Here is a 68,851-nt window from a genome sequence, read left to right on the forward strand (position 1 = left end):
CGGAAGATTCTCGCTCTTGCTCCAAGCGCCCTGCAATATGCTACGAGATTGCAGCAAATTACAAAACAAATCAGAAACAAGATATAAGGAGCTATTAGTCTGTTTTTAGCAAACGAGACCATAAGAATATAGCTAGATCAAATATTGTTCTCAGTGGAACAGGGTAAAAATATTAACTTCCCATATGATAGGAACAAGTCCCTATATTGCAACCAAACATTGCCGACAATAGGAACAACAAATTTTGACACTCAAGAATTCAAAAATAATGAATCAATTTGATGAAAATATGTACATTTGCTTTCTTCTAGAAAAGAAAAAACTTTTTGTTCGAGATAGAATTTAAAAAAAATTAGAAGATACAAATGTGTACTACAGCTTCCTTCAAAAGTTGAAATAAAATTTTAAAACCATGTTAGACACAAATAAAAAACGCAAAACGAAATGCTTCTGATGCATATTACAGATAACGCAGCAACGGCATGGCTGCTCAGTAGCTGTTCTGCCTGACGTAGAACAATGCTCAATGCTTCAGGTGTATGTAGCCCCTGGGCATTGGAAGGTAAGTCAACCCGTGGTCTGTCTCTGGTACTATTTGGAGATGAGTTTGGCTGATAACCTACATGACGCATAATAAGTAATGTTGCACAATTACTTTTAAGAAAAAAGTTACAAGATAATAATTTTGGTCTTCACCATTTTGGGACAATGCCTGATCCATGCGATTCATAAACTCAGAAATAGTAGTCAAAGAGCCTGGAATTGGCTGAAAAGGAGACGATAAGGAAGATGTGAATCACAGTCTCAGTTAACTGCATGATGCAATTACACATTACCAAGTGTAATACCGTATTTAGAGAAGGAATGGGTACTGCCGTAGTAGCAGGAGGAATTTGCAGAAGTTGGGGCAAAGATTGAAATGGTTGGCTAGGAAATGCCTGTCCGGACTGTGCCTGATTTCCTGCTTGGCTCTGACCACCAACATTACCATGAACCCCTGCTCCATTTCCTTGAGGAGAGGTGCTGGGATTAATTGACTGTAGACAACACGAAAAGTTAAGAGCAAAATAGCTACAGAGGGCAAACTCATCTATCCCATTCCGAGATCCAGTTGCTGTAAATCCTTAAGGGAATAACAACCAGCGGAAAAAAGAAAACAAAAGGCAAAAAATTACAAAGCCAATGACTCAATATTTTACCCTCAAAACAAGGTAATGCAGTCAATAAGCATAGGAGAAAAAGGCCAGAATAAGCTTCTTAGCATTCAGCATCTCAATAAAGAATAACAGACATGCTTACAGCACTCCAATAAACAGCAACAAACATGGAAAGATAAAAGAAAAAAAAAACTTGGAGATGCAGGAGAATTAATCTTAAACTGTAACTTAATTGGGAAAAAAGGGAAAAAATAAGTAAAAAGGAAAAAGTAAGTGGACGTTTGGTTCATGGGTTCAGAACCATAATTCATAACCATTTTCGGTTTACGTATGTTTTTTGTGCGAGAAAACACTGTAGCGAGCCACGAATCATGATTCGAACTATGGTACGAATCCTCATACCAAACACCCCATAATACATTTTGCGTGTTGTAACTTCACCAGTTGACAAGATGACACACAGAAAATGATCAACATATACATATGAGGGTTACTTCAAGAACATTTTTCACTTACCGAACTATTAGACTGCATACCACCAATAACGTTAGCCATTGGCTGGCCGCCAATACCAATAGAATTGAGAACTGCCCCAATAACCTACAAGAACAGTGGCATCTCATTATGGGCTTCCGGACCTCTGGAAATACCAATAAAACCCATTGGGAAGAGAAGTTAAAACTCAAATACAGCAACAAGAAAAGGTACCAACCCGAGTTAGATCAGGAACGCCGCCTTCACCTTGATCACCGACATTGAATGTCCCAAGAACCACACTATGTGAAATTTGCCCCACACGACCACGTGGGGCACCAGCACTAGGATCATTTACTGCCAAATCATAAAAACACAAGTTACACTTACAACCAAGAACTAACATCATCGAAAAAATTTAGTAACCTGATATGCTAATGCCACAATAACAGCAGAATCAGTACCTCGGTTACCATTATTTCCAGTAGTTTCACCAGCGCTTGTACCAGATGAATCTTGTGACTGTGCTTGCTGTCTAACAACTAAATGCAATGTGTGCCCATTTTCCACATCTATGATCAGTTAAGGGATTACATGCAGCGATAAACAAAGAAATGGGCGGGACATGTATGATATTAACCAGGAGAGGAATAATAGGTAGAGTAGCATACACAAAATAAATAAATAAAAAGTACGAATACCCACACAGACGAAACTAAGGTGTGAGTTTACAGACAAAATGGCACAAGTTACAAGTCTATATGATATGACCGATATCAGAACTGTTATAATTGCTAACAAGTAGAAGAGAAATATGATCGAGATTAATTCTATGTAACGTCATAATATCATTTTTTAGTTTCCTACCGCATGAGAAATGAAAAAAGAAATCATGATATGGCAGGATACGGTACTCAGAAAGGTGATGATCGTCCTTTAAGACCTTTCCTCTGAAGATCAGTCGTTGCTGACCAACTGGTACACCAATTTCATTAGCTATTTTCTCCTTGAACAACGAAACGGGCATCTGAAAAATTTATATACGTGACAGAATGAATTATAAATGAGCCTCAACTGGTTAGTTCGTGTTCAAATAGCATGAAACAAAATTTATAGAAATTTAGAAGTTTCAAATCAAACCTATCCTATTAAAACAAGTGGTATTTAGAAGTTTCAATTCGCAAATCAAACCTATCCTATTAAAACAAGTTCCTACCACAACAAGATTTAAACTACGAACAAAGATATTTCTTACATTTTTATCAACTTGGAAACTGTAAATCTGCGAATCCAGTGTCTTGATATTGAGCAGGACATTTGAATCTGAACTATCCATGGAAGAAACATTGCCAGTACTGGAGCCTTCGCCGGAGTGCTGATCCGCCATGGCTTTTGTGATTGTACTTAAAAATGCTGAAAATTTCATAAAAGCACGCCCAATCAACTCCATCACAGATTTCTAGGGTTTTCAAGTAAAAAACTCAATGAAATCTGAAATTCATTTAAGATTTTGAAATCTTCCAAGTTAACAATTAACATTATGAAAATAAGCATTCCATCGATTTTACCAAACAGTAACCTCAATCCAGCTAAAATTTCAAATGAAAATAAAATTTTACATTGAAGAACTCAAAATCTCAAAACCAGAATAAATCAAAATCGACATTGGTATTCATGATCGTGTAAGAACGAAAAGTGAATCGAGACAATGGAAACTAACCTTGAGAGCTCGAAATCATCGGAAGAGACTAAGAGGCGTATTGGATATTGGATTAGATTTTTGATCGTTGAAAATGGGAAATGAAAATAGGAAATGAAGAGTGTAAAAGATAAGAGAGCGTAAAGCGAAAGAGTACGAGGCTTTTCTTTTGGTTTGCAAATCGCAAGGGTTCGACCGCCAGAACACGCATAGAACCGGGACAGACGCTTTTGCCCTTTTTTTTTTTTATTTCCGATTCCAGAATGTCCGGTTTACTTCAAAGCTTTTTTTTTTTTTTTTTTCGAAATTGTATTAAATAACAAATTTTTGAAACTAAAATAAGGCTTTGTCTCGTATTATTATTTTATTTTTTCTCATATAAATTTAAATTTAATTTTTTTATTACAGTATATTTTTTTCACATATACAATTTAAGTTTTGATTTAAATTATGTAAATGAACACACTATATATAAATAAAAAATTTTAAAACTATTTAAAATAAACAACAATTTATTGAGTAAATGTGTCATTTATGATTGGTAAAAAAAATTATTTAAGTGGAGAAAAAGTCTTTTTAATAATCGTAAAAAGAAATATATAAAAAATATTTTTACTAATTATAAGTAAAATATTTATGCAATAAACTATTATTTTATTTTAAATAGTTTTAAAATCTGATATTTACTTAATTTAATTTGATAAATCTATTATCTACTACATTCTTCTTTTTTTAATAAATTTTTTCTTATTCTTTGATTTTTTTTCCTTTTAGGATTTCATAATTGTACAGTATTAACAATTTATTTTTATATACTAAAAATAAATTTTTAGAAATTATCATCTTACTATTTTTTTTTCAAGTATTATGTAAATATCTTATGTTAATGGAGAAGTAGTTTTATAAATTCTATCCGCGTTTCAAAGTTTTGATTTTACCTTACTATTGTTTTGATTTTTATCTTACTATTGTTTTTATTTTTTTTAGGAATAAAGGTTTTAATTGTCTATTAATAAACAAAAACATTAGGGAAAAAGTAGAAGGAATTTCAAAGTAAAAATAAAATATCATGTTTTTTAGGAATAAAGGTTTTAATTGTCTATTAATAAACAAAAACATTAGGGAAAAAGTTGAAGGAATTTCAAAGTAAAAATAAAATATCATGTTTTTAGGAATAAAGGTTTTAATTGTCTATTAATAAACAAAAACATTAGGGAAAAAGTTGAAGGAATTTCAAAGTAAAAATAAAATATCATGTTCTTTAATATAAAACAACATAGAGCTGAATATAAAACAAACTTTTTTTTTTGCTGACTGCATATGAAACAAACTTTAGTCAAAGTTATAATGTTAGCCTAATTTTGTAGTCGAAAAACAAAACCTTAACCTTCAATTGGGCAGTTCCTTAGACAATAAACTCATTGCAATTCAGAACAAATGGCGCAAGAAAAGAGAAAGTAAAGACATCGATCTGAAGTAAACGACCAAATTCATGGACGGAACAGAAAAAAATTATGCCTAAACAAATAGAGAAGAAAAAATTAAGAAATCCAAAAATCATATGAGTGCAAGAATGAACAGAAAATCCAAACCCAAAAAACCATGAAAGCTGAAGACGAAGAGAACAAACAGCGCAAAGAAAGACAATATAAAGACATCAATCTAAAGTAAACGACAAAATTCATGGACGAAACATAAAAAGAAAAAAAATTCTCTTTGAAAGCAAATGAGAAAGCCAACCAAAGTAAATATATATATATATATATATATATCTATATATAAAAAAAATAGGAAAACAAATGCAGGGAAGAAAGAAAGAGGAAAGAAGATAGCCAAAAATATGAAGACAGAAAAAAGAGACGGTGGGAAAAAAAAATTTCTTCAAAAACAACGAAATTACCAAAGCCGCATAAATTAAACAATAAAATGAAAAGGCAGCAAAAGACAAAATAGTCCGTACACAAACAAAAGGGTAAAATAGAAAATATACTATTCATAGCACTGTAGCATGAACAGTGAAACCTTTCCTTCTTTTTGTATATGTATAATATATATATATATATATATAAAAGAACGCTTAAGACTCTAGCTTTTATTTTGTATTCAAAAAACAAAACCCTAACCTTCAATTGGGTAGTCCCTTAGATAATAAACCCATAACAGTTATTTTAGACTAATATATCCACACACACACACACAAAACTTAAGACTTCACCTTCTATCTTGTAGTTAAAAAAACAAAACTCTTAACTTTCAATCAGGCAGTTACTTAATAGACGTTTGGTTTATGAATTCAGAATCATTCTCGGTTTACGTATATTTTTTGTGAGAGAAAATACTGTAGCGAACCATGAACCATTATTCAAATCATGACATGAATCTAGCAACCAACTATATATCCACAAAAAAAGAACTCTAACTTCTATTTTGTTAGCGAAAAACAAAGCCCTAACCTTCAATTGAGCAGTTCCTTAGACAATAAATCCAAGGCAGTTCTTATATATAAAAAAACTTTTAATGAACGCGTTTAGAACTCGTTCCAAAATGATTTTATTTTTTGTATGAAAACGTTTTCAATTTGAGACAGAAATCATTTTTAAAAATGTATTTGGTAGTTTTATCAAGAGATTGTTTTCAGTATAAAAAATCGATTAATGTCTCTCTCTCTCTCTGCTCGAGAGAGGAGAAAACGAAAATAAAAAATGAAAAACAACTAAAAGTCATTTTTTATTTCTCTCTCATTTTAGACTAAATTAAAAAATCGTTTTTATTTTACTTTTTGTCTTTATTACACCAAACACTATTTTAGAAACGTTTTCATTTTTTCTTTCTCAAAAAATATAAAAAATAAAAACATGATTAATTCTAAACATGGCCAAGACTCTAGCTTCTATCTCATACGCTCATGCTCATTAAAACTAAAAATTAAGCCATAGACTACACATCCTCATAGTTTGGAGACGCTCGAGGGGTGAAGTACGAGGACGAGAACGGATGTGATGAGGAGTTTTCTAGGGGCTTCAGTGCATAATGCTCGTTCTCCACTTCCTCAAGTTCAAGGTCGCCGGAGTTGACGGTAATCTTCAGCTCAGGTGGCGATGGGAGTTCTCCAGGAGGTGAGCTGGCGACGACGGGAGTTCTCCAGGAGGTGAGCTGGTGGCAACGGGGAGTTCTCCGGAAGGTTCAGTGCACGTTGCTCGTTCTACACGTCTACAAGCTCAGGGCCGCCGGAGTTGATGGTAATCTTTAGCTCAAGAGGCGATGGGGAGTTCTCCGTCATAGAGCTGGCGGCGGCGGGGAGTTCTCTAGTAGGTGAGCTGGCGGCGGTGGGAAGTGCTTTAGGAGGTGAGCTGGCGGTGGCGGGGATTCTCCACGTTTTCAGCCTCAAGACCATCAGAGTTGATGGGGTTCATTGGGATCTGGGAGTCGCCCCCATCAGCCTTAATGCTAATTATAATAGCTTTATAATATAGCATTTATACAGCCAAGATATGGAGAATGCAATGACATTTGTCGTGGTTAAAAATCTCAAATACTGCTAAAATTCTGGGTCGTTCTTTTACAACGAAACTCAAAAAAAGTTTGAACTCAAATTACAACTTTATTTAAGTTTATGTTCTTTTATAAAATTTGAATTTGAATTCGAGTTTGAACTCGAGTTTGAACTTGAGTTTGGGGCTAAACTTGAGTTCAAATTTCTCTTTTAACTCGAGTTCATAAACTCGAACTCAAGTTAATGAACAATATTTTTTTTATTCTTAAAAATATCATAACTTTTTCGTTTTAATTCTGATTGAGATGATTTTTTTTTATACATTTACAATGAAAAGACGAATAAAACTTTACCTATATACCTTATTAAAATTTTTTATCACCATTAAATATTTATTAAAATACTATCTAAATATAAATTTAAGTTTTGACCCACTTAAACACAAACTTAAAAAGATTCTCAATTCAAATCATAATTTAAATGTGCACATTCAAACACAAACTCAAATTATAACTTCAACTCAAATTATAACTCAAACTCAACTCAAGATTATTACTCAAATTATCATAACTCAAAAATGTAAAAGAATAACCCCTCTTTTTCGCTAAAAGTAAAAGAACAAATTGTCCCTAATAGTAAAAAAAAGAAAATTATTTTTTAGTGATGACATTATGATACTCATAGCTAAAAAGACGTAAACAAACAAAAGAAAATTTCTTTATACTTGAAAATTTAGCTAAATTATAAAACTCATCGCTAAAAATTTTTTTGCTAAAAACTTTTTTGTTATAGTGATGATAGACGTGTATTTTTATTTTTATTTTTATTTTGTTTTATTTTGATAAATGACAATTACCGGTTGAAACATATTCGAGGCTACATAATCGTGGCTCTTGTTGACACGTGTCGTTACATGAAAATTTGCCATCTAATGAGTCAAACCTTGCTAGCACAAAATGAGATTGGCATTATACTCTTACGAATAAGGTACTATGAAAATTTAAGTGTTGAGGTATTGAAAAATAAAGAAAAATATCACCTTATAATTATATTATAATTACCAAAATAAGTTATAAATTTATAATTTTAATTTAATTTAAAGGTATACATTTGATAAGATAAAAAATTAAAAGTATAAATTTTGAATAAATTCAAAATACATAGTACAAAAATATGAATATCTCTTTTATCATTTGAACTTGTTTTGGGATACTTAAAGTATCAAGATGAATTTTAAAATATACACTCAAGAATCATGTCATAAGATGTGGCATGGTGTGATTGACTATAACAAATACCTATGGGACCCACTCTAGTGCGATTAGACTAATAATATAAAATGTCTTACCAATAAGATACCATAAGAATTAGCCTAAAATAAGAAAATCATCAAAATATCATTGTGAAACATTATTCAAATATTAGATTGAATTAATCTTACACATAAAAAATGTATGCCACTTCAATAATTTTCATTAAGTCTCCTTATAGTTTTTTATAATATTTAATTGTTCTTCTAATGACATGGTATGCATTACTTAGTAATTTAAAAATTGACATCGACCTTATTTTTTCTTTTAGTTTAGTTGATTTCAAAATTTTAAATACATAGAAACCATTGATTTTAGAGAAAAGTCAAAATAAAAATGGAGAATACAGAGTGAGAGGAGTGATTGTTTTCCCATAATTATGAGTTTTTAGTTTTTACAATAGCTCCTTGTCATTTTTATACATAATTAGTTGAAACTACACGCATAAGCGCGTGAGATTTTATTGGTAAAAATATAAAACATCTTTATTAGGATCTCATTTAGAAAAATAAAAATGGTTTAATAAGACAAAAGGATAAGAATAAAAAAAAAAGAGAAAAGAAAAAAATAATAAAAATAAAAAAACTCCTTAACAAAACGTTTTATTAAGAGAACGTGATTTAAAAAAATAGATAGAGATATGAAAATAAATTATTTAAACAAAGAATTAAAAAGAAGTATATTTATGAGGGTCAATTTAGAAAAAAAATAAAAAATGAAAAATGTATAATAGGATAAAAAAATAAGAATTAAAAAGGTTTGATGAGAAAAATAAAGAGTACGAAAAAAAAGGATGATATTTTATAAAAATAAAAGGAAAGCAAGAAAGAAATAAAGACGAAAAAAGAAAAAGCCAATGAAATGGGAGGCAACAAAACACCCTTGAAAAAACGGACGGATGAAAATGGCGATTGTCCTTTTCTGTTATCGTTGAATTTGGAAAATAACGTGCGCGTTTGGAATCCATTCTAAAATGATTTTATTTTTTATATGAAAACAAAAATGAAAACATTTTCAATCTCAGGAAGGAATCATTTCTGAAAATGCGATTAATAGTTTTATTCAGAGATTTTTTTTAGTATAAAAAAAATTGAAACTCCATTTAGTTTTATATTTTTGAAAAAATGTAATAATACTTTAAATAATATACTAAATAATTAATACAATCCTCAATCAATTGCTTAGTAATTAAACTCCTCAAGCATGCCTCCTACAAATAAGTTTTTTTTAGTACATTACAAATATATGGTAAAAAAAATATTGTCAAAATAGTTTCAAAAATCGAGAGAGTTTCTCATGTAATTTACATGTAAATAAGGAATATCAAAGTTTTAATACAAGCAATACGACCGCCGATCAATAGCAAAAATTTCCTTCATAATCACAGACTGAGTATAGAGGAAATCAATAACAGAAAAAATAAACAAAAATTTCTTTCATTATCACATACCAAATCAGATCTATGGGTTAGGAGAAATTATGAACAAATGATCCAAAAATCAGAAAAAAGAACCAACTAAACACCTGGAGGAGGGCCATACCTCGATTGATTTGGAGGAGGAGGGCCAGATATTCACCGATTAAGAAAAAACCTTCCACAGTTGGACGATCAGATCATGTGAGGAGAAGAGATGAGGAGATCAGATAAGGTGATTTGGATTTAAGATGAGAGGAGATGAGCTCAGAACAACGAATGTGGAGAGAAGGTGAGAGGGAGATCGGTGATTTCGGAGAGGAGTCAAAGGAAATAGGGAGGAGAAAATGAAAATGATAAAAATTCATTTTCAGAAATTTGAGATAAAAGAAGAAATGAAAATGGGTGTTTTCAGTTTTATTTTTTAGAAAATGGGTCTCCAAACGTGATCTTCAGAACGTTTTCCGTTTTTGCTCCTAAAAAAAACGTGAAAAATGTTTTTAAAAATGAAAACAAACGCGCCGAACATGTCCGTCAATAAGTTTTGTATGTGAGTTTCATAGCTGCGTGGACATAAATATGAGATATCGTTCATATTTTAAAGGATTATTTTTATAAATACTCCTGAAATATGTATTATGTTTCAAAATGCCCTCTAATTTTTCAAAACGATTTAAAACACCACTGATGTATAAAAAAAGGATAAAGTTACCCTTTTTGTTCACTTATGTCTGTAAACTTTAACAATTTTGCTGAGTAGCAGGTTATTTAGAGATAATTAGAGACAATAATTTCTAATTAACTTATAAAAATGTTTAAATATTAAAACTCATAAGGAAAAAAGAAAGTCCTAAAAGTTCTAAAGTTTGTAACCGATTTTCTTCTGTTGGGTGTATAGTAGAGACAACAAGCATGGAAACTCACGACGGTAGGGGCTAGCTTGTGGTGGGGTGAGCTCACAACAGTGAAGATTGTACGCGGCTTAGGTTCACAACGGCGCATAGAGGCTAATGATGGGAGCTCCATATCGCGATGACCTAGGCTTACAACAGGAGGTTGGTTTGCAATTGGTTGAGTTCACGATGACGGGTGGGTTTGCGATTGCGAGCTCATAATCACGGCGGCTTAGACTGTGCAATGGGATGGCTTGCTCGTGAGGGGGGTGGATTTGAAGGGGTTGGTTGGATTTTATTTTTTTTTTCCTTTTCTCCTTTGAATTGCCCTGACAAGATTGGGTTGGCTGTCATTTGTGCAAGGTAAGTGCTTGGGTTGGTTGTGATTGGTCGTGTTTGCAAGGTAAGTGTTATTTTATGGATTTGTTTTTTGGTATGAGCATTCGCAGAGGTAATCCCATGTACTAGAGGTAAAATTGCTTTGAGTTTATCTGGGTACACTAGGGTCTTGAAATGAGAGATAGTTCTACATGGTATTATGGACAAAAAACATAATTCTCAATGGAATGAGAAGCTTTTTTTTTTTTCCAAGCATAATTGGTTTGAGAAGAAGCAAAATATTTTTCTCTTGAAATTATGGTGTTCTTTTGATCTTGGTATTTTTTTCAGATGTTTTTCTCTTGAAATTTCAGTGTTCTTTTGATTTGGATTTTTTTTTTTTCAAAAGTGTTGAATATCTGGTTTTGCCAAGGGAACTCATGAACAAGATGCGAACCATGTTTAAAAAATGGTGATATTTTTATAAGTTAATTAGAAATTAATATCTCTAATTATCGTCACATGAGTAAAACTGTTAAAGTTTATAAATAGAACATAAGGGTTTTTTATACATTAAGAGTTGTTTGGAATTATTTTGAAAAATTAGGGATATTTTAAAATAAAATACATATTCGAAAGGTACTTACGAAGTGTTTAAGAAAATAATCTTATTTTAAACAATGAGGTTTCTTTTCAAACCACGTGTCATCTTTGTTCAAACTGTCGTGTTTTCTCTTGGAAAACCGCATGTTAACAATAAATGACGTGCCGTTCATACATGCCTTAATGCATATAAACGATAAGTTGTTTTATTCACCGAAAGCTGTCGTTATTCTTGTATTTCATATAGACCGCATGTTATTTTTTTCTTTTTTTTTAAACTAAAAATAAATAAATTATTAAGCCTGTTTTTTGTTCTTTCAAAACGGCACTTTCTTAATATATATATAAATATAAACTTGGACCGCAACACTTTTCTGGTACTGAATGCTGTCATTATTATTTGTGCTTCTTCTCCTTCTTTTCCCTTATAGAATTATTTGTTCTTACAAGTTAGAACGTCAGAACAAGTGCCTTTTCATACTTCAAAACGACACGTCATAAGAATATATATATATATATATATATATAAAGATACATTACGGCGTTCACTTCACTAATTTGAGTTTATAATTTGAGTTGAGATGTGATTTTATATGAGAATTTTTTACTGTAACAAAAAAGTTAAATATGACTGTTTTTGAGAACTTTTTACTATAATAAAATTTAAATTCTAAATTTAAATCGGTAAAATAAACGAGATTATATCGTGTAAAAATTTCAAAATAAATACATAGAAGAAGAAACAGGCACTGATGAGTGATGATATGCTATTTCAACTCCCCACGTAAGATAGGCTACATACTTGTGACTCCGCAATCGTTAGTCAATGGCTTAAATCATTTGACTCGCTGTCTCATCTGTACCGCATCGCATCTCATAGGCGTCCTTGTCGTTTTCCCCTTTTTTTTAAGAGTCCTTGTCGTTTCTCTTGTTCCAATATGATTCTTTCCTCATATTCTTCTTTTGTTTTCTTCTTGGGACAGCTAAATTAATATATCATCCCAGAACAATGTAAAGCTGAAGCTCACCTAATATCAAACGATTCAACCTCATTTATTTTATTGATTTAATTTTAAAATTTAAGTTTTATTATAATAAAAAATTTTCAGAAACAATCACATTTAATTTTATTATTATAATAAAAAAATTATTACATAAAATCACATCTTAACTCAAATTAATAAATTAAATGAGTCTTTAATTAGTAACATGTTAGAGTCGTTATTAGATATCATTTTCATATTTGATAGGATATTTCGAAAAATTTTCAAAAAAAAAAGGATAGGGTGTTTAGAAAGGTCTACACCAACTAGTACTTGACAATGTAGATAATCTAGACGAATTGGAAATTATTTAGTACGATTTGCAGTTAAGGCACATGATTCCTGGTTGGTGCATGGAATCTTTTCTTGTCCACTCAAACGAAAAACGTTAAAGTCGCTGACTGATCAACCCTGTTAATTTACTTTTACCATGTTGGGCTTTTGTCAACTCTTAAGAAACGACAGTTGTTGACAAAAATTTATATTTGAATAATTTTAATAAATACTTTTTAAAAATGTTTATGTCAAAATTTTTACTCTTTATTTTTTATTTATAACTTCTTACAATCTCTGATTCACTCCGACATGACACAGCAACAACCGACTTTTTTTTTTTTTTTTTCATGTATTAGGGCCCGTTTAGTTCGTTGATTTGAGTTTTTAATTCGAGTTGAGATGTGATTTTATGTGAGAGCTTTTTACTGTAATAAAAAAATGAAATGTAATTATTTGTTAGAGTTTTTTACTGTAATAAAATTTAAATTTTAAATTTAAATAAGCGAAATGAACGGGACCTAGATATACGAAGATGACAACAATATGACAACAACCAATTTACCAAATTTCAAATGCCTAGATCACAAAACGACATGACTGTTTTTGAGAACTTTTTATTATAATAAAATTTAAATTCTAAATTTAAATCGGTAAAATAAACGAGATTCTAAGTGAATGGGCGGCTGAGATTTAGGATTATTAGATCATTAGCTGATATTAATCAGGGTATTTTTGTCTTTTTCACGTTTAAATTTAACAGAATTAAAAACAGGGGATGTTGATGTGATTAGTTTTAATCAAGGGGTGTGTCTCTATCATTTTATAAAAATACAAGAGGTGTAGTGTAATAAGCCAATATTTTTTATATTATATTTTTATAGTGCATTTAATTCTTGTTCCAATATGATTCTTTCCTCATATTCTTCTTTTGTTTTCTTCTTGGGACAGCTAAATTAATATATCATCCCAGAACAATGTAAAGCTGAAGCTCACCTAATATCGAACGATTCAACCTGATTTAATTTTAAAATTTAAGTTTTATTATAATAAAAAATTTTTAGAAATAATCACATTTAATTTTATTATTATAATAAAAAAATTATTACATAAAATCACATCTTAACTCAAATTAATAAATTAAATGAGTCTTTAATTAGTAACATGTTAGAGTCGTTATTAGATATCATTTTCATATTTGATAGGATATTTCGAAAAATTTTCAAAAAAAAAAGGATAGGGTGTTTAGAAAGGTCTACACCAACTAGTACTTGACAATGTAGATAATCTAGACGAATTGGAAATTATTTAGTACGATTTGCAGTTAAGGCACATGATTCCTGGTTGGTGCATGGAATCTTTTCTTGTCCACTCAAACGAAAAACGTTAAAGTCGCTGACTGATCAACCCTGTTAATTTACTTTTACCATGTTGGGCTTTTGTCAACTCTTAAGAAACGACAGTTGTTGACAAAAATTTATATTTGAATAATTTTAATAAATACTTTTTAAAAATGTTTATGTCAAAATTTTTACTCTTTATTTTTTATTTATAACTTCTTACAATCTCTGATTCACTCCGACATGACACAGCAACAACCGACTTTTTTTTTTTTTTTTTTCATTTATTAGGGCCCGTTTAGTTCGTTGATTTGAGTTTTTAATTCGAGTTGAGATGTGATTTTATGTGAGAGCTTTTTACTGTAATAAAAAAATTAAATGTGATTATTTGTTAGAGTTTTTTACTGTAATAAAATTTGAATTTTAAATTTAAATAAGCGAAATGAACGGGACCTAGATATACGAAGATGACAACAAGATGACAACAACCAATTTACCAAATTTCAAATGCCTAGATCACAAAACGACGTAACAGCTTTTTTTCTTGTCGTTTTCTGGTAACAGTAAAAGAAAGGGCATTTAAAAAAAAAAAATCAATTTCAAAAGAGTGAGAAAGGGAGACGAAAGGTGATGGGCTTTTGTTTGGCTCCCAAATGAATCCTGACCACAAAATAGAAATAGCCTTCCGATGCGACGGTTTGGGGAGTGGACATCGAAGTGGCAAAAAATGATTCGGTTTCTAGTTTCGGCAGTGGTTTTAAAAGGTAAAACCTAACCACCAACAATTTCACAATGCAACATCTTAAAAGATGACGGTCAACGGTCACTGTCAGGCATCCAAAGTTGCTGGATCGGCTACTATGAGCATTTTAATAAATCTGCCACAAAAAAAACGACTTGAAGATGTCTACGAAGAGAGAGAGTAATCAAGAGACTGATCAGTGTCAGACTCTTCTTCTTGATCAGCTCTGCGCTTATGGAGGAGAAGAAATCATCAAGTCATGAAACCGCAGGGAAGCCTATTCGATGCAGAGGTATATATACATACATACATACATATATATATATATACACACTATATATACATTTATTAAAGAGATTTCTGAAAGTCTTTTTGTTCTGTTTGAAGAGTCTGAAACTGATGAATTTCGCATTTGTAGCTGCGATTAGTCGTGTAGCTGGTGAGCCACTGGTGATTGAGGAGATCTTTGTGGCTCCGCCGATGCCTCGCGAAGTTCGGATTCGAATTATCTGCACCTCTCTCTGTCATAGCGATGTCACTTTCTGGAAAATGAAGGTTTGTTTTCATCTCCATTTTAATTACCAAATATATATATATATATATATAGTATTTTAAATTACGATTTCGTCACTTATATATAGTATTCTTGGGAATAATAAGGAAAGATTAAAACTTATCAGTTTTGTTTAATATTGTTAAAGGACTTCCCTGGAGTTTTTCCAAGAATCCTCGGTCACGAAGCTATAGGGTAAGAAGTCAAAGTTACCGTTGACTTTTCATCAACATTACCCAGAATTAACGCTTGATTATTATTATTTTTATTTTTATTTTTTAAATGTAGGATTGTGGAGAGTGTAGGAGAAGGTGTAGATGAGGTAACAGAAGGAGACACAGTGATCCCAATTTTCTTGCCAGATTGCAGGGAATGCGCAGATTGCAAATCGAAGAAGAGCAACCTCTGTTCCAAACTCCCTTTCAAGGTCTCTCCTTTTATGCCTAGACATGATCAGACCACCAGATTCATTGACCTCAATGGACATCCTATATACCATTTTCTTTCCGTTTCAAGCTTTTCCGAGTATACGGTTGTAGACATTGCCCACTTGACCAAAGTCGATCCTACTATCCCTCCGAACCGGGCCTGTCTCCTTAGTTGTGGGATATCAACAGGTAAGTTTTTTTTATTTTTTTTTATTTTTAATTTCTATGTTCATAAGTTTTGGAAACACATTTTTACCATATACTGAGATTTTAGGGGTCGGTGCTGCTTGGAGATCTGCTGATGTGGAGGCAGGATCTACTGTTGCTATATTTGGATTGGGGTCGATTGGATTAGCTGTATGATTTTTATTTTTTTTTTCTTGAAAAGTTTTTTTGTCCCTTCCTTGATTTTGGTTCTGATTTATGGGCCATTGGAGAAGCTTTTATATGTATTGGTTGGGTTTATAGGTTGCAGAGGGAGCAAGACTATGTGGAGCTACTAGAATTATTGGTGTTGACGTGAACCCTGATAAATTTGAAGTTGGTACGTAGAGTTTCATGAAAAATAACGTGATTTTGCCTTTCCATTAAAGTAAATAAATAGCTTTGGATCTTTTTCTTTTTATTTTATTATTATTTTTTAAATCTATGATGTAGCACCGTTGCCTTTGTATCAAAAGTTTGTTTATAATGGATCAGTGATCTTAACTATTGTTATTATTATTATTATTGCCCTTTTAACAGGAAAAAAGTTTGGAGTGACAGACTTTGTCAATGGAGCAAACTCCGGGGACAAATCTGTGAGCCAGGTTTTTTCTCTCAATAAACTATGTTGTGAACTTAGTGGCAAAATGTTCACTTTTCATTGTTTGTTATTGTAATTTAATCCACTATCAAGAAAGGTGTACTACTGTTGGTTGATAAAATATTTGTTATGTGATAGAGTTACTTTTGTTGTTATTATTATTATTATTATTATTATTATTATTATTATTATTATTTTTGTTTTTTAAGGTTGCTTTCTGGTTGTAGGTGATCAATGAGATGACTGGTGGGGGTGCAGACTATTGCTTCGAGTGCGTTGGGCGCGCGTCCTTGGTGCAAGAAGCTTATGCTTGCTGTCGAAAGGTCTCTCTCTTAATTCAAACATAATAACTCTTAACAAAAGTCTCCTTGGATATTTCTATCTAACTTGCATATTTCTTTTGATGATTTTCCTTGTATTAAAGAGATCCTCTAAATTTTGGTTTCTGGTAGAAAAAGATGAAGATTCTCACGAAAATGACAGAAAATGAACTAGATTGTTTTGAGAATTTGGGCAAAAACTCTTCCAACCTTGGAGTGAATTCTGAGTGTGTGGCTTTAGGCCTCGTTCAGTTCGCAGATTCGAGTTTTTAATTCGAGTTGAGATGTGATTTTATGTGAGTTTTTTACTGTAGCAGAAAAAAATTAGATGTAACTTTTTGTGAGAGTTTTTAACTGTAACAAAATTAGAATTGAAAACTCGAATTAGTAAAATGAACGAGACCACAGCAATTTTGTAACTAATTCTAACAGAGTCCCACAATTCTCGGCCATATAACTAATTTTGCTAACAACCTAAGTGACTAGCTATTGATTACAATGCTGATACATTTAATTTTGAATGCACTCATCTTCGTACTGGCTTTTTTCATATCATATGTGATAAGCCTCCTGTGTGTTTTACCTATGTGCGGAGGAGAGTTTGGGAGAGGGATATGGCAGGCGCAGGGGTTGGCAGTGGGGATGCGAGTCAGGGAGGAAATTCTCAAAGGGAAGATGAGCTGGCAAATCCAGAGGTTGAGCTGGCAAATCCGGAGGGAGGTTTAGAAGCGGATGGCTAGTAGTTAGTCGGTTAGGCTGGGTTGTTAAGGGAAGTTAGTTACTGGAAATAGGAATAGTATAAATAGTTTAGATAAGGCATGAGAGGGATTCATTCGAACATACTCAGAGCTTCTTAGACAAGTTTGGATTGGGAGTGCAAGGGGTCACTCGAATACCCCCATACCCAAACCTGTGATTTTGTAATTTCCGCAATTAATACTAGTGTTCAAGCCTGTGATTCGACCTGTTTGAGCATTAATCTTGTGTCTTCTTGCCTTAAATTGTTTTACGTTTTCTACGGGTTTATCAATTGGTATCAGAGCACTTTTCTGGGATGATGAGGAAGACTGACGATTGAGATAAGGAAAGATCGGAGGGAAGTAGGGAAGAATTGTTGAAGGAGGTGGAATCGATGCGTGAGGATGTTGGGAAAATACCTCGATTGGAGCAAGGGCTTGAGTTGTTGTTGACAAGGATGGACGAGTTATTGAAGTAGCGGGGTTCTGCAGATCGGGAGACGCCGGAGACGGAAAACGGAATTCCGGTGGAGCAACCAGCACCAACGGCGGAAACGGAAGAAAGACCGGAAGAATGGCGAGAGGGAGGAGCTCGCGCGGAATTTCGTACTCGAAGGGTGGAGATGCCGGTTTTCGATGGTGAAAATCCAGATGGATGGATTTTTAGGGCATAAAGATATTTCTCCATGAATAGGCTGTCGGAGATGGAAAAATTGGACGTGGCGGTGGTGAGTCTGGAAGGAGAAGCCCTAGCCTGGATCCAGTGGGAAGATCGTAGGCGGGAGATCCGAGATTGGGCAGAGATGAAACAAATGGTGTTGGAGCGTTTTCGTTTGATGTAAGAAGGAACTCTTTGTGAAAAGTTCTTGTCGCTGCGTCAGGAGACTACGGTGAGGGAGTACCGCCGGCAGTTCGAGACCTTGGCCGCGCCATTAACGGAGATTTCAGAGCAAGTTTTGGAGAGTGCGTTCGTGAATGGCTTGAAACTGGAGGTGAGGGCTGAGATTCGTATGTTGAAACCCAACGGTTTGGGCCGAATAATGGAATTCGCCCAACGGGTGGAGGAGCGTAACCACTTGGTACGCGGGCCCAAGGCCCAAACGTCTCCAGTGAGTTCGTGGAATAAGGGAGGCCCTTTCTCGTATGGGTTTGGGCTGAGGAGTAGTCCAACGTTTGGTGGAGAACCAAAGGTAACAAACCCAACGTTGGCCATGGGGCGTTCTTTGGTGACAACCGAAAAGACCAAGGACACTTCCAGTGGGGCTGCGCCGTACAGGAAACTCATCGACGCATAGCTTCAAGCGAAGAGGGAGAAGGGATTGTGCTACCGTTGTGACGGGAAGTACTCTTTTGGACACCGTTGCCCCAACCGAGAGTTGTAGGTACTCATCGTCTGTGAAGTAGAAGAAGGTGCATAGGAGAAAGAAGATGAAGTAGAGTCTGGGGCGGATGAACAAGTGGTCGAGCTATCCCTCAACTCGGTGGTCGGATTTACATCACCGAAGACCATGAAACTCAAAGGAATGTTGCGTGGAAATGAGGTAATAGTTTTGATTGATAGTGGCGCCACACATAATTTCATTTCTGTCGAATTAGTGAGAAAATTGGAATTGCCAGTGGACCGAACATGTGATTATGGGGTGATTATGGGTACTGGATTGTCTGTTAAGGGAGAAGGGGTATGCAGGGGGTATCATGGTCACCTTGTAGGAGGTAGAGGTCATGGAGGATTTCCTGCCCCTGGAGTTAGGAAGTTCAGATATGATTCTGGGAATTCAGTGGCTGGAGACTCTTGGGGTTATGATGGTGAATTGGAAGAATTTGACCATGAAATTCACGGTGGGGAACCGTCTAGTATCTTTGAAAGGGGACCCCAGATTAAATAGATCTTCGGTGTCCTTAAAGGCCTTGCAGAGGGCGTTTAGCCAAGAGGGGCAAGGGTTGTGGCTTGAATGGAACAACATGGAGTTGAGTGCTCTAGAGAGTGATTGGAAAGTACCTGAAGAATTGGCAGAGGTGCTTCGTTGTAGAGCTTCAGTGTTCGAAATGCTTGCAAAGTTGCCTCCAGAGTGTGCGAAGGACCATGCGATAGTGCTCAAGACGGGAACTTCTCCAATTAATGTTTGACTTTATCGATATCCGTAGGTCCAAAAGGAAGAGATTGAGAAGTTGGTTGGAGAAATGTTGGCCGCAAGGATTATTCGGCCTAATGTGAGTCCATACTCCAGTCCCGTGCTCTTAGTCAAGAAGAAAGATGTTAGTTGGCGTTTCTGTGTAGACTACCAAATAAGGAAACAGTGCCAGACCGTTTTCCTATTCCGATTATTGATGAACTTTTCGACGAGCTTCACGGGGCGGCAATTTTTTCCAAGATTGACCTTAAGTCGGGATATCACCAGATTAGAGTCAAATTGGAGGATGTGCCCAAAACTGTTTTTTGCACACATGATGGCCATTATGAGTTTTTGGTGATGCCGTTTGGACTTACAAATGCTCCCGCAACTTTCCAGTCACTCATGAATGAGGTGCTGCGAGCATTCCTCCGTAAGTTCGTCTTAGTTTTCTTCGATGACATACTTGTTTATAGCCGGACGTTGGAGGAACATGTACAACACTTGAATCAAGTATTGACAGTTTTACAGCAGCACCATCTTTTCGCTAATGCGAAGAAGTGTAGTTTTGGCCAGCAGTCTTTGGAGTATTTGGGACACATTGTCTCGAGTAAAGGAGTGTCAGCCGACCAAGCAAAAATTGATGCAATGCTGAATTGGCCAGTCTCGACTATGGTGCGTGACTTGTGCGATTTTTTGGGGTTGACAGGGTATTACAGGAAGTTTGTTGCGGGGTATAGCCACATCGCAGGGCCTTTAACAAATCTACTCCGGAAGGATGGGTTTCAGTGGTCAGCGGAAGCAGAGCAGGCTTTCTCTTGTTTAAAACGCGCTATATCCTTAGTGCCGGTTTTATCTCTTCCTGATTTCACGCAACCATTTATGCTCGAAACTGATGCTTCGAGATATGGCGTGGGGGCAGTGTTAATGCAGAACCAGCAACCCATTACATATTTTAGCCAAGCTTTATCTTCGCGGGCTCAAGGGAAATCGGTGTATGAGAGGGAACTAATGGCCATTGTGTTGGCAGTGTAAAAGGGGCGGCCATATTTGCTTGGTCGACATTTTGTGATTCGTACTAACCAGCGTAGTCTTAAGTATTTGTTGGAACAACGTCTCGTGAGCGTAGAGCACCAAAAGTGGCTTACTAAATTGTTGTGATATGATTTCGAAATTCAGTACAAACCTGGGCAGGAAAATCGCGCCGCGGATGCTCTTTCTCGTGTTGTTTACTCACCGGAGTTGAGTGCATTGCTGGTCTCTTCCATTGTAAACACGCAGGAGCTGCAGCAACAGGTATTGTAAGATGAGCAGCTGGGTCGGATTGTTTCAGCATTACAGCTCCAGTCCGAGGACTATCCTAGATTTTCCTTAGTGCAGGGGCGGTTGTTGTATGGGGGCAGAATGGTAGTGCCTAGGGGTTCGCCTTTCATTCCTAAACTGCTTCACGCTTATCATGACGGCGTTTTAGGAGGTCATTCGGGGGTCTTTAAGACATACCGCCGCTTGGCAGCGGATTAGTTTTGGTCGGGGATGAAGAAGGATGTGACCACGTATGTGGCTGCATGTGACGTTTGCCAGCGTTGCAAGGCCTCCACGTTAGCACCTAGTGGCCTGTTACAGCCACTGCCCATTCCTGAACGAGTGTGGGAGGATATTTCAATGGATTTTATTGAGGGGTTGCCCCGTTCGGAGGGATTCGACACTATCCTAGTGGTTATGGATAGGCTTAGCAAATATGGACACTTCATTGCTTTGAAGCATCCCTTTTCGGCTGAAATAGTGGCCAGGTGTTTCATACGTGAAGTTGTTCGCCTCCATGGGGTACCGCGTACAATTGTGACCGACCGTGATCGTATATTTCTCAATCACTTTTGGACCGAGCTTCACAAGCAGATGGGGATTGCTCTCGCTCGCAATATCGCTTATCACCCATAGTCGAATGGTCAAACGGAGGTGGTTAACCGGCGTGTCGAAACTTATTTGCGTTGTTTTACATTGGATAAACCGGGAAAATGGCACAGGTGGTTAGCTTGGTCTGAATATTGGTATAATACCTTATTTCATACCGCAGCACGCACTACTCCTTTTCAGGTGGTCTATGGCCGTGCTCCACCTCCGCTATTGCGCTATGGACATGGGACGTCGGTGGTAGACTCGGTGGATCAGCAGTTGCAGGACCTGGATGCCATGCTGGACTTACTTAAATCTCACTTGCTTCGCGCTCAGCAGCGTATGAAATCGGTGGCTGATGGTAAACGCCGTGATGTGCAGTATGAGGTTGGTGATTTAGTGTTCCTCAAGTTGCGTCCCTACCGTCATGTGTCCTTGGCCCGACGTCGGAATGAGAAGTAAGTCCACGTTTCTATGGTCCCTATGCTATCACTGCCCGAGTTGGTCTTGTGGCGTACTGTCTTGGCTTGCCGGAGGAGGCTGCCATTCATCCGGTATTTCATGTTTCCCAGCTGCACCGTGCTGTTGGCCATTGTCAGGCTGTGTTTTCAATTCCACCCCAGTTGACAGGTGATTTGGAGTTGCGCGTCATGCCAGAGGCTTTACTGGGTGTGCGCCAACATGTGGCAGGGGGACATTCCGAGTCTGAGGTTTTGATCCGCTGGGAGCATCTTCTGGCGCATGATGCGACCTGGGAGTCCTATGAGGCCATCGATCGCCAGTTTCCTCATTTCCACCTTGAGGACAAGGTGCGTCTTTGGGGCGGGGGTAATGATAAGCCTCCTGTGCGTTTTACCTATGTGCGGAGGAGAGTTCGGGAGAGGGATGTGGCAGGCGCAGGGGTTGGCAGTGGGGATGCGAGTCAGGGAGGAAATTCTCAGAGGGAAGATGAGCAGGCAAATCCAAAGGTTGAGCTGGCAAATCCGGAGGGAGGTTTAGAAGCGGATGGCTAGTAGTTAGTCGGTTACTGGAAATAAGAATAGTATAAATAGTTTAGATAAGGCATGAGAGGGATTCATTCGAACATACTCAGAACTTCTTAGACAAGTTTGGATTGGGAGTGCAAGGGGTCACTCGAATACCCCCATACCCAAACCTGTGATTATGTAATTTCCGCCATTAATACTAGTGTTCAAGCCTGTGATTCGGCTTGTTTGAGCATTAATCTTGTGTCTTCTTGCCTTAAACTGTTTTACGTTTTTTACGGGTTTATCAATATGTTGTTTTTCTCTTCAACTTCAGGGTTGGGGAAAGACAGTTGTGTTAGGCGTGGACAAGCCGGGATCACAGGTGACACTTTCAGCTACGGATGTCCTTCACAGTGGGAAAACCCTACAGGGTTCCTTATTTGGAGGACTCAAACCTAAATCTGATATTCCAGTCCTCCTCAAACGTTACACAGACAAGGTGATGTACATTTATTTATTTAGTTTTTTGATCCAAGGTGATGTACATTTATTTGCTCAACTTTTATATGTTACCATGCTTCTAAAGTAGACACTCAACAACATTACTTGTTCTCTTCTGCACTAGCACTCTTACTTGTCTTGGATTTCTGTTTTGGAGATTGATATTATGAATCAATATACTTACAATATTAGAGTAACTTGAGTTGCTTTATCCCAATATTGCCTATTTTTGTATGTTCTTATTTGTCTTCTTGTGTGTTTTTCCTCTTTACAATAGGAACTTGAGCTGGATAAGTTCGTGACACACGAGATCGGGTTTGACGATATCAACAAAGCTTTCGATTTGCTTCTTGAAGGGTGTTGTCTCAGATGTGTGATCTGGATGGATAAATGAACACCAAAACGTACCAGTGAAATTAGCTATTGATCTTCACTTGTATCCCATTCTCATCCTTAAACAACTTCGTTCTGGTGTTTACTAAGTGACGTACATATGTTTCTGAAACCTTGTGTTTTACGCCGTAGTAACTGGAAAAAAAAAAAAAAAAAAAAGGTTTCTGCTATAAGGATAAAAATGATGAATCCAATTCTTGAACCATGTACTAGATGCTTCAGTACTAATAAGAGAATATGCTGGTAAATGTTTTTGTTTCCTTTTGATGATCCAAAGAATCGTAAGCCTGCATTTGGAGTATTAAGGGGTTGTTTTTTTTGCATTTTTGAGTTAAGTTATTTGAGTGATGATTTTGAGTTATAACTTGAGTTGAAGTTGTAATTTGAGTTTGTGTTTAGACGTGCACATTTGAGATATGATTTGAATTGAGAATTCATTTGAGTTTGTGTTTGAGTGGATCAAAACTTAAATTTGTATTTAGATAATATTTTAATAAAAACTCAATGGTGTTGAAAAATTTTAATAGAGTATATGAGTGGAGTTTTATTCGTTTTTTCGTTGTGAATGCATAGAAAAAAAATTATCTCTATCAGAATTAAAACAAAAAAAGTTATGACATTTTTAAGAATAGAAAAAATATTATTTATTAATTTGAGTTTAGTTGAAGAGGAAACTTGAACTCGAATTTAGTCATAAATTTGAGTTTAAACTCAAATTTAAAAAAAAAAAATATGAACTTAAATAAAATTATAATTTAAATTTAAATTTCGTTAAAAAAAAAAAAACCATGAATAACTAATAAGTCGAAACATGAACTTAAATAAAATTATAATTTAAATTTAAATTTCTTTTAAATTTCGTTAAAAAAAAAAAAACCATGAATAACTAATAAGTCGAAATCATTATAATCATAACCTGGGGTTCACCGTTTTTCTTTAATCATCTCCGCAACTACAAATGCTCTTACTAATGATTGAGTGTTGTACTACTTTGACACTATAGTTGGACGTGATAAAGATCGCTAAGAACTAGGTGGCTGAGGATTTTTTTTCCCTCTCAAGAGTCAAGTATATCATGTATAAAATTCAAGAAATTCCATCTAAAGTATTATCAAGTTTTAAATGGTCATATTCTAATCACAATAGATGAACCGTGAATTTTTATTTTTATTTATTTATTTATTTTTATCTAATTGATTTTAGTATAAGATTACATTCAGAAATGCAGAACACCAATAAGTCTTCCCTAGTAAAAGATCCGTTGAGCAAGTTATGTAGATGCATTTTCTGCTGCTGCTTCTTCGTTGCAATTTTGCGAGGGTAATTCCGTACTGAGTATTTGGATTTCAGTACGGAACATCGCTTCCTTAGGTTTTAATTAATACGATTAAGAGAGAGAGAAGTAACATGATCAAGAGGACAAACTATAATCCCGTTTATTTTATCGATTCGAGTTTAGAATTTAAGTTTTGTTATAGTAAAAAGTTTTAAAAAATAATCACATTTAACTTTTTTATTACAATAAAAGGCTCTCACATAAAACTACATCTCAATTCGAATTAAAAAGGGAGAAAGAGAGAAATATGCTAAGACTTGAGATGAATTAAAATTAATAGGCCAATAGTTTACATAAGTTAATAAATAGGCTAAATTACTGTTTTTGTCCATAACTTGTATGGTTATGAACTATAACTTGACAAGTTATTGACAGTTTTTATCCATAACTTGTCTGAGTATGAACCATAACTTAACAAGTTTGTCAATAATTTGACAAATTATGACCTATTAATTTCTATAACTAAAAATTAACCTATATACTTTCTTAAACTTTTTATATTAGCCTATATTTTATTTTTTTATAAATTAAAAATTTAAATTAATAAATTAAACGGCATAATTTAATTGACACGGACTTTTGGACAAACTAGTAAGCCCATTAGTAGGCGGAGGAAATAAAATCTAGCCGTTACCCTCGTGGCCGCAATAAATTAAACGCATAATTTAATTGATACGGGCTTTTGGACAAACTAGTAGGCCCATTAGTAGGCGGAGGAAATAAAATCTAGCCGTTACCCTCGTGGCCGCGGGAACCCATCTGATATTTCAGGGACACCGTTAGTTTAAGACCATCCATTTTCCAGGAAACTTGATTGAATTACCCAAAATGCCCTCCAAGCCCCAATAATACTATTAACGAGGACTTTTGTTTTTGGGTTTTATTATTAACGAGGACACAGTCACACAGAAGATTTCATTTGCTCTGATGCTTTTCACCGCAAAGACAGCCAGAAAGAGCTAATAAGAAAAACAGAGTAATCTTACTCACTATATTGGACTTTCACTCTTGTGAGACGCCATGGAAGAGAAATTATCAAGCAAAAGCAAGGGGATGCCAATTAGATCCAGAGGTTTTTTTATTTTTTTTTAATTTTTAGTAGAACAAGTTTTGTGCTTTTTTTATTTGGTAGATTGAAATCTAAAAGCGAGTAGTAATTCATTCACGTTATAAAAAATGTAGCTGCGGTTAGTCGTGTAGCTGGTGAGCCACTAGTGATAGAGGGGATCTTTGTGGCACCGCCAATGCCCCGTGAAGTTCGAATTCGAATAATTTGCACCTCTCCCAGTAATACCGATGTCGCCTTTTCCAAAATGAAGGTTTTTTTTTTAATTTTTATTTTTCTTTTAAATTTATTTATATATGGGCATAATTTATATTTGTTTGATCAGTTGGAAAACTCATCAGTCTGAGTTTTTATTTTTGTCACATTCTGAAGGAATCACCTGGAATTTTCCCAAGAATTTTGGGTCACGAAGCCATAGGGTATGTCATTCCAAATGTTCCTAGATTAACGATTATTTGCACAATTGTTACTCTTAGAAAAACGAAATTATAGTTCAGCAAACAAAATGCAGTTTTTGACTATAGCATTTGTATAAGGTTTAGTTAAATTTACTCTCTCTCTTTTTCTTTTTTCTTTTTTTTTTCAAGATTTACTGTAATTTTGGTGTGATTTGATAGTCCAAAACTCTGCAATATTGTCAGCTATTTTTTTATCCTATAATAGAAACATCTTTATGATTAGTAGTAACTTATGTATTTGTGGCTGACTAATTGTAGGGTTGTGGAGAGTGTAGGAGAAGATGTAGAAGAGGTAAGTGAAGGAGACACAGTGATCCCAACATTCTTGCCAGATTGCGGGGAATGTGTAGATTGCAAATCAATTAAGAGCAATCTCTGTTCAAAACTTCCCTATAAGCTCTCACCTTGGATGCCTAGATATCCTGAGACGACCAGATTCACAGGCCTCAATGGGGAGCCTATATACCATTTTCTGTCCGTGTCAAGTTTTAGTGAGTATACCGTGGTAGACATTGCCCACGTGACCAAAATCGACCACGTGACAGCTCCAAATCGGGCATGTCTTCTCGGCTGTGAGGTATCAACTGGTAGGTTTGGATTAGTGTCTTAACTTAAGTACATACCAACCTTAAAATAGATCAATTAGTTATTTCTTTTTTTTTATTACTATTTTTATTCTCATAGGGGTGGCTGCTGCTTGGAAGAAGGCAAATGTGGAGGCAGGATCAACTGTTGCTATATTTGGACTAGGCTCAGTAGGATTAGCTGTATGGTTTTGCAACACTTAATATAAAATATTTTTCTTTTTTTATTATTATTATTTTTGCCTTCAGTTTTTGTGGTTTGTCTGATTGTATCTGGTGGCAGCCTGGTGATATTGGTTCGTTTTGTAGGTTGCAGAGGGAGCAAGACTATGCGGAGCTACCAGAATTATTGGTGTCGACTTGAACCCCCACAAATTTGAAGTTGGTAATATAGTTTTCATTTAGAGCACATAATGTTCCTTTTTCATCACAATTTCTCTAGCGGGTTTTCCGTCTTTACAAGAAGAGAAAATGAACTTATTAATGCAATTGAATTCAATGTGGACAACAATAATCATCAATGCCATGATGAAATTAAGACCTTGGTCTATAGTCATTTGGATTATTATTTTTGTTTACTTTCTTTATCCTTATTCTTCTTTTTAACAGGGAAAAAGTTTGGAATAACAGACTTTGTCAATCCTAAAAACACCGGGGGAAAACCCGTGAGTGAGGTGATTCCTCTTAATCTTTCAGCTTTGTACTTCAATGAATTCACACTTGAAATAACCATGCTAATGAAGTTCTGATCATATTTGGACTTGCTTATTTCAAGCCAGATGATCATGGAGATGACGGGGGTTGGCGCGGATTATTGCTTTGAGTGTGTTGGAAATGCATCCTTGGTGCAAGAAGCATATGCTTGCTGCCGAAAGGTCTCTCTCTCATTTCAAACACAAAGCTTATGTATCACTAGTAACATATTCTCTGTGTTGTCGTTCATTATACACATATCACATGTTCATCTTTTTTTTTTTTCCCCGGATTTCAGGGTTGGGGCAAAACAATCATGTTAGGTGTGGACAAGCCAGGGTCACAGGTGACCCTTCCCTCATACAATATCCTTCACCATGGGAAAACCCTTTTGGCATCCTTATTCGGGGGAATCAAACCCAAGTCTGATATTCCTATCCTCCTTAAACGTTACCTAGACAAGGTGATGGTTACCATTATTTTCCTAAAAAAAAAAAACTTGGTTTTGATTACAAAAACATTGCCATGTTATATATATATATATATGTTTATATATTTGCTTGTTCATTTTATATTGTTTTTCTACCAGGAACTTCAGCTGGATGAGTTCGTTACGCACGAGTTTAAGTTTGAAGACATCAACAAAGCTTTTGATCTACTCACTGAAGGGAAGTGTCTCAGATGTGTGATATGGATGAACAAATGAGTACAACTCCTACTAGTGACAGGTTTTTCTTTCAACCTCAGCATGTGTCCCAAATTCAATATTATTCTTTGGCTAGTTTGTTTTGGTGTTGAAAAAGTGACAGTTTTGTACGTAAAACCATTAAACTGGACAGTACTTATTGTTTTCTCTGCTATAAGTACAAGTTGTGGCTAAAATTATGAGATTTCTTTTCTCTATGACACTGCAAATGAACTGGATGCTCCAGTAAAGTATATGTTGGGAGAGTCCTTTTTCTTCCTTGAAGATCCGAAGTGCCTTAGCCTGTAAACCCCAGATTTGGCCTCTTTTGGTATTTCCCATTCTAGGTTTGCCAAGCCATAATAGCCACTCTTATCCACTTTGAATTTGTAATACAAGCTGAGATCATCATCATCATAAACCGAGATCCAACTTTTGCCTTGAAGCATCTCTACAACTGCATACGTTCCTTCTGTCAAGAGATCGTACCTTGGGTTTGCGCTCCAAAATGTTGCGTTTACTCTTTCACCTTTCGCAAACGAGCCACTCTTCGGTAGATTTACGTCGTCTTTTATGTCGCCAAAATTCACCCCCGGGGGAGGTGACTCTCCAACAGGTCCGACTTGGTTGCGAATTATTTCTGAGGAAAGATCTGGCGGGGAAGGACCCTTTGGGACAGGTTCTCCTTTTGCCATTGCTTTTGCTAGTTTCTTAAACTCTTGAATATATGCTGATAAGGTATGAGGACCATAAAGAGTTGAAGAAGCCTGCAAGTTCCCATTGAGTATTCATGCAAATTGAACACACACGTGTGTACATATATATATATATATATATATATATATATATTGGTAAGCTTGAAGGGATAGAATTTGCTGATGAGTTCTCTATGTACCTCATATCGTTGTTGTGTGTACTCTTCAAATGTGGCAACATATTGTGAGTAGGTATTTGAAAGTCCTGCTATTACAACATGCGTGTTATTATCAAATTCGCCGCTGCCATCGCCAATTAGTGTCTCCTTAACTGCTTCTCTTAGTCGCCGCCCGGCCATGGTGGTGAATTCTGCAAGGTTCAATTGTAGTGGTATATTGCCGTATGTCTTGTTAGATTTATTTCTAGTCAGCAGAATAGACGAGGTTATAATATGAGGCATATGCTATAGTTTGGTAAGCTCAAATTACTAAAGTGAAAAGGAAACAAACCTCCAGGGACAGAAAGTATGATCAGTTTTCCCAACCTGAGAATTTGAATTGGTAATATTGCAGGCTGCATTTATATCCAAAGAATTCATGAGTGACTATTTTTTCTCTTTTTTTTTCTTGAAATATATATAAACCTTAATTTTATTTGAAATGCTTCTTTCATACCTTTCAATTTAAGTGTCATATTCCTACTTAATCTTAAACTCTTGGCTCTTTTAGTCTTATTTTCTCCTGAGAACAAGTTTCATATTACTTGCTGATTTTTTTTTTTTTTCCATTTTCTAATAATTACCATCCACTTGTACTATTTTGAATATCTTTTTTGTCCTTGTTTATTAAAAGTTTTCTCTTACCGCCCATGCATAAGGATCAAACTTTTCGCCACTATCGATCAAAACTGGCTTGGGGTATTGGCAGTCCAATTGATATTGGCTCGGTTTCTTCAGAGCGTCCCTCAGTTTTATCCACCGCTCACTTAACTAAACCCATTAGACAAAAAAAATCACACCAACATAAATAAATCACAAAAATAAAGTACGAAAAAAAAAAAATGATTCTTACCTTCTTATCACCTTGTTGGAAACCAGGGAAACCGGGCCCATCCGTAGTCCCAGCGGCGAAACCCGGTCCAAGAGCAGCAGGGCACGTTTGCACCACGTTCTTCCCATGCAAATCAACCTCGATGTTCGTGAAATTCAGATACACATGTCGGTAGTCGATTTTTCCAGTTAGTTGCTCCGTAGCCGACATGAATAGATCAACGGCCTGTTTAAACTGCCTCTCTCCTATGATCTTCGTGCTTAGTATTTCATCTGGATACCTGTCGTTCAACATTAAAATGATGCCAGTGAATGAACTTTATTTGAAGAAGAAACCTAAAGAAGCATGAGCCCAAGGCGAGCCCATCTAAATTTTTATTGGTTATTCTTAATTAAGTAAGATATCTCTTAAAATATACATTTAAATTTTTATCTTTTACTCTTATTTAATATATTTTTTTAGTCAAAAATGTATTATTTAAGAGTAAGACGTAGAAATTTAGATTCATACACTCTAAGGGTAAGTTTAGCAATTTTTTCTTTTTTATGTCAAATAACTATACTAGTTAAAAGGTATTAATCAAGAGTAAGAGATAAAAATTCAAATTCATGCACTCAAAGAGTAAGTTTAGCAAAATTTTTTATAGCTTTTTTGCATAGACACCCCCTAACCTTTACGAGTTTGGCAAATTAGTCCTTTAATTTTTTTCTCAGCAATTACCCCTTAAATTTTGAAATTTGTTGCAATGTTAGTCAAATTGAAAACTTAGGGGATGTTTGGTACTTAGATTCGTTCCCTGATTCGAATCATGGTTCGTAGTTTGCTATAATATTTTCTCTCACAAAAAATACACGTAAATCGAAAAATCTTCTAATCACATGGTTCTAATCCATGAACCAAACATCTCATTAGTTAAAAATTTGAATGGTATCTTCTACGTGAGTGTTTAATGAGAGTAATTAATATCATTTTGCATCGAATTGATCCTTATATAAGCATTACAGGTGAAAATTTTTTAACATTGGGAACCCCTAATTTTTACCCAAAAACAGTCAACTCCCAATTTCAAAAAAAAATTCACCTGTAATATGCATATACGAGGATCAATTCGATGCAAAAAGTTATTAATTATCCTCATTAAACACTCACGTAGAAGATACCGTCTAAATTTTTAATTAAGTTTTTAATTTGACTAATATTGTAACAAATTTTAAAGTTTAAGAGGTGAATTGCGAAAAAAAAATTAAAAAATTAATATGCCAAACTCGTAAAGTTGAGGAGATGTCCATTCAAAATAGCCTTTCTCTTTATCTTTAGGAGGTTACCCTGGTCCACGGCCCAAACAGCGCTGGTTATCGCCATCGCAAGTGGAGTGCTGGAAATCACAAGGTTTGCCACTATCAGTGCAAAATGCTCCCAACACATTAGGGGTGACATCTCCCACATTTGATTGGCAAAAAGCCCCTACGAAGAGGGACCCATCGTTCTTTCTTACTTTGAACCCTTGGCTGGTTTTTGGACCGCAGAGCTTTCCTCCCGTGGCTTTGATTCTTTGAGCTTTCTTTATTAGTTCATCACCAACATCTAATTCACACAAAGCAAACATCAATTAGTATTCGGCGATTTCTATAATTCTTCACAACCACCATGGTCCTTGAATTTGTTCTTTTCCTGTGGTCAAACTTGAATTAATGATATATAATATTGACATAATAAGTTAATTTGTCCAAAGAAAAAACTAGTACTGATCCAAACAAACAAGAACGTTGTGAAAATGGAACTTCCTCACTAAAAAATTAAAAAAATAGACCCCTTTTTATTTTTTATTTTTGAAATTCTATATGCATTGAAAAGACCAATATTCCCATAACTTAATTAAGTGTTCATATTGTGTATACATCAGTCATGAAGTTTTAGTATTCTTGGACAGGAATTACAATACGACATAGTTGTCACAATGTTGCATAACCAGATATGTGTTCACATTTGCCTAAGACGAGGAAGAAAGAAAGAAAGAAAGAAATAGTTTATCCAAATTACTAATATGAACTTTCGTTTTTATTAAAATACATATGAACGTTTTTCTTTAGAGAGAAAATGAAACTTTTCACAATCAACTTGAAAAATCAGACCCTCGTTTTTAATATATATCAGAAAGAACACAAAGATGGCCCTAATTAAATTGCATACAGATGAAATTTTAGTTCTAGGGCGCGAATTCTACATGACATGGTTATATCATGTTTGTTATTACATGAAAAGGGCGTTGTTAGAGGAAAAGCTTGATTACCTAGGGAAGAAGAAGAAGAATTGGTAATAGAGTGGGAAGGAGATTGAGTACTAGCGGAAGCGAACCAGTCCTCAAAGAGCCTAGCGGCAGCGCCCTTGTTGTCGCCGCTGATAAGTTTGTTGTCTTTGCTCATTGACGTTCCATGCGTCGCATACCAGCTGAACCCTCCAATGCTCTTCCCGCTTGCACCATCAACAAACTTCAACAGTGTCATAAGTTTATCGACGTTTGTCGAATACCGAGCTCTCTCCTCTTCTGGATTCATCAAATACGCACTTGGGCTTCTGTTTATTCCAGCATTTTCCACGTCCCCTATATAGTATACATATACGCACATCAACATATATATATATATATATATATATGTGTGTGTGTATGTACACACACCTTACAATATATACAATGCATATTGTGACGAATTATTAAGCGTGCGCGTTTGGAAGGGAGATTCGTGTCATGGTTCGAATTATGGTTTGTGACTCGCTACAGTATTTTCTCACATAAAATACACGTAAAACGAGAATAGTTTTGAATCCATGATTACCTTGATTGATGAAGACTGATCCTGGTTTGAGGCTTCCATGAACCTGAATAATGCTCTGCTCAATTGCATCCACAATCGCGTCAAAGGATTGTTGGACAAAACCCAGGGACGCTATTGTGTAAAGCATGTACTGCAAATAGCCCCCGGGTCCCGCATGAGTGTGAATCCCACTGATTGCCACATTTTCTTCCGTATATAAACCTCCAAACCTTCAAAAATTGATCAGCATTATTAACATTAAGGGCTGATATCATCCTTAATTAGTCTCCGGATTATAGACAAATTCTATCAAAGTTTTTCCAAATTAGTTTTTTTGTCCATGTGACATAGACATGATCTTGACCAAAAAAAAAAAAAAAAAAAAGAGACGTTTGGACCATGTATAGTTTAGTAAATTAATTTTCTAATTTTATATGTTCGGACACGTATATTAAGATGAAAGTCTCGCCTTTTCAGTTAATATTTTAACGGTTAGATAGACAAAATAGCTAATGTGGAACAATTCAGCTTATCTATAATTCGTTTTGACATGTTTTGAAAATCCATAATGAGATTTAACATATAATTGGAGGACTAAAAATAAACTCTCTCTCTCTGATTTATGTCAAAAAAAAAAAGAGTAAATATCTTGACTCAAGTCAAATTAATTTACAACTAAATTAGGTTGATGACTAGTTTTGGCATGTAATTAAGTACATAATATACCTTGTTTTGAGCTTCTCGAGCACTTTAATAGTAACGAGCTGCGAAGCCATTCCTGAGTCAAGATTAACAAAGGCAAACCTCGGACCTTGGGAGCTCTCGGCCACTATGAAAGTCCTCACCCTTAGCCGGAAATGCACACCCGCCGTTGTTTGGAAGGGGTTGGCGTAGCCCATCATGTTCACCCCGGCTGCCGGTCCAGTCATGTCATAGCTCCCAACTCCTATCAAATATTCGCCATTACTACTCGCCGTTATAGTACGCCAAAAGAAACCTAGGACAGCCACAACAAGCGATAATAGAGGCCGGTTCTTGATCTTGCTTCTTGTCATCTTCATGCGTTGTGTGAAAATCCAACTAGTTGTAAAGTTACACATGATATATAAAGATTGACATCTTGGGTTCTTTTTTTTTTTTTTTTTTTAAATGAAATCATAGTTGGTAGTGATCACTAGATTTAATTGAGCTGGCACAAGGTATCTTCACTCGGTTGCTCCGTATGTGAGAGAGATTGACAAGGGTATTTTCTTGTTCTTTATCCTTGGGAGTAACCGCCACTTAACGTTTCTTTTTTAATTATTATCAGAAAATGAACAGTATGAACCGTATGTGCTAATTTATTCAATTCATATTTTTGGCTTTAATTCTTCATAAAGGGAAATTGAGGGGGTAACTTTTTTCATGGATTATGTGCATGCCGCTTTGTTGAGCATTAGGCGTTTGGTGAAAACATATATAGAGCAGATTGTTTAATATGGTTACTGATAATATGATTTTTAAACTTCGCATTAAACAGAGAAACTAGTTTATGTTGTTTCATGGAAGTATTCCTTTCCTTCATCATCAGATGCATAATATTTTGACGGTGCAGTCGCTTATAGTTTATATCGTTTCATGAAATTATTGCCGTTTACATGTTGGTGTCCTTTGTTGTAGATAAATTGTTTTTAGCCGCCGTTTTACAACCTGCTAGTTTTCTAATCTTTTTGTTGTCCCTGGCAATTCTTGTTGTTACCCTTTCAATTCTGTTTTGTTAATTAATATGTTGTCGATTCCTGGTTGATGTGTTTCATCAGGTTGCTGCGGTTTTCACAATTGATGTCGTTTTCTATTCAATACTGTTTTCAAGTTCTTGTGGTGTGATGTCGTTTGTTTATTTTTCTTGTCTTTTACACAATTGATGCCCTTTTTTTTTGGAGTGAATTGATGCCGTTTTTAAGGTGAATTAATGTTGATTCACTTTAGATATTGTTTGAATGATATTCTCGTTTTCAGTCTATGTCATAACTACAAACAACTTTTTTTTTTTTTTTTTTTTTAAGAAAAAGTTCCAGAATATTGTAAAAAAACCATATAAATTTCAAAACGGCTAAAAATCAAACAGTTTATATGTAATTATTTCTAACTCGAAATATCCTAGTTAAACGAATAGTATTGAGATTCTCTTGACCAATACATACATATATACAGGGGTTCTTGTCGTTCACCATTTCTGTTGTTTATTGGGTTTATTGTCGTTTCTAAGGTCATGTTGTTTCTTCAAACGTACATGATTTGTTATTTTACTGGCCGTTTTGTTCAATTCTGGAACTCGAATTCTCATGCTGATCGGAAACCTCAAGATTGATTGGATGAAAGAGTGAAAGCAAGAAAGATGGATTGTTATCCAAGGGAAATCTACAGAAATTACCCATGGATTGCCTTCTAATATTTACGTGGCAATTATAGATGGTAAATGATGGTTCCTGCTATAAATAAGGCAGTGATTACCCTTAAGTTGCTTCTGAAAAGGCCTTCCCACATCTAATAAAGTCATTCTTTTCTTAGGCAAATATAGCTTTTTATTATGAAAGTGATCAAAATACCCTAATGAGTAAAAACAGAAAGAGCAAAAAAAACAAAAACAAAAAAAAAAAGTTCAAAACGCAAAACGAGGAAATTTTGTTTAGTTTTCATTTTTCATTTTTTATTCTAATTTTTTTAATGTTTACTATTTTTCTTTTTAATTTTATATTCAAGGGTATTGTCATTGCTTTAATCAAAATCCCATATTGATTGAGAAAATGTTATTTGTCTATTAAATATAATTCGATTATATAAATGGGCAACGATCGAAAGCTAACAATTATTTTTTTGAGTAATATTAAAATGTAGGGTGCAAAAATGCTATATAAAAAACTAATTTTCAACCTGAGATTATTGATTTTAGTTTTATTGGAAAAAAAAAAAAGAGTTTCCATAAGACTAGAAAAATAGTTTTACTGATAGTTTTATTTTTTTCAGTCATTTTCAACCATTAAATTTATATCAAAAACGGTTTATTTTATATATTTTTTAATCTTATTTAATTTTAAACATACGTAACCATACAAAAAAAAGGTTAAAAGAGGCACTATAAGTACTCTCTTGTCGGCAAGACTTTCTTTAAAAAAAAAAAAAAAAAAAGTTTGAATTTAATTCCACTTGAATGATTAAAGTCATTGATAATTAGTTTGAAGCTAATACCCAAGACGGGACAGGATCTGTAATTCGTTGGCCTTAAAGTCCACGTAAGATTTATTCTTTGCATATACTTGTGAAGGCATTTGATTTTTCTTGTAATGGTTTCCCATGTTACTATATCATAAAAGCGACCGAATTGCTGACCTTCTTCAAGTGATAGGTGGGATATCAAATTATGGCGTCTCACAAGACATGGATAAACATTTGGCTGTCCATATATGGGGATAAATTTCAAAACTTCTTCCAATCTAAACCACTTATTCGTGATAATCCCAAGTTTGTGACATGACTTGTTTCCTTAAATTATTGAAAACGAAAAAAATCCCATTCTCCCATTATTTTATCGCCGAAACATGACATGAAATGATCATGTAAGATCATAACTGAAGGTAAGATTATAAAAGCTCAAGGTACAATTCTCTCAAAAAAAAAAAAAAAAACTGAAAGTAAAATTATAAAAGCAATTTTGGTTTTATATTTTTTTCTCTCTTTTTCTCTATTATTTTTTCTTTTTAACTTCATTCACTTCACAAATTTAAGTTTTCAGTTGAGATGAGACATTTTCTTAGAGTTTTTAACTGTAGCAAAAAAAGTTAGATATGACATTTTCTGAGAGCTTTTAACTGTAGCAGAAAAAGTTAGATATGACATTTTCTGAGATCTTTTAACTATAAAAATTTAAAACTGAAAACTTAAATCGGTAAAATGAACGAGGCATTAATCTTCTTCTTTCTCATTCCTTTCTTGCGTTCTTTATCCCTCTTCCACTCCCTCTCTTCCTCTTATACCTCTCTCCCTTGTTTCATTTAGTCGTCTCATTCTAATACGTACCTCCCCTTCCCTCCCCTAATTTTGCAAAGAAACAAAAAACTAAAGGAGATTATGAAAAATAGAGTATGAGTATTGGGATAAGTACCTACGGGAGAAACCAATAAATAAATAAATAATAGAGAAATAAAGATTAATGCATAATGACTGTTTTGAGGTTTTTTTTTTTCAATAATTTATTAGAGATTTTGTGAGCGAGATTGGCATTACTTTTTGAAAGTTTTTTTTTTTTTTTTTTAAAGTCGTTTCTAAGAGCGTTTGAATAATTTTTTATAAGTGCTTTTTAATCAAAATAAAAAATGTGGCATTGAAATAAAAAAGCTATATATTTTTTTTCTTCTACTATCTAAAAATAAGAATAAAAGTAATGTCAAACTAACGCTTTTGCAATTTGCGTGAGACTTTGGTAACTTAAGTCTCGTTCGTTTCGTGGATTTGATTTTTTAATTCGAACTGATATGTGACATTTTTTGAGAGCTTTTAACTGTAATAGAAAAAGTTAAATGTGACATTTTCTGAGAACTTTTAACTGTAAAAACTTAAAACTAAAAATTCAAACTGGTGAAATGAACAGGACCTTAACTTATAATTTTTTACCTAGTTGGTAAATATGGTAGAGAAAAGAGAGAGTCGAATTTTACTTTTTCTAAAACTCCTGTGCTCATTATTATAAGTGCCCCACTCATTGTTATAAGTGCCTAACTTGAAAGAAAATGATTAAAACTTGCCCATGAAATAAGATATGATTATGCTTTCCATATGGCTTGTTGATCAAGATGGTTGCTGTGTTGGACAAAATTTTGCTAAACGACAATTAGCATGAATCTAGCCGTTGAATAATGTACGATTCACTCCACTCTAAGCAGAGAAGATATGCATCACGACTCTTTCAAACATCAAAATCAATACTGAGTTTATCAAAATCTAGCCGTTAAATAATGTAGGGCACACTTTAATCTATAGCAAATTAATAATTATAAATAGATAAGATATGCAACACGGCTCTTTCAAACGTCAATCAAAATCAAAATTTGAATTTTTATTAGGAAATATATTAGATTACAGAATTCTTTAGAATTTACTTTTAAAAAACTTCTTACTGAGCGAGAATGAATAAATAGATCAATCATAATGACGATGTAACCATGTATTTCCAAAATCCACAGGGTTTCACAATAATTTAATTTGCACAACTTTCTGGAACTTCGTGGACGTGGATTACTAAACTCTATAGAATAAGAAGGATAATACCTAACAATTATAAAAAATAAAATAAAATAAAATAAAAAGAACAAAACAAATGGGATCATGATGAACAATATATTACATTATAATCTTAGCTTAAAATTTAGGAGGACAAAGCATGCCTCTGTGTCTCTTTACAGCCATCCAATTAACGGGTCCACAGACCACTTAGTAAGCAAAAAAGTGGGGGTAGGAAACTTGTGACAACATCAAATTATCCGAACTTTATTCTTCGTCTTTCGCATTTATTTTGTTGGATTTTAGCGTGCATCATTCACTTTTATTTTTCTCCCTTCCTTATACTATAAGCATGCATTATTCACTTTTTATTTTTCTCACTCTTTTTAAGGTCTGTTTGTTTCGTATACTCAGACTCAAATTATTAATTCTGTTACAATATTTTTCTCTTATAAAAAAAATTTAAATTTTAAACGTCATAATCAAGAATCATGATTTGAGTGTACTTTCTAAACGGGTCCTTAATCTTTTCTTAAAAAATGATTATTGACATGCATATAGAGAGGGGTCAGGGGATTCTATGGTCACCCACTAATTATTTCTGGCTCCCCACTTTCTTTTTAATTAAATTTATAGTGATAAAAATATTCGTTGCTTATATGAAAAAAAAAAAGACTAAAAGTACGAATACATAGGAATTAAAAAAAAAAAGAGTAGACTCAAGATTTCACTAGAGTTGAGATCCTAGTTCAAGTGTCGCACAAGGCACTTGTGATCTTCTTTTAAAAACAGTTTGAGCCATTCTCGGTTGTTGAGTCGTCCAAATTTGATTTGTAAATGAGTTATAAACATCTAAGAATAATTTTGGATTAAAATTCACTAAGCGAAATTCGGTGTTAAAGAAAATTTTATCTTTCTCCATTCGGCTGCATCAGAAACATTATATATAACAATGTGCTGGATTCAATTGTCATAGGAATTCTATGTGAATTAGTTATAATACAACACTAGAAATATGAAGAAAGATAAAGAGATAAAGGGAGGACAGAGTGGGAGAAAGGGAGAGAACATGAAAAAAAAAAAGAAAAAAAAAAAAAGAATTGAAAGAGATGGATGGGAAGTTGTGATTGTATTGAATTTGTCCACATCCTTTTTTTTTTTTTTTTTTTTTCAAAAGATCTATGAAATATTTAGAAGTTGATAAAAATGGTTTTTGCCGATACATTACTACTGTGTGAAATACAATATATGTACATGTACAAAATTAAGCTATCTAAGGAAAAGTAATTACATAAGGAAAAAGATATTGCATGATTACAAATTTTCTACGGAAATACATAAACTACCTAAAATGAAATAAATTAATTACAATTGGTCAACCTTTTGATTCTCCTTTCTTATTTATGCTATCTTCCTTATTAGGCCCCCCTCAAGATGGACTTTCCGTGGCGAACTCCAATCTTGACATGCAAGGATTGTAGTCGGTCCCGTGATAGTGGTTTTGTGAGGGCATCAGCTAATTGATCAGCAGATGAAACATGAGAAACACGAAGCTTGCCATTTTGGACTTTGTCACAAACAAAGTGGAAATCAATTGCAATGTGCTTCATATGAGAATGAAAAACTAGATTGGCACAAAGATAAGGGGCCCCAATGTTGTCACAATAGATGGTAGGAGTGGTAGAGAAGGAAATGCCAAGTTCAGTGAACAATGATTGAATCCACGTGATTTCCGCAGCGACAAAAGCAATAGCTCGGTATTCTACTTCAGTGGAAGAACGGGGACAGAACATTGCCTTTTGGAACTCCAAGAAATAGCATTATGACCAAGTAACACCACATGAGCACTCGTAGAAGTGCGATCATTAGTATTACCAGCCCAATCTGCATAAGAGAACACATGGGGTAATGGCGGTGAATTGCGTTTGAGAAATAGTCCATGATTAATTGTTCCCCAAAGGTAGCGTAGTAAATGTTTCACAGCAGTCCAATGAGAAGTAGTTGGGCGATGCATAAATTGAGACAATTTATTGACTGCAAATGTAATATCTGGACGAGTGAGATATAAGTATTGGAGACCGCCAACAAACGACCTATACTCCGTTGCATCGGTAAAGGTTGTACCATCACTAAGAGCGGGCACCTGATTAGGAGACATCGGAGTCTGAACATCATTAGCATTCAACATATTGGCTTTTTGTAATAGATCGTGGATGTTGAGATAAAAGAACACCATTGGGTTGTAGTATCACTTCAACCCCAAGAAAATAAGATAAGGAACCAAGATCCTTGATAGAAAAACGTTGAGCTAATCGGTCTATAAACAATTGTAGCATGCGGTCGTTACTACCTGTAAGGATGATATCATCTACATATACCAATAGATAGATCGTTAATGGCATTTTGTTGTAGATAAATAGAGATGTGTCGGACTTAGAATTGACAAACCCGGTTGACAGAAGATATTGCTTCAATTCATTGTACCAAGCCCGTGGCGCTTGTTTAAGACCATATAGGGTTTTGCGTAGTCAACATACATGAGTTGGATTTTGTTGATCCACAAAACCAGGCGGTTGAGACATGAAAACAGCTTCAGAGAGATGTCAGTGAAGAAATGCATGGTTCACATCAAGCTATCGAAGGGACCATCCTTTTGAAAGTGCCAAACTCAAAATTATTCTTACGGTGGTGGGTTTGATTATCGGACTAAAAGTTTCATGGTAGTCAATACCCGATCGTTGATGAAAGCCCTTCGTAACAAGACGAGCTTTATACCGTTCAATGGACCCGTCAGGATGCTATTTGATCTGGAAAACCCTTTTACAACCGACCAAATCTTGTGATGGATGAGAGGGTACAAGCTCCCACGTACCATTTCGGATAAGGGCATCAAATTCATCAGACATTGCGGTTTGCCATTTTTCATGTTTGAGTGCTTGAGAAATAGTTGTGGGTTCTATGATGAGAGATGATGATTGAATAGCAGCGAGGGAAACTTTCTGAATAGGTTTGAAGCACTACAACAAATATCATTATCAATAGCTAACCAAAAACGCTATTAAGCACTACCAATAGCGTTTTGTGGAGTGTTAGGACATTGGACGCTATTAAAAGTCCTACGAAAATATAGTGTTCTGAAAACGATATGAGAAACGCTACAGAATTGAAGTCTTATAGCGTTTTAGACATGTTATTTTCAGCCTCTTACAGTTATTTGGCATTATTATTGTACATATCAATAGCATTTCTTTCTTGTTATGTTCATACTCCTGTAGCTTTTAAAAATTATTATTGAATATTTTACTAATAGTAAAAGTAGGAATGTCATTGTTACTCTTGGCTCTTGTTTTCATGGGGTGAGCATTGGAGTGAGGGACGGAAGGTGCAGTGGGTAGCTGTGTGGGGGAGACAATTTGGGTAGGTGGTGTGGGACTAGGGATTGGAGCGGTAGAGGTAGGAATGTCATTGTTGAGAGAGGTAGAGAGAAATGAGGAAATATGAGAGACTTCGTTTGGGAACTTACCATGCAAAGAGTGAGAAGGTGACGTTGCATGAGCTGGGTCACCATGGCCATATTCCTCCATTATTGCCTTTGATTTGTGAGATATGGTATAAGATGAGAATTCTTGATTTGGTGAAGTGGAATTGTGGAAAGTGGAATCAGATTGTGGAAGAATATTAGGAAATTGATCATTGGTCATAGTGGGTAGCTGGCAGATTTGATTTTGGTCATGTGTGCTTGGATTATTAGTGGGGTTTGGCGGTTGGATAGTTTCCATGTGAGGGGGATTTATTTCCTTATTTGAGATATTGGACGAATTTGGTAGAGATTGTAGTGTAGATTTTTCGAGAATTAATTGAGAATAATAAATAGGAGGGCACCAAGCAGTAACCGACTGATTGTCTGGACACGGAAGTGTTGAATCTTTGTGGAGGAATGGAAAAACGGACTCAACAAATGTAACATGGCGAGAGACGCAGATCTTGTTGGTGACAGGATCGAAACACTTATATGCACTTTGCGTTGTGGAGTAGCATAGAAAAACACATGGTGTAGACTTGGGGTCTTAACTTATTGGACACATAAAGGACGAATCCAAGGATAACAAAGGCAACCAAAAATTCGTAATTTGACAAAATTTGGTTTGGATTCAAATAATTTTTCAAATGACGATTGCATGGAAAGATTGACTTTAGGCATTTTATTGATGAGATAAACGACTGTAGTGAATGCACGTGACCAATAAGAAAGTGGCATAGACGCATGACGGAGTAAAGTGAGTCCCGTTTCAATATGGCGATGACGCTGTTCAGAAAAACCATTATATTCTGGGGTATGAGGAGGTGTGGTCAGATGAGAAATACTACTAGTGGCCAAGAGAGACTTCAATGCTTGATGTTCACCCCTATTGTCAGTGTATAATGTAACGATTGGGATTTTAAATATTTTTCAACTAACGCCTTAAAACGTGTAAAAACATCTCAAACCTCGGATTTTTGTTTGAGAAGATAAAGCCAAATGTATCGAATGTGGTGATCGACAAACACGACATAATATTTAACGCCATCAACAGAAATTATTGGTGAACTCCAAACATCAGAATAAACTAAATCGAGAGGTTTTGAACTGTCAAGAGGAGATTCATAAAATGACAACTTATGGCTTTTATTACATTTGCATGAGTTACAAGGAAATTGCGACGAACTGGATGATATTGAAATATTTTTAGACGAAACTAAATGACTTAAGATTTTGACAGAGGGAGACGATGGTGCCATTGAAATGTTAGTGCTTTGATGGAGGAAAAGGCAATAATGGGTGTTGCTGGTGGAGAAGATGACGACCACTTATAAACACCATCCTTAGTCGCTCCTTACAAAAGACAGGCCCCCGTACAATGATCCTTCACATGAAAAGAAAATGGTAAGAACTCAATTGAGACTTTATTGTTTTTGCAAAATTGAGAAACATATATCAATAGAATGTTTAGTTAACTGATTCGAGTTTTTAATTCGAGTTTAGATATGATTTTATGTGAGAGCTTTTTACTGTAGCAAAAAAGTTAGATGTGATTGTTTCTGAGAGCTTTTTACTGTAACAAAACTCGAATTCTAAACTCGAATCGGTGAAATGAACGGGGCCCAAGTTCCTTTTCATAGTTGGAACACAGAGCACATCACGTAAAATAAAAGAATTAGTGTGTGTTTAGTTAGTAGATTCGTATCATGGTTTAGATTATAGTTCATGACTCGTTACAATATTTTTTCTCATAAAAAATACATGTAAATTGAAAATAGTTTTAAATCATGATTCTGAATCCATAAATCAAACGGTCCACTTAGATGAAGAAGGAAGAGTAAGTGGATGTTTAGTTCATGGATTCAGAATTATGATTCAGAACTATTCTCGATTTACGTGTATTTTTTGTGAGAGAAAATACTGTAGCGAACAACGAACCATTATTCGAATCAGGATACGAATCCATCAATCAAAGAAAGTAAAGTCTCGTTCATTGCACCGATTTAAATTTTTAATTTTAAATTTTTACAGTTAAAAATTATCAAAAAATATCGCATCTAATTTTTTCTACTGAAATTAAAAATTCTCAAAAATATCATATCTTAATTTAAATTAAAAATTTAAATATGTGAAACAATGAGTTCTAAAAATTATTTAGATCGGATGTGACATGGTGAGTACCGCCAGAGTCAAGCAGCCATTCAGATGCTGAGGGTGTGTTGGCAGTGGCAAGGTTGACGGTGTAAAGTTGTTGGTGGATTGAGGGTTACAAGTCCAAGGTACATCTTTTGGCGGAGTGGCCTTGTTGATTGCAGAGTTGACATTTGACAGTTTCGCCAGTAGAAGAAGCGATGAGCGGAGGCGGACGTGGTCACGTTCCATCAATAAACCCCATGAGGTCATAACATGTGAGAAGAGTGTTAAATTGGAAACGCCATGACGTGTAGTTTGTGGATGTGAGTTTGACGATTGTTTGGGCAGCCAAGTTATTGAAAAAAGAGAGTTTTGGTTGAGGTTGTTCAGGGGTGTTGATGATAGTTGTACGTGAATGAGAGGAGGCAGAGGAAGGGGACGCAGATTCAGTTGAGTTTTGGTCGGCCATAGCTTCTTTTTCTCGTGAGAGATAAGTGGCTCTAATACCGTATGAAATATTTATGGAATGTTTGGTTAGAAGATTTAAATAATAATTTGAATCATAATTTAGTTCGTTATAATATTTTTTTTTATAAAAAATATACATAAATAAAAAATAATTCTAATCACATAATTCTAATTTATGAATTAGACGTTAGTGGTTATTCTTTTACATTTTTAAATTAGGGTAATTTAAGTGATGATTTTAAGTTGAGTTTTAGTTATAACTTGAGTTGAAGTTGTAACTTGAGTTTGTATTTAGATGTGCACATTTGAGTTATGATTTAAATTGTGAATCTATTTGAGTTTGTGTTTAGATGAGTCAAAACTTAAATTTGTATTTATATAGTATTTTAAAAAAACTCAATGGTGATAAAAAATTTTAATAAGATATATGGGTGGGGTGTTATTCATCTTTTCATTGTGAATACATAGAAAAAAAAATCATCTCAATCAGAATTAAAACGAAAAAATTATGACATTTTTAAAAACAGAAAAAATACTATTTATTAACTTGAGTTCGAGTTTATAAACTCAAGTTGAAAAGAAAACTTAAACTCAAATTTAACTCTAAACTCGAGTTCAAACTCAAATTTTATAAAAGAATAAATTTAAATAAAATTATAACTCAAGTTCCAAAAAAAAACTTTGTTTAAGTTTGTTCCAAAAAAAAGGCCCCTTAAAAGTTGATAAAATGGTTTTTGCCGATACATTACTACTGTGTGAAATACAACATATGTACATGTACAAAATTAAGCTATCTAAGGAAAAGTAATGACATAAGGAAAAAGATATTGCATGATTACAAATCTTCCACGGAAATACATAAACTACCTAAAATGAATAGAGAGGGGTGATATCTTCCTTATTAAGATCATCAGGTCTTTTTATTTATCTTGGATTAGATTATTAGGAGGAATAGAGAGGGGTGATAATAATATTGATCCTAAAGTGAAACCACGTATCCCAAGTGATAGTATAGTAAGTTTACTTGAAAAATTTCAGCGAAAATAAGCCATTTACAATAATTATAACAGAAATGAGAGCAATGTACTAATAGTACTCGCAATAGGAATATACTTTAAAAAAAAAAAAAACAGATGTTTTTCATTACATGAATAAAATCATAAACAAACGTATAATACATAAGTATATAAAAAAGCAGTTACATATATTTTTTCTTTTCACTTGCAAAAAAAAAAAAAAGGAAAAACAAGAAAAAAAAAAAGCAAAAAGAAGCAACAATAGACCCATCATATATAATTACTTTCATGCTCGACAAACAAACCACACCATCATCAATCCATTTTGGTTTCTTTTTCAAAAAGAAAAAGAAACCGACACGACCCCATCTTAACACCTTAATTAATGGTAATCACTTCCTTTCTCTTTCTCCTTTTCCTTATCCTCCTCGGTCTTGGAGTGGTACCCAGGAAGCTTTTCCTTGATCTTCTCCAAAATGCCCTTCTTCTCCTTGGCTTCCACTTCTGAATACTCACCATGAGTGGTAGTACTTGTATGATGAGTTTCTGCAGGAGGTGGTGGTGGTGGTGGGGCCACCTCTTCTTTCTTTTGCTGTCCAGGCAGCTTCCCCTTAATCTTCTCGAGAAATCCCTTCTTCTCCGCTTCTGGATGACCTTCCTCGTACGTGATCGGTATGTTTGTGTCCTCGTGATGATGATGCTCTTCCTTCTTCTGCTCTTCCTTGTGTCCCAAGATCTTCTCCGTCAGCCCCTTCTTCTCTTTCTTCTTCTTCTTCTTCTCCTCTCCTTCACCTCCTTCCTCATCACTTGACTGTACATAAAAAAAAATTAAAAATTAAAAAAGGTGTAAATACTATAAAGTAGCTAATTCGATCCATAAGAGGACTGATCAAAAGTAAAATTCATCTAGAATGATCACACTAACAATTTTGAATATCATGCTAACAAATATATAGTGATTAATACTAACACTTTTCATAGAGAGTTTTATGGTAAGATGAGAAAAAATTTCTTACCGACAGACTTTGTTAAATTGTCGTATTTTTTTTATTTATTTAATATGATCTGAAAACCGTATTCTACTGAAGAGTTGCCTTTTTTTAATTTTTATTCTAAACCTGATCATCAAAAACCGTGATAATATTAAATCGACAAACTAAAAACATATGAGTACTTACAGAGCTGGAGCTGCTGTCTGATCGGCGGAGCTTCTCCAGCAAACCGGGCTTTTTCTCCTCCTCCTCTTTGTGTTTTGGTTCCTCAACATGATGATAAGCTGCTACGGGCTGAGCCTCCGACACTTTGACCTTCTCGAAGTCACCGGCGATAGCCACATCTTGCTGGTGATGATAATCATGGCCATGATCATGATGATCATGCTTCTCCTCTTCCTTCTTGTCTTCCTTCTTACTCAAGAAATCAAACAGCCCGCGATCCTTACTCTCAACCGAACCGCCCTCCTCACCAACCTTGGCCTCGTACTCGCGGCTCTTGTTCTCCTCAGCCATAATTAACAAAAGTTTTTTTGTTTTTTTGTTTTCACAAACAAATGAAATTGGTTTTGAAGTTGTATGAGTGAGTTTAAACTGAAATGCTTGGCAAGTGGATATAAGTTTGCAACGATGATGGTTTTGGTATTGGCTGAGTGGAGTGGTTTATATAGCGTCACTCCACGCGGATCCAACGCGATTAAGGGAAAAAAAAATTAAAAAAAGAAAAAAGCTTTTAAGGCCATCCAATCCAGTCCAGCTCAATTCCTCCTCCTATAACCGACGTTTCTGCTTTTGCCAAGAACATAAAGGACGAAAATCCAGCCAATAGAAAAATATCTAGTAAACTTTAAAATCTCTACGCTCTGACGCGTACGTTTGTGATGTACTCGCTTTACTGCGTTGACACGTCATTGTGTGGGATCGGGGAATTTGGGCGTATTGGTCAAGTTCAGGAAATGAGAAAATGAACAGCCAAAAGGAGAAAAGAAGTAAAGGTGGCCCGGTGTACTATTGCTGATCGCTTTTGACCAATAGGATGCGTCCACGTAAAAGGCGAACGTGAGAGGGTGTACTTGTGGGACCCGCGAGTGTCGGCCGTGATTTGATTAAACTGAGAAGGTCGGTCAAGGGGGCCCCAGTTAATGGAGAGTCGTAACGTGGCCACTTGGCAGGTGCTTCGGGAAGAGGGTGGCGTGGCGATATCGAGATCCGGGACTGGTAGGTGCACGGTATGACTCGTGAGGGTCCAGTTTTTAATCCGTTAGATGGTTGTCATTTTCCCAAGATACGTTCCTTGGGAATGCTCTTTGTGGGACATAAGGACAAGTGGTCGGTCCGGTGCTGCGTGGGCGTACCTATGCGTACAATTTTTATTCCACTTTTAGTTCAAGGTCAAGGAAGAAAATAGTAAAGGGCCAAAAAAAAAAAAAAAAAAAAAAAAAAAAAAAAAAAAATTTTATTTTTTCAGGGGAAAAAAAAAAAAAAAAAAAAAAAAAAGAAAAAACTTATATTTTGTACGTTTTGAACCTCACGTTGTCACGTGTATGGGCACGTGATGGGGTTCTTATTGTCTAATTTGTTGAGATCAAGAAAAAAAAAGAGGGATTTTTCCTCGAAGTTATGAAAATAATTTGGGCCCCGTTCACTTCATTGATTCGAGTTTAGAATTTAAGTTTTGTTACAGTAAAAAGTTCTCAGAAACAGTCACATCTAATTTTTTTATTACAGTAAAAAATTCTCACATAAAGTCACATCTCAACTCAAATTAAAAACTTAAATCATCGAATTAAACGGGTTGGTATTGAAAAAACGGACAATTCAGAGGGTGGTAGTAAAAGCATGAAGAATAGAAGGAATACAAGACGTTACAAACTTAACATTTAAGGCTTTAACTTATTTGAATCGAGATCAACGTGACTAGGGCCACTAGGCCATGGAGGGGAAAGTCTCGTGGGGGAAGTTAACTGCCAATAATAGTATGTCGATGTGGAAATTGAATATCTACATGGCAATTTTCAACAAGCTATGCATTACTATCTCATAATGCTACAGAATTAGGTTAAAATCACTTTCTCATTTATTGCTACCAGATAATAATTTTCGGGATAATTGAAGTTCTTTATAGTTTTACTGAATTCATCACAATTTTAACATTGTTGTAACATTTATTTAATATCTACATGAAAATTTTATGAAAGAAAATACTGTAATAAAAAAATTTAAATTATAAAAAAAAAGGCCGAATAAATCATGAGTCTAATTCTATCGGTATTCCAGAATTTTCTCCAATTTCAATTAAGAATCTTTGGGACTAATGTAGGCCCATTAATTAAATGATTGTCAGAAAAAAAGGCCCATTAATGATCTCTAAGCAAACCAATAATTCCAGCTCAAATTATACCAGAGTTGGGTCTGGGTAGACAACCAAAGTCCTAACAAAAAGTTGATGTTATTGGTTTATGCCGTTCCTTCAAGTATTTTCCTTTTCTATTTTGTTATCGTTTTAAATGTCAATTTAGCGTTTTACCATTAATGTAGTTCCTATCAATGTTTTCTTTTTGGGTTAATCCCAGTAATAGTCCTCAGGTTTACTCTCATTTCCACTTTGGTTTCTGAGTTTTTAAGTCCCGCATTTGATTCATGACGGTTTTACTCGGTTACAGTTTGAGTCAAATATTTGGCATAATTTGTGTAAATTAAAGAGAAAAATTAAAAACAACTAAAATTTGGAGACTCTTCATGAAAAATCAACTTTCATTTTTTTTTTGTATTATTTTAGCACCTAAACTTTAAATGTTTTCAATTTTGGTTTCTAATTTTTACAGATTCCATCAAAAATTAACACCTAGATGACGGAAAGATCGAAACTGAAATAAAATAAAACCTCAGAGACCAATTATGAGATATTTTAAAAGTCATGGACCAAAGTGAAATTAAAGATAAATCTCAAGGACCATTTATGCGATTAACCCTTTCTTTTTTGTTTTTGTTTTTTGTTTCAAGAATGTTCTTTTTTTCAGGTCATTGTCGTTTTTTATAAATGTCGTTTCGACAAATTGTTGTCGCTTCCCATTTCATGAGGTGTTTTTTTTTCTCTCTTTCTATCTTTTTATTAAGGTTCGTGTAGTTTTTGGGGATTTTGTCGTTCTATTCATGAGGTTACTGTCGTTTCAAGGATCATGTCCTACAAATATCTGTCGTTTATTGCACTCATTGTCGTTTAAATATTAAATGTCCTTTTCTAGCTGACGTCGTTTGTTTGTGGTTTTTTTTTTTGGTTTGGAAGTTAATTTACACAGATGACAGTTGTTTCTTGAAACTTTTTTTATTTCTTTTTAAAGTTGTTGAGTCATTCTTTTTATAATTATTATTATTATTTTATTGTTTTTTTTTATATTGTCAACCTAATGATGGTATATGATAGAAAACACACGTATGCCATAGCCCGCATGCAATCTGCTTACAACTGTTTCAAAAATTACAAATTCAAAGATTCATTTGCCAAATTTAAAAGCGAATTCTGCCCGAATATGTTGCCAAATGCATTTCCAAACAAAGCACATCCCTACAAGCATCCCTTCTGTATGGCACCAACTTACCATAGCGAAGGGATAAAACCACTTGTCAAAAAATGGATTAACAAATTTTGTAATGTGACTAAAATAATAAATTTTTACCAAAAAAAAAAAAAAAAAAAGAGGTGATAGGTCCACGGAGGATCAACTGATATCTGGCAGCTCTCGGAGTAACTATGGACTGAGAACACTGCATAAAAGAGCCTATTGCCAAGTCCATGCCGCATTCACGTAGAAGAAACAAATCGCTGCCATTTACGTACCTCATGAAGCAGCCAGAATCAAATCCAACAAGTCAATCGATTTCCAAATGAGATAAATGTCAAAAAAAAATTAACAAGCAATTGAGTTAGCCTCTAAGATCCAATCATGATGCCACAATTAGAAGCTTCCTTCTAACAAGCGTCATTTCACTTGAATTTGATTGCCTCCATTTGGGTTGGATCTAGCCAACCTTATGCGGGTCATTAGAGATTCGACGGCATCGGATAGTAAGCCTTTTCTTCCAACCAGTCTCACTCCAAATTCATGATTCAACATTCTCATCCTGTCATCGTCCCCACCAACCCCGCTCAGCTCAATAACCTGCTTCCTTGAAATCAAGGCATAGAGACAGAGACAAGCGAGTTCTAACTTTCCCCCTCTAAATTTCACTCTCAACAAGGACTTCGAATCGAGATCATTTGACCCCGGATCAAATAACACAGAGAAGCTTCCAAACGTCAGATCAGGCGCGTCAAACAATTTATTCAAATTGTCAACTTCCTCATTAACATCATTTAACTTGTTAGGAGAAATTAAGGACCTCCTTTTGGCTTCTCTAAATATGTTGGCAGCCTCTCTCATTCCACTGAGAAATGCCCCATGCATTGTTGCTGGATACTGTTTGTTAGTCGCTTCTCCAGCAAAGAACAATCTCCCATCCCCAACACTCTCTGCAAGTATATCGTAATCGTCCCCAGAAGAGCCTACTGCGACATAGGAATATGATCCATAGGCAAAGTTATCCCTTCCCCAGCGAGTGCAAACAGCCTGAATCGGGTCTGGAACAACAATCCCTTTGGGATTAAAGATACCTCTCAATATCTCTAACACCCTTTTAACGGACTCCACAGGGGACATCAGCTCGAACCTAACAGCAGCATCTCCTGCCACAAGAGCAACTAGAAGCGCACCTCCTGATACAGAGGAATAGCTATAGAACAGAAAGAACTCGCCTCTCATGCTTGGAGCCTCAGACAAATGACCGAAGGTATCAATATCTCCACCCCAAAAGTTATAAGGAAATAAAATGGCAACCTTATTCAGTAACCCGAAGCCTAGTCTCTGGATGGCATCTCTTTTTCGCTGCGGAAGCTCAGGGACAAACTCAATAGACCCCTTCTTCAAGACTCCTAATGGCACCGTGCAGAGAACCATGTCACCCCGAAACTCCTGGCCACCAGCATACACCAACACCCCATCGGTTCCATACCTAATGCTCTCCACAGTCCTTTTGTAGAAAATCGGAAGGTCCTCTGCAAGGGCTCGGATAAAGGTCTCATTGCCGCCGGGAATGAAACAATGATCACCCCCCATCTCGTACGGATCATCCTGATCCCAATATGCCATTGATAAATTCGACATTAGAGAGGCATTTGCATATTCCAAGTTAGCTAGATGCCAATCTAAGAGCATCCGCTCTTGTGGGTCCTCCGCGACGCCATTAACTCTCCGAAAAGCTTCCAATGCAGTTCCTAATGGGACATCTACGGATTTAACTTCCTCTATCATTGCCTGCCTAAGCTTACATACTCTATCTAGCAACTTGTTAAAAGAAACCTCTACTCTAGAATCAATTTCCGAGTCTACTGCTTTCCCATCAGGTAAATAAAGCGGACAAATATCCCTCACCTTATGAAGAGGCAAACCCAATTGCCTAGCTAGAACTCCAAGCGGATTGCCATTTATTCCGGTGAGGACGCTCCCACCGAGATCCGCTGCAGCCTCGGCACCATCGCCACTCATCTTCTTCGTCTTTACGCGACCTCCAGGTCTGGCCCTACCTTCCAAGACTACGACTTTAAACCCTAGAAACACCAATTGCCTCGCCGCAATCAAACCAGCCAAGCCGGCGCCGACAATTACGACATTGCCCCTCTCGGCCCCGTCGAAGGACCTCAATTTCGGTTCTTTCATGGCCGGTCCGAGCCCGAAGTTGATGTAGCCGTGCTCGAGGAGGAACCGGTAAGCCGAGTCGACCAAGCCCTTGTGCTCCGACCGAATGGACTCGAGCGCGTGGTCGCGCGTCAACCATGCGGAAACGTTCGACCTCCAACGCGCCAGAATGTGGTTCCTCACTACTATGTAGTTCGCCTGCTCGGTCCCGCCAACGGTGGCGACCACGTTGGCCTCGATCTCCTCCTCGGTGAGCGAGTCGACAGGAAATCCCACTGAAACCGCGATTAGGGCTTCGATGTCGACCTCCTTGGCTAGGTCGGCGCGGCGAATCTTGGCCAGCGACGGACTTCCGTTGAGTTCGGTGAAGAACTTCTTTCTACGGCGTCGTTTCCTCGCCGGAGGGCCCGGTTCGGTTGGGCCGCGTTCGGGTCGGTTGGAGAGGTTTTGCGGTGGCTCATCGGCGGTGTCTTCGGGAACAGGATCGGAGGAATCGTCGAGGGAGTCGGAAATGGGAGCTTCGACCGTCGTTTGGGGAGCGGAGGAGGCATTTTCCGGTGAGTCTCGGGAATCGTGAGCGAGGTTCTCGGAGATTGTGGCGTCGGTATCAGGTGAGGAGTCGCCGGAGACGACGTCGTCAGGGTTGGTATCGGAGGGGTCTTGGGGTGTGTCCGTGGCTTCCATTTCCATAATCAGGTTAGCTTTTCGAATGTGGACTGGCTTTCACTCGAGTAAATCTATAGGCCTTTCATTGTTCTATCCTTGGGCCTTTTAAACCCAATAATGGGCTTATGCCTGATCATCAGGCCCGTGGCCATTAACATTAGCGTTTTTTTTTTTTTTTTTTTAAGAAAGAGGGAAATAGCAGACTTTGAAGGGAGAATTAAAATTAATAGCAGAATTAGAAAAAAGTGCAGTAAATAGTAGAAAAGTATAAATCAAATATTGTTACCTACACCAAAATATCAAAAATACCCCTATTAATATGCCTAAAACCCTAATTTTAGATTCTCCTCCTTCTCTCTCCTCCCTCTCGTATTCACTATCTCCTCCATCTTCCTTGCTCTTTCTGGTGCTGCCGCAACTGGACAAAAGGTTTTTTTTTTTTGGCTAAAACCACAGGAGAGAGGCCTCTAGAGCCGAACCCTAAACAAATGAATAAATAAGCAAAATAAATCAAAACTCTGAGAAATCTCAATAATACTTTATTAGTTCTTTTAAGTGTTTGACAATCAGCTATTTATAGCTTAGAGAAAACAATTAACCAAATGATAAATAAATTTACGTTTTAATTAGTAAGAAATGACACTAAAAATGGGGCCGAACGACAATAAACTCAGAGCCAACAGTAAGAAACGACAATGAGCATCAGCCACATTGATTGACTAGAGCATGCCCTTCATCACTTTCTCTCTCCATGTCCCATCCTCGCTCTCTCTCTCCCCATCATAGACGGACCCGCGATATGAAAATCATTGTAAATAATAAGACACATATCTCTCTCTCTCATCGATCTCCCCCAACATCGACGACGCAGTCGTTATAACAAAAATGGCACAGAAGATGCACGACATTCTTAGAATTTTAAATTTTATTTTTAAAAATATGTTATTTACTTCATTTTTTAAAAAACGTACTGCTATTGCCTATAGTTTTTACTTTTTTTTTTTGTCTAAGCAAGAGTTTGAAAAAAAGGGATTATTTTACTACCCCTTAACTTTAATGTCATTTCTAGTTTGGTTCTCGAGTTTAAAAAAAATATGAATTTATCCTTTTAAATTTTAATTTAGTCTCACTTAACCTAGCATGTTAGAATTTTTATGAAAAAAACATTTTTAAGAAAAGGGGCAATATGGTCACATGATCTTTTGTCTAAGCAAGAGTTTGAAAAAAAGGGATTATTTTACTACCCCTTAACTTTAATGTCATTTCTAGTTTGGTTCTCGAGTTTAAAAAAAATATGAATTTATCCTTTTAAATTTTAATTTAGTCTCACTTAACCTAGCATGTTAGAATTTTTATGAAAAAAACATTTTTAAGAAAAGGGGCAATATGGTCACATGATCTTTTTGTTAGAACTTCTGTTAAAAACAAACAAAGAAAGACAACATAACTACACTTAATTTCCTCTTTTTCTGTGTTAATAAGTTGGTTAAATATGACTAATTTAATTTTTATAATGTGAGAGTTTTTAAGTTTTAGAGTGTAAATTGAGAATGACTAAAAAATTTGGGGTATTGCTGAGATTAACCAAAAAGAAAAAAAAGAAAAAAAAAGAAAAAAAAGAAAAAAAGAGAGAGAGTGCTCTAAAGCTAATTTTGTCACCAGACTAGTAGTTGACGGTTTATTTTTAGAGATTTTATCTGGTACGTCAACATATCAGTAGATTAAATTTTATATCTATTTAATCTGTATAAAAACACATAAAACTAAAAAAATATACATATCTAATGATTAAAAAATTTAACATATCGGTACGTGACTAATTAGAGAATCTCCCCTATTTTAGATGAAAAATTAAAAAAGGCCAAAGGGAAAGAAAGTTACAGTGGGAGAACGTCCACGCGACAACGAAAGTAAAGCAAAACCGAAGGCTGAGCGAAGACCGTTCGATTCTCTCTCGCTCTGTCTTCTCTCTCTTCTTTCAATTCGTTCGAGTCTCTGCAATCTGCATCGTCTTCTTCGTTTCTCTACCTCTGAGACCTTTGTAGAAAGAGATAGAGAGAGAGAGAGAGAGAGAGAGAGAGAGAGAGAGAGAGAGAGAGAGAGAGGAAGGAAGTTTACCTGAAGAGAGAAGAGGGATTAGCGATGATAACAAGATCGAATCTTGCAGAGCAGCTGAGAGAGTATCAAATTCGATCCAAACACGACTGGGCCTCCGTCTCCTTCTTCTCCTCCACCTCTAATCTCACTTCTTCAAGGTAATTCCAATTCTCTCGATTGTAATTAGGGTATTTATTTTCCTTTATCTGTGAAATCTCGCATGGTTCTTTATTTGATTGTGGGATCTATGATTGATAATCTTATTCGTTATTGGTGATAATTGCCAGAAAGTTCATATCTTAGCGTTATTGATTGAACTAGATTCTGGGGTTCTAGTTGCATTTAGCAAAATCTCTTTTTTTTTTTTCTTCTTTCTTTGGCTTCTGATCGTATATTTGGATTTCGAATCATCGGGATAGATGGGTTTGTGGAATTAGGTTTTGAGTTTTCAATTGATTGGTTAGGATTTTTTTTTCTTATTTTCCTTTTATTTTTTGCTTATATATTGTTCTTTGTATAAATAGATGTAGCACAAAATTATCTAACAAAATACAAAAACAACGAAAAAAAAACAGAGAGGAAAAAGATTCGCAGTTATTCTCACTGATGAGAAACGATCAGTAACATCAAGCAAAACACAAGAAACTAATCTAGGAGATGATAACTTTATTGGTATAGATTAATGATTTGAAAGAGGGAGTATAATTGTTATTCTGTAATCTGTATTGTGTTTGCAAATGGAACTCAGACATAGGTATTCTTTGTGGGGAAGCAGACATTTGCGTATTTGTGTGTTTGGACTTTCCTTTTTTAGGCTTTTCCCTTTTGATGAGCCGTATATGTGCTCTCTCTCTCTCTCTCTCTCTAATATTGGCACTCTGCAATTAATTGGTTTGCACCATTTGAATGATGAAGACTTCTGGATTTTCATGTGTAACGCCTTTGGCGTAATTATTCATTACGAATATGTTTTTGTGAAAAGGGATTGAATCCATTTGTGGGAAGAAGTCTTTGGTTTGGCATCAACGTATTGCACGAGTGCATATTTGCGGACATTTTTGTGATAATTTCCACTTGTTTTCTTAAAGCTATTGGTACTTTCTCTGATTTGTGTGTTGACTTAATCATTTCTTCAAATAGTAAACTAAAGTATTTTAGAAGTAGAACCTTTTTCTCAACATGAAGATCATTTGCAATTTGTTCTATTATAAATGTTTTGATTCTCTTTATGTTTTTGTGGGATAGCAACATTCCAGATAATGTTTTGAATTTTTGTTCTTTTTTTTCCCTCTCTGGATGCAGGGTAGATGTTGTAATCTTTGTAATATGGGAGCTGGTGATTCTAGCTTTCTTGGTATTTTCTACTGTTTCTTTATACTTTAGGCAAATACGTCTCGCATTTATCTTGGTGTGCATCACAATGCTTTTACTCTTGTGCATGAAAGTCACGAAGCAAGTGAGATTGGCGAGAAAAAAGAAACGAAGAATGCTTCTTCCCTTGTCTATGTAATACTAGTTCAAGTCATACGTATCCCATTTTGATGTGTAAATCACGAGAATTCTTGGCTATTGGATTTCCCCTTGTCCCTCTTTCATTTATATGAATCTGTAATCACACCTACCGAATCGATATGAATTCTTCAGAAGATGCTGAAGGAAAAGTTTGTTCTTATCATTGAAGATAGGTGTTATGTTGGATTTTTTTAGATACGTATGTTCTTTCCAGTGCTTGTTAGGCTGCGACATCTAAAATACCAGCTTTAGATGTCACTAGTTGCTATTGCTTTCTTGCTATTGCACGGATGTTTGTTTATTTATTTTATGATAAGATTGAAGTAAACAATGTAATACATATGCAAAAAAATAATGAGTATGCAAAAAAATAATGTAATACATAATAAGTTAAAATCAGTTACGAAATAATGAGTATGCAAAAAAAATATTAAAAAAAATAAGAGTATGAAGATGATATTTAAAAGTTAACACAAATGATGATACACAGTCAAAAATCAATTTACAGATTGTTGTAAGTTTACTACATATGCATATATATTTATTTACATATATATGTGCGCGTGATTCGTTTAAAAATAACGGTTATATAAATTATTTTTCAAAAAAAGTGAAAAAAGAAAAAAACATACCTCTAACAACAAAAAGATTTTAACTTATTTTATTGTGTTTTTAATTAGTTTTACTATGTTTTGTTTGAATTTGTTTTTTATTTAATTTGGTGTGATTTGATTCTATTTTAACTAAACATATTCTTATTTATATTTTCATTAAAATTATTCACAATATTTTCATTTGTGTAGTATCCGAAAGTTGGTGTAAAATGGTAGTTAAATGGTTATAATTCATACAAATTATTTATATATTCTTATCTGTGTAGCATAAAAAAGTTGGTGCAAAATGGTGTAAAAACTCGGCCAATAAATCACTTAAAAATAAATAAATATAATAATTAGAAAAATTTGAATGATTCTAAGTCAGACATGTGATCTATTTAAAATAATTAATATGTAAATTGTTTAAAAATAGAAAGACACGAAAGGGAAAAAAAGGTATAAAAGAAACGTGTTAAAGTATGATGAACTGAATTTTATTTGGTCCGGCCTAAAGAGCTCGCGGTGTGACATATGTGGTAGAGCTTTAATAATGAAACTTTTTTGGGGGTCTGTAGTGGTAGTGGAGGAGGGATTAGGCTGATAGGCACATATAAATCTATTTTGATTAATTTATTTTTTAATTTAATTTGACGTGATTTTATTTTATTTATAGCCCGTTTGGTTTGATGATTCGTTCTCTGATTCGAATCATGGTTCATGATTTGCTACAGTATTTTCTCTCACAAAAAATACACGTAAATCGAAAATGGTTTTAATCTCATGATTCTAATCCATAAACCAAACAGACTAGTGTATTTTTGAATTTAATTTGATCATTTATAGTATTTTTATCTAAGTCGTATTAGAAACTTCATGCAAAATGATGTTAGAATGGATAAAATCGAACTACAAATCCATTATAAAGTAGTAATTAAATATAGTAATAATTAAAAATAATCCGGCATTTATCACAGGCCATCGGATCTAAAAATTCAGCGGCTGCGATTGGCACGTAAAACACACGCACAAGAAGATTGCGCGTCCAACGTGTGGTAGGGGACAATGGCGTCAGCAAAACCGGAGGTGGGCCCCGCCACTTTCTTCTTTCCTGCGAATCAAAGTGCGACACGTGATTAAGCTGTTGACCGCAATCTGCTTCTGCCACATGGAGAGCACTTAAGAAGATGCGCAATTGAGTTTTGACATGCGGTTTTTAGCTAAATCTTGCCGCACTAAAAGAACATGAGCGGAATTTTCTATAATCAGAGGGAGAGAAGGGACTGGGCAGTATTCAAAGAACAGTAACTTAGGTGTCTCTTATAGTAGATAGTATAATGTACAATACAAGGGAAAGAACCGAAGTAGTAAACATAAGGATCAAATTAATTTTAATCATTTAAAATATATAGAAAGACTAGCTAGAGGATAAAGTTATACAAGTATCCTACAGCTTGTGAGCAAAAGGGAAGTAGGGAACTTGTGATGCAAGCACAAAGCCATATGGTTTATTTATCCACAACTAACATCAGGAATAAGTGTTACAATTTAGTCAAACAAGGACATGGGTCAGTTTTGATTGAACACGGTGGATTAGAAACCCATTAAATTGAATATTCGCAGCAGCTTGTTTTAGCGTCCGTTCTTCCACAGGATTTTTCTCTTCAACGTTGTTATTCTGGCTTGAGGAAGTGAACTTCTAGTCCCTTGGTAACAATACTCCAGATTGCCCCCGTGACGACCGAAACGCTGATAAGCATACCCAAGACTCCCAACGACCAATTGAGGAACCAAACAGCGCTATATTTTTGGGGTTTCTTGATGAGCATCCACATGAAACTTGGATATGCCAAGGTGACGGGCAATGCCACTCCGCCAATGAGCCCCGCTAAGCTCGGCAAAAATGGAAGTGCAACTGCTATGAAAGAAGCCAGGCAGCCAAAGAAAATCCTCAGAGCCGAGCGTAGCCAGCGTGGGCATGGTTGGTTTAAGGCGCTGGTGTATCTAAACTCCAGATTGTCAAATACTGGCATTGCATATATTTGAAACGAGCTTAGGCTGTTAATCACCACCAACATGCTTGTCATCCCTAGAAGGAATTTTGATGTGTCTCGTTTGTGGAATTTGTACATAGCAGATAACAGCCCTTCGTTTGAAACAGGCATCTGCCACCAGACACATAATTAGTTCCTCTTCAACCAACAAATCAACACGAACTCAGCGGTCATTTTTGTAGGCAACATGATAGATATAGTTTCTTCTAAAATATAAAATTATTATTGGCCAAACTCTTAACAACTTAAGTTTTTGGAATAGATTTGTAAACTAACGTGGTATCAGAGTAGGAGGTCCTGAGTTTAAAGTACTCCTGTAATTGTACTTTTTATTCTCATTTAAATTGTCATCATGTATTAAGTCTTTAATATATTTCGGGCTTAAATATTCACGTGTTGGGCTTTTTAATTAATTTACCCACATAATTGCCAATTATTCAGCCCACATATGAGGGAGAGTGTTAAAGTATAAAATTATTGTTGACCTAACTTTTAACAGCTTAAATTTTTAAGATAAATTGATAAATTAATAATTTTAAATTAGTATAAATCCTTACCTTATTCCCATAAGCCAAATAGCCGCCAATAGCAAGGGGAAACAAACACATTGCAATGATTAAATAGGCAAACTTCACTCCTTTCCACATTGGTAGTCGGGATGGGCGCTTAATGCTCGATGGCATCGTCCCCTGTATAAAAATTATATATTAGTTATAGATGCAGCCATAACTTAGCGGAAAATAAAAATAATAATAATAATAAACTCAAACTCTTGAAAAGTTACCTGTATTTCAAGCACAAGATTGTGGCCTCTAAAAGTGAAGGCAATGATCCCAAGCGCATTGAGAGTTTCAAAAAGCGTGGCTACATCTGATTTTGCACCCAATGGTTCATACGACACACCCTTAAGCCTGCCTTTGCTCACTGAGATCACCCAAATCAGCGTGCAATAGCTCACGGCAGTGATAGCCCCAATCAAGGAAATCCCAGCTATTGAATTGAGGTTAGGAAGTTGAGCTATAACAGTGGCTATGCAGGTAAACACCAAATACCATTCTATTGTCGTCAACGGCTTTACATTGCACGTTTCATTGCACAAAAGCTCGAAAAACATCTTCATGGTGCCTCCACCAATCATGATCAGTGTCACGCAGGTCCCACCGGAAAGATACATGATCGGAAAGAGGGACATCAGTTTCCCTAGCTTCTCACCTGTTGTTGACCTTAATAGTCAGTGGTTTTCTGAAAACGGCATCATATATTTTAATACATAAAAAGCAATTTATTTTTTTCATTATTTTCTCAACTTTTGACGTTTCTTTCTCTTTTCTCCTATCAGACAGAAAGCTTGATTTCTGCCTAGGTATAACGAGAATTTTTCAACCAGCATGAGTTGTTGGCAAGAGATTTGGCCCTTTTTTTTTTTTTTTTTTGGCGGAAGACAGGATTGATGACTTTAGTTACAAGGGGCTCTACAATGAAACCATGTCCACATGAATCTACCCCAGTCTCTTGTCAAACTACAATATCATGTTTCTCAACAAAAGCTAGTTTACTTGCTTTATTTAGTGAAGCATTATCATTGGCCGGATTCATGTAAAGCAGCATTATTTTGATAAGAATGATGTTGATTTATCTCTACTTTTCCCTCTCTTTTTCATAATATATCAAGTTTGCTGACGTACAAAAGAGCTACGACACTATCACTTATACATCTATCTTTTTTTTTTTTTTTGACTTTTTGCTTCTTTATTTTCTGATCTCTGATTATAATCACTTATCCATATATCTAACTTAATTGTATGGTCTAATTTCGCTCTTATTCTGGTTTTGAAAAATATGCTCCTATGAACTGAATAATTAGTGTTGAATTAATATATATATATATACACAGACAAACTAGGTTGTTCGTATTTTTCGAACTCGTCTGTATTTTTCTTCTATTTATTATATTTTTGAGTGAGGAATTTGGTAGAGGATTTGGTTGCCAGTGGACCCCAACTTAATCGAGATATGTTAATTGTCTTTGATATCAATTATTATCTCGAACAATATATTAATACACACGCACACGGCTTACCAAACGCCTCAATGGAGAGACGAAGGTATCTGCTGTAGCGCATGCCGGAGTCTGATTCATGAAGCTGAATCAGTAACCAAAGTGTGTACAACTGCCACACGAAAGCCAGTACGAGACATGTAATTCCCCATGCCCTGCACGTATCGAATAATTCACGATATTATCAGTTCAGTACTAGCTAGTTTCAACATGCTAAATATTTTAAGCCCTAAACATTAGTACTAATAGTACTGATTAATCCTTAAAATCTGAAAAGGGTGTGTGTGTGTGTGTCGTTGTTGTCACTTACCAGCCAAGAATAGCGAAAGCTAGGGGGAGAAGAAGGGCTTGAACGCCAATCCCCGAGCACAAAGTGTGAAACGCTGCATAGTAAGAATTACCACGCCTGGATTCGGTAATAGGCAGCCAAGCCTCCTGTGGCTCAAGCTTTGTGAAGTGTCCAACTTCTTCCAAATGGCCTTGCATACTTGCAATTGCCCTTTTCACAGGGCTGGCTAGAGGAGTGGTAGTACCACTACTGCTCATGAAACGCGAAAGCAATGGACTTTTGGCCGGGGTTTTGGGCGCTGAATCGAGCACCGGGGATGACCAAGTTATTAAAGGAGAATGGAGTCTGAATGGAGGTGCTGATATGACCTCTTCCCTATTTCCCTTCGGATTCAGCTTCACTTCCGTCACCTCACCCATTTCTTTTTAAGCAGAGCTCTCTCGCTATATATATCACTCTCAAGGTGTATAATATGTATGAGAAGAGTAGCTTTTCAAAGGATCTTGATCATGGGCTTATCTTTATAGAGGTTGGAAATTATTGAGACCCGTTTGGTTCGCGGGTTCAAATCAGATAGTTTGAGCCGAAATTTAAACTTTTGTCAGAAAAAGACATCGTAACTGAACCATTTGAACATGGATGCTGAGTCGTAACTCATTAGAGTCATGCAAATTTATAGCTCGTAAAGGCTAATGGTGGGGAATGCTATATAAGGCTAAAGTAGCAATCTTTTGACTGCCTTCAGTTGTGGCTGCTATTACATCTATTCTAAAGACGACAAAAGCTCAATTTGTCTTAATTTAAGGAATACTTTATCATCTTTTTTTGGGGGATTGTTCCTTTCCCTTGACTTAATAAGAGAGCCATATTATTGTATATATGGTGACCCTTAATGTGCTATCAATATCAGTCGAGTAGGTGAGTAAATTTTCTCTCTTCTTTTGAAAATTTTCCTTCCTAAAAGTACTAATCACGTTTTAAATTATAAAGAATCTCTTCATGATTCATTCCGGCCCTTAGTATATTCATTTACTAGTATTCAGTACTAGTGAACATTAATTGTATGCTTTTGCAAATAATTTGTATGTCCGTGCACGCATGCATATTGAAAAAGTTTGTGATGAATATTAATTGAATTTAGAGATGACGTCAGCGGGTTTTGGTAGCTTACATCAGCCAAGTAACCCTTTAGCATGAATGCATATGCAATATGTATATATTACCAACTTTCTTATGCTTCTTCCTCTCACTTTCTTATGCACATTACCTTTTAAATTGTTTGAACAACTTTTTCTTTTACCTTCGTCATTGTACATGTGTTCTCTGGACTTCAGTGGCATATATGTATTTCCTAATCTAAAGAGTACTGGTTCTATGGCAGATTGTACGTAAAAGAGGTCCATTGAAGAAGAAAATCGTCTTTTTTGATTGATAAATGAAATGTACATTGATCATGAGACTTCAAACACCTAATGCTAACTTTCGAGACCTTCTTAGTTCTTAATCTTCAAACCACACTATATATAGAGCAAGAATAAGCAAATTAATGTGAAGGGTACGGCAATTTCTTAATTCTATGATCAGACCAGCGAGCTGGTTTACCCAAGAATGAGATCTCCATGGCCACAAAGATGCAGCCGTACGTACCCGAACATGGCTGCGTGACACCAATCGAAGCAACCGTGACAAGGGCTTGTAAGTCCTTACTTGGACTCATGTTGTTGAAAATTGGCATTTCATAGATTTGTAATGGGATAACCTGTGTTTTGACATCTAGAAATCCCTTGAATTCACTTGTGAGCCTGAATTTGAAATTGAAACCTCTGTCAAACCCTACAATATTTAAGAACTAAGAAACTGTAGTTTTTATGATCATATAGATGCTAAACGCGTTTATTACGATGAATAAGGTTGTAAGTGCGAGCACAAAGTGTAAAGTGTCACGCTCTCATGGTCATGGTATAGATATATTGCTGAGAATTCCACCGTTGCCTAGAATCTATGGACTTGTTCATTTCACCAATTTGAGTTTAGAATTCAAGTTTTGTTACAGTAAAAAGCTCTCAAAAACAGTCGCATCTAACTTTTTTACTACAGTAAAAAATTGTCACATAAAATCATATCTCAACTCGAATTAAAAACTCAAATCAACAAACTAAATGGGTCCATAACTCTCACCCAAATACGGCTTTTGGTGTAAAAAGGTGGATACCTTCTACCAAGGGTAAATACCTCGTGTCCGTACGCCCAGTATCCTCCAATCGCAGTGGAAACCATCAAATAATAAGATATGCAATTTTGACCACTCTCCACTTACATAAGTTATAACCCGGGATGGGTTAATAATAATAATAATAATAATAATAATAATAGTAATAATAATAATAACATCTACTCAATGGATTCGGTAATAGTGTCCTTATTCAGCTTTCTTTGAAAGTGATCAAACAAAAAGGATAAAAGGCGAACTAAAGTTTGAAGCCTTATTTAGGACATTTGAAAATGGTCACTGTCCAGTACTATATTTGTTGTTTTCACTTTTTATCTTGAATTAATAAAAAATGGCTGCCATGGCGCCATTATGAAGAAGCTTTTGCCCAATTGCATATAAACAAGATATTTTTTTTTTGTCGAATTAATTAGACGACAATATGAGCTTTATTCTCATCCAATCCTCTTATTTTACTCGAAGGTCGCCAAGCTTTACAGCTTAAATTTTGTGAGAAATTATTAAATAAAGAAATAATGTCTGAATTTTTTATTTCGATCTTCTTTTCTTGTTGGGTTATTGGCACAAATGGTCTCAAACTTATTGAGTAAGTGATAGTTTGGTTCTCAACTTTTTTTAACAAATCGACCCCCAACCTTTTAAAACATGTGCAATCTAGTTCTTTCTGTCAAGATCCGTCTAAAAGCTAACGGCCCAATGCACGTAACTACCCACATGACCCAGACTTCCTCGGTCTTTCTCTGGCGGAGGAGAGAGAGGAGGGCTTGTTCTTGGGAAATTAGTTGTTTGGTGGTGGAGAGAGAGAGAGAGTGGTGTTGGTGTTGCAGTTTGTGTGGACTTGAATACGAGATTGGAACGTGACCCAAGCTTTCTCGGTCTTTCTCTAACGGAGGAGAGAGAGGAGGGCTTGGTCTAGGAAAATCGGTTGTTTGGTGGAGGAGAGGGAGATTGGTGTTGATGTTACGGTTTGTGTGGACTTGAATACGAGATTGGAACGTGACCCAGGCTTCCTCAGTCTTTCTCTAGCGGAGGAGAGAGAGAGAAACAAGATGAATTAGGCCACGTGAGTGGTAACGTGCATTGAACCGTTAGCTTTTAAATGGATGTTGACATAAAAGACCAGATTGTATCTATTTTAAAAAGTTGAGGGTCAATTTATCAAAAAAAAAAATTCAAGACCAAATTATCACTTATTTAATAGATTGAGAACCATTTATGTCAATAACTCTTTCTTGTTTAAAAGTACATTGCACCCTGACCAGGAATCTTGTTTTTGCTTTTGATTTTTCAATGGTTGAAGGGCCAGTCAAATGTTGATTTATAATACAGCAAAAGCAGATTAATTGGTCGTGGTGTTTTATGTTCTTGTCGACGTTGAAAAACTCATCTCTAAATTGTTTGTTAATGAATTTTTTATGTTTTATGGCGTAGAAAACGATGTTCTTTTTCTTTGGTAACATATTTTGCAAGTTTAACGAGAGGAAAAGAATGTGGCAAAAAGAGTTGGAGTATTTCTCAAAAAAAAAAAAAAAAAAAGAGTTGGAGTAAAGGTGGATATTAATATAATTCATTTCTTTTTTTTTTCATTATTTTATATTAGGTGGTTTTATTTACATACCCTTTTTTCATTTCTTTTTTTTTCATTATTTTATATTAGGTGGTTTTATTTACATACCCTTTTTCATTCACTACACCCCCTTAAATTAAAAATTTCTTACTACAAAAAAATCCTTGAATAAAATGATCAAAAAGGACAATGCTCTTAATTGCATAATTAAATTATAATTATTACAAAAGGGAAATCAATGATAGATATTTTTTTTTCTTTCCACACGCCCCACAAGTCATATTCCCAAACTACAAACTATTTCTATTTTAAAATTCATAACAAAACTCTAATTTTAACATTTCAAATGCTATTCCAAAAAATTACGCAGAGTACGTTCAATTTTTTTTTTAATATTTATTGTATGAAGATTGCTCTTTTATTTTTAGTTTTTCGTTTGGTGTTAACATTTGTTTGCTAATTATTTTTATGCAAATTATTTTAATACAATGCTCTAACTGATGTGTCAATTGTAAATTTAGTATTTAAGTGTAAAAAATACTCTCTAATTAATGCAATGATATTTGTTGTTATCTGTTTGTCATATGCTATCCTTTGCAGGAAATCTCCCACCAAGTATCGCATATAGCAAACAGTTTTTGCTTTTTTAAAGTATTTTAAAATTAAAAGTTTACTTTTATAATTTTTAAAGCTAAATAATTATAGGGAAAATATATTTTAACATTTCAAATAACATTATGCATTGTAGTAAAAATGAAAATAACATGTCATATCATACTTTTTAGTATCAAATATATAATTAACATTAACATTTATATTGAAGATGGTCTAAGAGTAACTCTAATGTAATGCTATGATTGATATGCTAATTGTAAATTTAACATTAGAGTATAAAAATACTTTTCAATGCAATGCCATTTGTTGTGTCAAATTTTTCATATGTTATACTTTGTAGTAAATTGTCCACTAAATATAATATAGAAAAAAATTAGCATTTAATTACTTTTAGTTAAAATGTTTACTTTTTCATGTAATCATTGCATCTTTTGTATTTTTTAATTATTTTAAAAATAAAAATTTACTTTTACAACTTACGAAGCTTAATGATTATGAGAAAAAATAGATTTAATATTTCAAATAACATTATGTATTTAAGAAAAAAAAATGAAAATAACACATATGAATGAATTTTTGAAAAACAATGTTCTCTCTATTGTGCCTTTTTTTTCCTTTATACGAAAAGAAAGTGCCTTTGGGGATGGGTAAGAGAGAGAGAGATATATGAGGGATGCCCCAAATCAGGTGGACAAAATGCTTCAGCTTTTGGAGTGTATATTTTGAAAATTGTTTTTTATTAATTTCTTCTTTCTTCTTTTTTATTGTTTGATTATTTTCATATATTTATTTGAAATTTAATGGCTTTAATTAAGTTTTTAATGCTTGCCACCTCGACATTTCCGTTTGAATTAGAAACGGATTTAGATAGAGGGGGCATCTCGAACTGTTTTTTATAGATCAAAAATATTTTGATCGGTTTTAAAAAGTTTGGGATACTTTGAAATAGGGTATATAATTCAGGAGATAATTATGAAAATAATCCAAGAAAAAAAACACCTCTCAAAATTGTTATACGAAGGTTTTCTTTTTTACACAATTGTTATATGAAGTTTTTTTTTTTTTTTTTTAAGTTTATAAAGCTGTCATGCATTTCAAAAATAAAATAAAATAAAATAAAGCTGTTATGGTAAAAAAAAAAAGTGATATATGAGTCATCAGATACAACAGCAAAGTGGAATAAGATAGACATTGATATATCTAATAAGATCTTACACCTCATGACCTAAATTCTCTAATCTATTAATTGATGGTACTAAACGCTATCCGTGCCTACCTTTAACCCAAAAAAAAAAAAAAAAAAAAAAAAACCACCTGTGTTTCGTAGTATTATTTGTGTATTAATTCAGTGGTAGGACATGGAGAAAATAAGACCTTGTTTAGTTCAACAATTTAAATTATTGATTTCGTTTGAATTGTAGTATATTAAATTGTGATTCAAATCAGTGTTTAGATGAGCAAATAAATTGTAATTTGAATTGAAAATAAAATTCAAACTGTGTTTGAATAAAGTGCTGAAAACTGTCATTAGAATTTTCTAATAACTCTTATAGAATCTCATTGTCAATAACATAAAAAAAAATATGCAATATGGATGAGGGTTTGTTCTTCTCTTCATTATGAAGACATTAAAAAAATTCATCTCAATCAGAATTAAAACGAAGAAATTATGACATTTTTAAGTTTGAAATTAAAGAGAGCGAAAAACTAAAATCAAAATTGTTTTCACTGTATAAAACAATTAGAATTGCTAAAATTTAGGGGTAGTGAATTTTAAAATCTAAGAGTCTAAAGCATTAATAATGATTTGAATTGTCTTCTACCAAACATCAAATTTAAATCTTGAACTACGGCTTGAATTATAAACAACAATTCGGATGGTCGAAACAAAATGCCCTAAATATAACCTCTCAATATATATATACACGCATCGATAACATATAATTGGGCCTAATATAAATTCGTTCGCTTTATTTTCTTATTTATTTCTAAGGAAAATAAACACATAACATGATTTAGATTTAGTTGGAAGTTCAGCCTTCAACTCCATTTTGTCCTTATAAAAGGAAAACAATGATAACAAAACAACCCAAATGGAGTCTTGGTATTCGAAACATAAGCCTCTTAATGAACAATTCATTTTATTGATCAGAAAATAGCAAAAGATGTTCCAGAAAGCATTTGCACTAGCATCCTATGAACAGATCCTTCTGCATTCTCATCGTGGTTCTTTGTCAACACTCAAGAAGATGCCTAGAAACAAAACAATGAGAGCATAATGAGTCTATTATATCCTACGAATGGTCAACTAACTCGTGCAATCTTCAATTACTTTCCAACTCTAACGAAGGAGCTTTGAAGAAAGCACTAGCACAGTAGCATTGACAAGCATAAAAGAGACCTTTAGCACAACGTAAATAAAGCTATTGATGATCCACTGCAAACTGCAATTATATAAATGTAGTAACGTACCGAGAAAGACGATTCACCAGCGTATCAACTTAAGTTTCCCAGCTCTAATGTTATAACTTGCTTTGTGAAAACAAATAACTACTGTGAAAATTATAAGCATAATCAAATAGCTAACTTCTAACTAGTCGTGAAATATATCTTTTGCCATATTTTCTATTTGAAAGCAATTTCACTTTTCCATTCCTTAAAAACATTATATTCAGGAGCATGAAAGATCTCTTTCTGCCATAATATGTGATTACGTTGATTCAATGTTAGCAAATGGCTTCTCTTGGATAAAAATTAAAAGCATCTTAAACACAAAAATCCAGCAGTCCAGTCATCTAAGATATCTAACGCACGCGACCTATCTCACACTTCCAGATAAGAATAAGTATTCTATTTCTAGGTGTAAATCATAACACTTCGAAGCATATTAGACCAAAAGAAGAATAGAGAAAAGAAATACCTAATGGTTAATGCTCATGCCCGGGATCATCATGGCCATGGCCATGGCCCTCCCAAGGATGCCTCCAACCCTATATTATTGGATAACATATGAAAGTGAATCCAAGTCAGAAACTCAAATTAAGCTTCAATACAAAAATATCTGAGACATGATTTACACTTACCAATACAACAGGCCCATCCTGCTTGGCCCTGTACAAGATCCAAAACCTGTGGAATCATAAAGCGGGAAAAAAAAAAAAAAAAAAAAAAAAAAAAAAAAAATTTTTTAAAAACAAAAAAAAA

General features: G+C 34.9%; 8 protein-coding genes across 15 annotated transcripts in view; 3 read left to right on the forward strand and 5 right to left on the reverse strand.

The window, feature by feature from the left end:
* Positions 1 to 3,544, reverse strand: part of LOC21394913 (large proline-rich protein BAG6) — an 8,039-nt gene extending 4,495 nt beyond the window's left edge. For 4 of the 7 annotated variants that reach the window (XM_024168788.1, XM_024168787.1, XM_024168791.1 and 1 more), the window contains exons 1-10: positions 3,352 to 3,543; positions 2,887 to 3,044; positions 2,541 to 2,658; positions 2,096 to 2,203; positions 1,870 to 1,988; positions 1,674 to 1,757; positions 849 to 1,037; positions 697 to 766; positions 465 to 619; positions 1 to 40 (exon numbers count right to left, since the gene is read on the reverse strand). The exon at positions 1 to 40 is cut by the window's left edge and continues 155 nt beyond it. In XM_024168788.1, coding sequence (XP_024024556.1) covers positions 1 to 40; positions 465 to 619; positions 697 to 766; positions 849 to 1,037; positions 1,674 to 1,757; positions 1,870 to 1,988; positions 2,096 to 2,203; positions 2,541 to 2,658; positions 2,887 to 3,044; positions 3,352 to 3,370 — 1,060 coding nt within the window. In that variant the 5' untranslated portion in view covers positions 3,371 to 3,543. Of the gene's footprint in view, positions 41 to 464; positions 620 to 696; positions 767 to 848; positions 1,038 to 1,673; positions 1,758 to 1,869; positions 1,989 to 2,095; positions 2,204 to 2,540; positions 2,659 to 2,886; positions 3,045 to 3,351 lie in introns of all 7 variants that reach the window. The other 3 variants (XM_024168785.1, XM_024168786.1, XM_024168789.1) reach the window with 3 other exon arrangements.
* An 11,164-nt stretch (positions 3,545 to 14,708) lies between these two features.
* Positions 14,709 to 23,771, forward strand: LOC21394915 (alcohol dehydrogenase-like 7). Of its 2 annotated transcripts, none has more exons than XM_024168798.1 (10): positions 14,709 to 15,051; positions 15,147 to 15,314; positions 15,461 to 15,507; positions 15,601 to 15,929; positions 16,015 to 16,097; positions 16,209 to 16,284; positions 16,485 to 16,549; positions 16,773 to 16,868; positions 22,909 to 23,073; positions 23,353 to 23,771. In XM_024168798.1, the coding sequence occupies exons 1-10, from the start codon at positions 15,019 to 15,021 to the stop codon at positions 23,467 to 23,469; spliced, it is 1,179 nt and encodes a 392-aa protein (XP_024024566.1). In that variant the 5' UTR covers positions 14,709 to 15,018; the 3' UTR covers positions 23,470 to 23,771. The 2 variants fall into 2 exon arrangements, with proteins under 2 accessions (XP_024024566.1, XP_010101303.1); XM_010103001.2 differs by having other exon boundaries at positions 15,178 to 15,314.
* Positions 23,772 to 25,708: 1,937 nt separating this feature from the next.
* Positions 25,709 to 28,496, forward strand: LOC21394916 (alcohol dehydrogenase-like 7). Its single transcript, XM_010103002.2, has 10 exons — positions 25,709 to 25,876; positions 25,987 to 26,123; positions 26,243 to 26,289; positions 26,587 to 26,915; positions 27,013 to 27,095; positions 27,222 to 27,297; positions 27,522 to 27,586; positions 27,692 to 27,787; positions 27,904 to 28,068; positions 28,195 to 28,496. The coding sequence occupies exons 1-10, from the start codon at positions 25,825 to 25,827 to the stop codon at positions 28,309 to 28,311; spliced, it is 1,167 nt and encodes a 388-aa protein (XP_010101304.2). The 5' UTR covers positions 25,709 to 25,824; the 3' UTR covers positions 28,312 to 28,496.
* Positions 28,483 to 33,903, reverse strand: LOC21394917 (neutral ceramidase 2). Its single transcript, XM_010103003.2, has 9 exons — positions 33,575 to 33,903; positions 32,870 to 33,078; positions 32,326 to 32,637; positions 31,361 to 31,619; positions 30,057 to 30,315; positions 29,849 to 29,974; positions 29,496 to 29,559; positions 29,186 to 29,355; positions 28,483 to 29,057 (listed from the first exon to the last, which is right to left on the reverse strand). The coding sequence occupies exons 1-9, from the start codon at positions 33,901 to 33,903 to the stop codon at positions 28,506 to 28,508; spliced, it is 2,280 nt and encodes a 759-aa protein (XP_010101305.1). The 3' UTR covers positions 28,483 to 28,505.
* An 11,482-nt stretch (positions 33,904 to 45,385) lies between these two features.
* Positions 45,386 to 46,884, reverse strand: LOC21394918 (dehydrin COR47). Its single transcript, XM_010103004.2, has 2 exons — positions 46,420 to 46,884; positions 45,386 to 46,052 (listed from the first exon to the last, which is right to left on the reverse strand). The coding sequence occupies exons 1-2, from the start codon at positions 46,747 to 46,749 to the stop codon at positions 45,624 to 45,626; spliced, it is 759 nt and encodes a 252-aa protein (XP_010101306.1). The 5' UTR covers positions 46,750 to 46,884; the 3' UTR covers positions 45,386 to 45,623.
* Positions 46,885 to 49,683: 2,799 nt separating this feature from the next.
* Positions 49,684 to 52,670, reverse strand: LOC21394919 (lysine-specific histone demethylase 1 homolog 1). Its single transcript, XM_010103005.2, has one exon. The coding sequence runs from the start codon at positions 52,653 to 52,655 to the stop codon at positions 50,214 to 50,216; it is 2,442 nt and encodes an 813-aa protein (XP_010101307.2). The 5' UTR covers positions 52,656 to 52,670; the 3' UTR covers positions 49,684 to 50,213.
* Positions 52,671 to 54,531: 1,861 nt separating this feature from the next.
* On the forward strand, positions 54,532 to 56,434 carry LOC21394920. The gene is made up of 2 exons (XM_010103006.2): positions 54,532 to 54,886; positions 56,031 to 56,434. Exons 1-2 carry the CDS (start codon positions 54,774 to 54,776, stop codon positions 56,236 to 56,238), a joined length of 321 nt encoding a protein of 106 aa, XP_010101308.1. The 5' UTR covers positions 54,532 to 54,773; the 3' UTR covers positions 56,239 to 56,434.
* A 1,878-nt stretch (positions 56,435 to 58,312) lies between these two features.
* LOC21394921 (lysine histidine transporter-like 8) lies at positions 58,313 to 61,713 on the reverse strand. Its single transcript, XM_010103007.2, has 5 exons — positions 61,257 to 61,713; positions 60,968 to 61,101; positions 59,672 to 60,099; positions 59,445 to 59,576; positions 58,313 to 58,998 (listed from the first exon to the last, which is right to left on the reverse strand). The coding sequence occupies exons 1-5, from the start codon at positions 61,652 to 61,654 to the stop codon at positions 58,507 to 58,509; spliced, it is 1,584 nt and encodes a 527-aa protein (XP_010101309.1). The 5' UTR covers positions 61,655 to 61,713; the 3' UTR covers positions 58,313 to 58,506.
* Between the last annotated feature and the right edge of the window lie 7,138 nt (positions 61,714 to 68,851).

The sequence above is a fragment of the Morus notabilis genome, unplaced genomic scaffold, assembly GCF_000414095.1.
Source record: "Morus notabilis unplaced genomic scaffold, ASM41409v2 Scaffold453, whole genome shotgun sequence".
In the NCBI taxonomy this organism is placed as follows: domain Eukaryota; kingdom Viridiplantae; phylum Streptophyta; class Magnoliopsida; order Rosales; family Moraceae; genus Morus; species Morus notabilis.

What these genes read in the sequence shown, in the direction of transcription:
- LOC21394915 (XM_024168798.1), top strand. Translation starts at nt 15,019, where the DNA reads ATGAAACCGCAGGGAAGCCTATTCGATGCAGAG. An exon ending in GAAGCCTATTCGATGCAGAG is followed by an intron (nt 15,052 to 15,146) that starts GTATATATACAT and finishes TTCTGTTTGAAG; the next exon opens with AGTCTGAAACTGATGAATTT. An exon ending in CTCGGTCACGAAGCTATAGG is followed by an intron (nt 15,508 to 15,600) that starts GTAAGAAGTCAA and finishes TTTTAAATGTAG; the next exon opens with GATTGTGGAGAGTGTAGGAG.
- LOC21394919 (XM_010103005.2), bottom strand. Translation starts at nt 52,655, where the DNA reads ATGGAAATGGAAGCCACGGACACACCCCAAGACCCCTCCGATACCAAC.
- LOC21394916 (XM_010103002.2), top strand. Translation starts at nt 25,825, where the DNA reads ATGGAAGAGAAATTATCAAGCAAAAGCAAGGGGATGCCAATTAGATCC. An exon ending in GATGCCAATTAGATCCAGAG is followed by an intron (nt 25,877 to 25,986) that starts GTTTTTTTATTT and finishes TAAAAAATGTAG; the next exon opens with CTGCGGTTAGTCGTGTAGCT. An exon ending in CGGCTGTGAGGTATCAACTG is followed by an intron (nt 26,916 to 27,012) that starts GTAGGTTTGGAT and finishes TTATTCTCATAG; the next exon opens with GGGTGGCTGCTGCTTGGAAG.
- LOC21394920 (XM_010103006.2), top strand. Translation starts at nt 54,774, where the DNA reads ATGATAACAAGATCGAATCTTGCAGAGCAGCTGAGAGAGTATCAAATT. An exon ending in TCTAATCTCACTTCTTCAAG is followed by an intron (nt 54,887 to 56,030) that starts GTAATTCCAATT and finishes CTCTGGATGCAG; the next exon opens with GGTAGATGTTGTAATCTTTG.
- LOC21394921 (XM_010103007.2), bottom strand. Translation starts at nt 61,654, where the DNA reads ATGGGTGAGGTGACGGAAGTGAAGCTGAATCCGAAGGGAAATAGGGAA. An exon ending in TCTCTCCATTGAGGCGTTTG is followed by an intron (nt 60,100 to 60,967) that starts GTAAGCCGTGTG and finishes GGTCAACAACAG; the next exon opens with GTGAGAAGCTAGGGAAACTG. An exon ending in ATCTTGTGCTTGAAATACAG is followed by an intron (nt 59,577 to 59,671) that starts GTAACTTTTCAA and finishes ATTTTTATACAG; the next exon opens with GGGACGATGCCATCGAGCAT.
- LOC21394917 (XM_010103003.2), bottom strand. Translation starts at nt 33,903, where the DNA reads ATGACAAGAAGCAAGATCAAGAACCGGCCTCTATTATCGCTTGTTGTG. An exon ending in CTCGAGAAGCTCAAAACAAG is followed by an intron (nt 33,079 to 33,574) that starts GTATATTATGTA and finishes CAATTTTTGAAG; the next exon opens with GTTTGGAGGTTTATATACGG. An exon ending in ACACACAACAACGATATGAG is followed by an intron (nt 29,058 to 29,185) that starts GTACATAGAGAA and finishes GGGAACTTGCAG; the next exon opens with GCTTCTTCAACTCTTTATGG.
- LOC21394918 (XM_010103004.2), bottom strand. Translation starts at nt 46,749, where the DNA reads ATGGCTGAGGAGAACAAGAGCCGCGAGTACGAGGCCAAGGTTGGTGAG. An exon ending in CAGACAGCAGCTCCAGCTCT is followed by an intron (nt 46,053 to 46,419) that starts GTAAGTACTCAT and finishes TTTTATGTACAG; the next exon opens with TCAAGTGATGAGGAAGGAGG.